Below are 71,719 nucleotides of genomic sequence, written 5' to 3'. Positions count from 1 at the left end.
CCCGGAGGTAGAAAAGTCCCTGGATTCCAACCTCAGTACAAAAAAAAAAAGTGCAGGAGTTGTCACTAGGTATGTTGGCACATGCTGTACTGCCAGAAATTTGAGAGGCTAAAGCGTGAGGATTGCAAGTTTGAGGCCAGCCTGGGCAACTTGGCAAGACCCATTCTCAAAATAAAAAGGTCTGGGATGTGACTCAGTGGCCGAGCACCCCTGGGTTCAATCCTCAGTACTACTGAAAAAAACAAGAACAAAAAAAAAGCCACTGGTCCTCAGCCTTGTCCAGTAGCATCATCTGGACAGATTTTTACAAAATCGTTGTCCAGGAGTTCTGATTTCATTGATGTGGGGTAGAGACCCAAGCATCAATACTTTGCACAGTCCCCCATCATGTAATCCTAATAATGTACACCCTGAATGGAGACCGTCTGCCTAAAAGATAAGGTGTGTGTGTGTCTATGTGTTATATATATATATATATATATATATATATGTATTTGTTTTTTATTGATGTGCAATTATTGTATGTATTTATGAAGTACAATGTGATATTTTGGCATAAAGTAATGATAGTTTATATTTAATACATTGTATATATTCATGTATATGTGCATGTGTGTAATATATATTTAAATATATTATGGGGGATACTGGGGATTGAACCTAGGGGCATTCTACCTCTGAACTATACATCCAGCTTATTTATTCATTTATTATTTGTTTACTTATTTTGCGGTACTAGGGATGGAACTCAGGGGCACTCTACCTCTGAGCCATACCTCCAGACCTATTTTTTATTCTTTATTTTGAAAAAGGGCCTCACTAAGTTGTAGAGGGCCTGGCTAAGTGGCTGAGCCAGCCCTTTCCATTGTGAAACAGAGTCTGACCAAGTTGCTGAGGGCCTTGCTAAGTTGCTCAGGCTGGCCGCGAACCTGTGGTCCTCCTGTCTCACTCAACAGGTACGTGTCACCATGCCAGGCTAGCAGTGTATATTTTTATCGCCGTGCTCCCCAAACTTTACCGGGCATTCAAAATACCCGGGGCGTATGCAATGCAGAGGCAGGCCCCACAGGTAGGAGCAGGGCCGGGATTCTGTCTGACAAGCTCCCTGGTGGCACACAGGTGTTGGCTCACTGGGAATAGACTTTTCATTATAATCTGTGTCTACTTCCAGGCTTTTATACTTTGGGCTTGACATACATGTTCAGTCATTTATCGTGTATGAAAACAGAGGGCAATCTGAGCCTGGAAGATGGTTCTTGATGGGAAAGCGAGGCCTATCCTTCCCCAGGACCACAGAAATACCCTGGGCACTGAGATCATGGGAAATTTTACATGTATTTCAGGATGTTGAAACTAGAGATTTGGAACACAGGGTCACCAAGCCCTAAGCAACAATTCTTTTCTAAACCTTACATTTCTTAAACATTAATGGTAACAGCTGGGAAGGGATCTATAAACTTGGATCCAAGTGTCAGAGAAATAAAAAATAAAACCTCAGAACTGCTGGAGTAAAAGCTCCATCAGGTATAAGCAAGCCCCTAAAGAACATTGATCAACTTGTTTTCACTTCTCCTACTGGAAGTAAGGGAAATGGTCTCCGAACCTCCTCCTCCCACTCTCCTGGCTTAATTTCCACAGGTCACGGTTTCATCAGCCTCCGTGACAGCCAAGCCAGCTCCTGGACCATCTACCTCTCTGCAGCAAAGGGACAGAAACACTCTTCCAGTACCAGGGCTGCTCAGTATCAGGCCGTTCCCAACCTAGCGACCTGTCCCCTTTCCAGCTTAAACAAATACCTTTCGGGCTATACAAGTCTTTCATTTGTTTTCCAGAGTAAACTGAAGATTCCTAGACAGGAGCCAGGTGCCGGAGGGGCCCCAAGGACACACAGAGACATGCCTGTTAAATATTGATCCTGTTGATGTCCCTGGGGCAGGAGGGAGGAGGAAGCTCTGACGCTGTCTTCTTTGACATGCCTCCTTAACCAAGTTAATACCTGTCCACCCACCAGCTGCCTCTGGGAGCATTTTAGAAATACCACCTCACAATGATGAGATAGGTCATCCTTCCCCACCGGGCCTGGCTTCTTGCGCTTTCTAATGCTGAGATTGACACAGAGGGCTTGGCTCTCCGTGACCTCTGCGTCTCTCTCATCTGTCAGGAAAGAAAAGTGCCAGGGTGAGGCCCTTAGAGCTGAGGGAAGAAGATGGCCACAGGCAGCTAGCTAAGCAGGAGAGCATAAGCCCCGGGCTTCTTTAGCGTGGGATGTGCATAGCAGGTGTGTTCATTCAATATATCTTTATGATGCGCTGGTGTGTGTGCTCAGGTGCTGAGGATCCAAACTAAAAAAGCCTTGGCTCTGCCCTCAAAGGCCATGCAAGCCCCAAACCTAAGGTAATGCTTTTGTAAGTCTAGGCCAAATGGTTTAAATATTTAAATATATATATATATGTTTAAATAAATACTTAAATATATATATATCTTGATTTACTCATTGAGAGAAGTGGGCATTTTGTCATCCCAGGTTGGTAGAGGCTAATAGTTAAATCATTATGAAAAGGCACAGTGGCCCTACAGGATGGAAATAGACTCTTCAGCTCATTCTAGATGCTTCATATTAAAACATTACCCACAGCTGGGCACAGTGGCACATGCCTGTCATCCCAGTACTTGGAAGGCTAAGACAGGAGAATCATAGGTTCGAAGCCAGCGTCAGCAATTTAGTGAGGCTTTTGGCAACTCAGTGAGACCCTGTTTCAAAATAATACAAGAGCTGGGGCCAGGCTTGATGGTGCACACCTCTTAATCTTAGTACTTGGGAAGCGGAGACAGGAGGATCACATGTTCAGTTTCGAGACCAATGTTAGCAACCTAGTGAGACTGTCAGCAACCTAGGGAGATTCTGCTTCAAAACAAAAAATGAAGACAAAAAGAGCTAGGGGTATATCTAGAAGGCAGAACGCCCTTGGGTTCAATCCCCAGTACCAAAAAAAAAATTTTAATTACCCATAATTCTCCCAGGATGGTGATCCTGACCCACGTGGGGGGAGAACCTATAGGAACGGCACGCCGCCCATCCATCAGCGGTATTTCTTTAGCCAGCAAGGGAGGCCATGCCCCTGTTTCCTCCCTAAATTCCTTCTCAGGGCTACAAAACAGAAAATGCAAAGGTTTCAAGAGCCAGGCAGATAATAGAGGGCCAGAGGGGCCAGAAGACCAGAGGAGCTACAGGAACTCTGTGCACTTTAAAAGTATTCATACTCAAAAACAAAGTCAAGGACACACTGCTGGCCTCTTTGCTTTCTCGGCCACAAAGTGGAATTGGTCTTAGAGAAGCCTTCATTTCCCTGTAAGTCTGGGCACATGATTTCATCTTCTCCGCAGTTACATATGGATAAAAATACCCAGTTTGCAGCCAGGCGTGGTGGCGCACGCTTGTAATCCCAGTACTTGGGAGGCTGAGACAGGAGGATTGCAGGTTCAAGGACAGCCTCAGCAATTAATGAGACTCTCATCAACCTAGCAAGACCCTGTTTCAAAATAAAAATTAAAAAATAGGGCTGAGAGTGTAGCTTGGAGGTAGGATGTCCCTGGGCTCAATCTCCAGTACTACACGCATACACACACACAGAAATCCATCTTGCACACATCACCAGGTGGTTGTAATAATTTAATTATCCAATATCTATAAAGCATTTTAAAACCATAAATCATTACAAAACTGCAAGCCACTTAACCAATATCAAGCCTTCCTTATCTCTGAATGTTTAATTTATGCTCCGTCTCTCTTAGAACTTAGGGACATGCATTCCGATCTGTTTTCCAGAGTTCCACTTATCATATTTGGGGGGGGGGGGGAGAAAGTACTCTTTTCCTGTTGCCCTAACTTGTTGAGCGCATGGCTCGTACGATTGTTGACTGGCCGCCTGCAGCAAATCAAATTTACAAATGTTTACTAGCTGTTGAGCTTGGCCTTGTAGGAGATAAGCAGGAACGACAACAAGAGATTCACTTTCTGCATGAAAGGAGCAAATTTCCCAGCTGCACTGCAGCACCCGTATATTCTAAAGGAGGGAAAATGCCCTCTGCTCCCTAGATGCCTCAATACACCTGGAGCTTTACTTTAAATACAAGAAACAGCTGGTGTGCATGATTTAAGGCACAATTCAAATAGCAGAGCAAATTTATTTTACAAGCTGCCTGGTTTGGCCAAATTCCAGAATTCATCAAACAGAAAGATAAGGATGATGATGATGGTAATGATAAAAACGATTCTGCATTCTTGGTCTTTATATAGCAACATAAAAGAAGTGTAATCTACATAGGACATTCCACAGTTGGAACAGACCCTCAGCTTCGCCCAGAACGGATTTATAGCAGGGCCTTCCCAGGACCTGTGAAGCTCAGAGATAACCCCATATGCTTAACAGGGCTGTGCTTGGAAGCTGGACTGTGAAGGTCTCAGGAAATGGTGCTCTGTTTTAATCTAGCATGGGGCATGTAACATAGGAGAGCTTCCAAGGAACCCACTATTTCAAAATGCAAATACTAAAAATGACTCCACATCTAACTAGTGTTTTCTGTAAGCTGCTACGATCTTTGTTATAAGTCTCCCACTTACAGAAAATGCCAATGATCTGATTCATAAGTGAATTTCTACCACTTGATAGGAAGAATAATTCTAACACATACTCAGTGCTTCTATTGGTGGGTTATATAGCTCCTTCAACATAGTAGCTCATTTAATTCTCTTGATAAATCATTACAGATTTTATCATTATTCTTATTTTAAAGATGGAAAGGAGCCAGGCGTGGTGGCGCACGCTTGTAATCCCAGCATTTGGGAGGCTGAAGTAGGAGAATCCGGGTTCGTGGACAGTCTCAGCTACTTAGTGAGACCCTTTGCAACTCAGTGAATCCCTACTTCAAAATAAGAATTAAAAATAGGGCTTGAGGCTGGGCGTGGTGGCGCACGCTTGTGATCCCATGCTTGGGAGGCGGAGACAGGGAGATAGCACTGGTTTGAAGTCAGCCTCGCTGGCTTAAGAGACCCCGTTTTCAAATAAAAATATTAAAAAATAGGTCTGGGAGTGTAGCCCGGAAGTAGAAGGGTTTCCAGGAACCCCAATACCACAAAGAAAAAAATAAAAATAGGGCGTGGCGGCACACACTTATAATCCCAGCATTCGGGAGGCTGAGACTGGAAGATGGTGGTTCCGGGACAGCCTAAACTATTCAGTGAGACTCTCTGCAACTTAGTAACTAGACCCTCTTTCAAAATAAAGAATAAAAAATATGGCAAGGCTTGTAGCTCAGAGGTCAAATGCCCCTGTTTTCCATCCCCAGAACCGCAAAAAAAAAAAAAAAAAAAAAAAAAGGGCTTGGAGTGTAGCTCAGAGGTAGAATGCCCCATCTCCCATACTGCAACAATAAATAAATGAATAAACAAACAAATAAATAAAGATGGAGAGGGCTGGGGAGATAACTCAGGGACCGAAAGAGTACTTGCTTAGCAGGCACAGGGTCCTGGGTTTGATGCTAGTACCACACACAAAGATGGTAAACTGAGGCTACCAGAGGTTACATCAGGATGCCAAGCCACACAGCTAAGTGAAAGAGTTGGGCCATTCTGCTGCAGCTCACGACCTATGACCCCAGGACCAAAGTGGGTGTGGCCCACCCGCCAAGGCCAGGTGGCTGGTCAGTGAGAGCCTCTGAATTCAAGGGGCAGCACAGAGACGGCAGCTGATCCCATCCACAGCCACAGACTGTCTTCCTCACCCCACCGACTACCACACAGAGGTCTTCTTTTGGTCCCCAACAGGATCAGGTGTAAGACTTGGAGACGGCACAGAGAGCCCCTGCCCGGTACTACAAAACAGAGAGCTCAAAACAGTCTTCCCATTATTGACAAACAATCCCCTTTCCCTTCTCAGGGGTAGAAAGTCTCACGGAGGCTGACTTCATGACAGGCAGAAGCCTTTCAGACTTTAACAGGCTTCGGAAATGTAAGTTGCTTCCACAAAGGTTTGTAGCTCAAGTTTTCTTCTTTTTCAGCAGGGTCTTCACTTACAGAGCACAACCTATAAATTATTCATCTTCAGCAAGAAACATCCTGCTCCTGAGATTTCTCCATCCATAAAGTGGAGAAAATAAAATCTAGCCCACCTTGTTCACATGGTTTGGGGAATTATACAAAGAATACAAAAGTTGAGAATGATTTATAATACATGCCCAAATGCCGTCTCCTCTAGTTTTCTCAGTCTAAAGAGGCCCACTACCCCACACACACATTGCTGTCCCCACAGCAGCCTGTCTTCTTTTATTTATAGTCGCTCTCATTTACCCAAATTAAAGTTTTCATTTAGTTGTTTACTTGAGTGCTTCCTGTCTCTCCAGCTACAACGAGATTCCGCGGAAGGAGGGCTCTGTCCTCTTCTTTCTTGCCATTGCAGTGCTGAGATCTAAAACTGTCCCCAGAACATAATGGGGACTCAATAAATGTGTGTTGAATAGTAAAGAACTTGTGTGTTAAAATCTGTATCTTCATATGCATTTTAAAAATTAGATGCAGGGCCACAAAAAGAGGTTAATCATGATCCTTGGTTTGTGGTGCACTCATCATCGATTCATTTAGCTAGTTAATATGGGTTTTCAAAAATCGTATAATAAACAGCTAAAAAATATAGATCCTAAAATGCAATCTAGGGTCCCTGATCTCCCACAGGGCCCTGCCCCCACCTCCTCCCCTGCCCCTCCCCTTCCGAGGGGATCACCATTGGGGATCCGGGGATCCTGGGATCCTGGGGTAAAGAACCAGTTCTTCATACCCTTGGGCCAGATGGTCATGGGCTGACAGTTGAGACCTGGGACGAGGGAAGCAGGTACACAGCCTCTTAGCAAGGCAGTCTCCCTTCCCTACCTGCAGCCAAGCACCATTCTCTATGGACGGATGGAGGCTTGGACTGTTGGCAGCTGATGCTCATGGCTGCTGGGAATCGGTGCACTTGACCAGAAGAGGGGATCTGGACATGTCTACTATGTCTTGCTTCCCTTTCTATATAGTTCTATCAAAATTTTGGTGCCGCCAGGTGTGGTGGCGCACGCTTGTAATCCTCGCGCTTGGGAGGCGGAGACAGGAGGATCGTGCAGGTTCAAAGCCAGCTGCAGAGACCCTGTTTCCAAAAATTAAAAAAGAGTATAAAATAGGTCTGGGAGTGTAGCCCGGAGGTAGAAGGGCTTCCAGGAACCCCAGTACCACACACAAAAAAGTTTTGTGTATGCATGTAATCCCAGTATGTGGGAGACTAAAACAGGAGAATTGTAAATTTGAAGCCGACCTCAGCAATTTAGCGAGACCCTGTTTCAAAATAAAAAAGACTGAGAGTGTAGTTCAGAGGTAGAGTAGCCTTGGGTTCAATCCCCAATACCAAAAAAAATTGTCTTTCTTAAAACTACATATATTAGCTGAGTGTGGTGGCACACGCTTGTAATCCCAGTACTTGGGAGACTAAGACAGGAGGCTCACAGGTTCACAGCCAGCCTCAGCAACTTGGATTCTACTTAGTGAGACCTTGTTTCAAAATAAAGAATAAAAAACCGGGTGTAGTGTCGCACCCTTGTAATCCTAGTACTTGGGAGGCTTAGACAGGAGGATCACAGTTTGTGGCCAGCCTCAGCTACTTAGTGGGGCCTCTGCAACTTAGTGAGACCTTGTTTCAAAATAAAAAATAAAAAGTAGGGCTGGGGGTGTAGCTCGGAGGTAGAATGCCCCTGAGTTCCATCCCAGCACCACAAAAATAAATTAATTAATAAAATAATTAATTGATTGATTGACTGATTAAAAAGTAAAATAGAGCCAGGCATGGTGACACAGGCTTGTAATCCCAGCATTCCAGAAGCTGAGACAGGAGAATGGAGGTTTGGGGCCAGCCTCAGCTACTTAGTGAGGCCCTTTGCAACTCAATGAGGCCCCGTTTCAAAGTAAAGAATAAAAAATAGGACTGGGGGTGTAGCTCAGAGGTAGAATGCCCCTGGGTTCCATCCCCAGTGCCACACACACACACAGACACACACACACACACACACACACACACACACACACAACTACATATATACTTATACATATACATACACATATACATATATCTGTGTGTATACATTTAGTTATTTGATGCTTTCTAGAAAATAAATCATATTAAATCTTGTTTTGACTGCTGCATACTACTTTGGTTTATGAATGTTTCATAGCTTATTGACCATTCTCCCCCAATGGTCTCCTCGGTTGTCTCTAGGATTTCACTATCATGAACAGTGTTGTTCTGGCTCCTTTTGTTGGGGGTGGGGGGTCTAGGGATGGAACCCAGGGGCATTTGACCCCAAAGCTACACCCCCTGCCCTATTTTGTATTCTTTATTTTGAAACAGGGTTTCACTAAGTTGCAGAGGGCCTCACTAAGTAGCTGAGGCTGTCTGTGATCAATCCGCAATCCTATCTCAGCCTCCCAAGCGCTGGGATTACAAGTGTGCGCCACCACGCCCAGCATGATATCCTTGTATATGTCTCCTGTTGATAATTGCAAGAACTTCTTGGATTTAATTCTGGGGTGGAAATAGTTAAATCATAAGTGTAAACTTTAAAAAATAGTGTGCGTTTTCTACAGTGGCTTTACTAAGGCAGATGTGGTGGTGCACACCTGTAATCCCAATACTTGGGAAGCTGAGAAAACTGGATTGCAGGTTCGAGGACAGCCTCAGCAATATAGTGAGACTCTCATCAACCTAGCAAGACTGTTTCAAAACACAAAGTAAGAAGCTGGGCTGGAGATGTAGCTCAGAGGTAGAATGCCCTTAGGTTCAGTTGCTACTACCACAAAAAAATAAAGTGACTTTACTAATTCCCTTGCCCACCAATAATGTATAATAGAACCAGTCAACCACACTCTATCCCACTGTTTTTTGTTTTTGTTTTGTTTTTGTGGTAGTGGGGAGGGAACCCTTCTACCTCCAGACTACACTCCCAGACCTATTTTATATTTTTATTTGGAAACAGGGTCTCTTAAGTCAGCACAGCTGGCTTCGAACCTGCATGATCCTCCTGTCTCCGCCTCCCAAGCGCAGGGATTACAAGCGTGCGCCACCACGCCCGGCACTATCCCACTTTTTTATTTTTGTGAACTGAGGCCAAGAGGGCCTCTCATTGCAGCCAAGTTCTGCAGGCCTCGCGCCGGTATCTTCTCTCCCTGTGCTCATCAGGCATGCGCACTTCCTCACATCCGCAGCGCTTGCTCGTGTGCGCCCATTTTCCCATTAGATCATTTGTGCGTTACTTATCTTCGTTTCTTCACGCAGTCTCTGTTGCTGATGACGATGCTGTGGATACCTTCTCCTACTGTGTAATTTATCCTCTCCATTTCTGATGCCTGTGAATGAACTAAAGTTCTTGGTTTTATTATAATCGCCGGGTTCTTTTTCTTTGTATGGCTTTCTCTGCCCTGCTTAAGAAATCTTTCCCTTAAGAAATCTGAAATTCAGGCTCAGTCTGAGGGTGTAGGGGACAAAGGGAGCCTGTCTGCAGGCCGGTCACAGAGGCAAGCACGGTCATATCTACCGAGGCATTGTCCCAGATGAGGCAGCCCTGACTAGCCCACACAAGTGACCAGCTGGCTGGCAGGTGTGTTCTGGTTATAGAATTAGATATATCATGCTATTAGAGCTGGGTGCCATTAAAAATTCTAATCATAGACTGTAATTAACTTTCCATGCTCTGACGCCCGCTCACTAAGCAACCTTCTGATTATCATTTGGCTTCCCCGTGTATCTTGCCTACAGGGAGAGGATGTACTGAGAATGTACTGTTTGGGGCAACGTGAGGATCCAATCCATTAAACAGTTACATGCCATGATGTAAATTAATAAATTCGTATTCTGATTTTATCATCGACCTCATCTGGGCTCCGAAGGCGTGAGTCAGCATCCCCGGGTCTAATCAACACGGACAGTGCGAGTATCAAGCTTCTGGGCTAAAAAAACTAAGAACTAGACCCAGACCAGAGCGAAATCACCAAGGTAACATTGCCCCAGAGGCTCCTCGGCCTGATGAAGAAGGCCTTCCTACATGTCATGCGATCCGGACAGGGATTAGAATTGACGTCTGACATTATAACGAGCTGCATATTCAAAACCGTGGCTCGGTTCCATTCAGGTAAAGGTGAAGAATAAAGGATGATCAGGAGACTCGTGCTGAATATTTATTGACTTATGAGCACACACCAGATGCCGCACAAATCCTAAGCAGAAGGTTAAGATTTACAGCCATGTTTGAAAATAGCAAAAACATAAAAACAAAAGAAAACAAAACAAAAAAAAAGGAGCAGGACAGATGGTACGTGCTGAGGAGAGAGAGAACAAGAGTCATCTGACGGATAATTTCTTGATCCACGTAGGTGCGCATGGTCTGGGATGCGCAATGGAGGAAGAAGGCGACTTGAAAGAGTGAGAGAAAAAAATAATAAAATAAATAAAAAAGAAAGAAAAATAAAACAAGAGGAGGAAACACCGGGTGGGCTAGAACCGGCAGGAATGTGCTGAGGCCGTGAGATTCTCCAGGCTGGAGGAATGATTTAGGACCTGCGGGGTGAGGGCGAGATCTTTGAAGTGAGTTCAAAAGGCAAAGTGGAGACGAACCCTAGGACAGATGGGGATAATTGAGCTGCCCTGCCGTCCAGCCCGCCGCTCCAGCCACCATCCGGGTGAGCGGCGCCTACAGTGACACTGATTTCCTTCTGGGGTCCCAGTTACACTAAATAATAAAGGGAAGAGAGTGATAAGAGCCATAGTATCTGGAAATTCTTAGTCTGGTGACAGGAAGAAGGCCTCTACTTTGTATCAGGCCAAGAAAAGGGGACTCACCCTGGGAGGGGCCTCACCCTGGTGACCCTACAGAATTTGTGTCTCAAAGAAAACTATGTTCCTAAGCTGGGCCTGGTGATGACCCAGCTACTCGGGAGGCTGAGACAGGAGGGCTGCTCGAATCCTGGAGTTTGAGGCCAGCCTGGGCAACATAGCGAGGCCTTGTCTCAAAAAACGAATGTTCCAGAAGCAGAGTGAGAAATTCAAGGAAGCTCTGTGTCATCTTTGAGACTAGAGACAAGCATTGTCTCCTACAGCACCACCCATGTGGCCCCCACCAGAGCCTGGCTTGGCTAGATGTGGCAGAGTCTAGCAAGGTACCTGAGATGTTCTTTGGTTCTAAAAATGAGGTAGAGATAGGCCACCCAGAAAGGGATGACCCTGAAATGTGGCCCGCCTGGCCAGCAATATAAAAGGAGAGGAAACCAAAGGCTCAGCAAAGCAGCAGACCCAGAGTGGCCTGGCGGAGCTCTCCTCACAGCTACCCCGCCAGGAGGCAGGGGCTGGCCTGTGCACCCACGAACCCGGGGCTCTGACTTGGGCATGAAGGGAGGAGCTCCTTCAGAGCGGCCTCCGTGGGTGTGCACGTGGGTACAAATGCGCACAGTCTAGTAGAGGTTGTCCCGAACATGCTCCATGATAGTCTTCAGCCCCAGCCAGGTCTCCTCGGCCGTGGGAATGATCTGGCTGGCCGGCAGGAGGAAGCCATAATGCCCCGTGTCTCTCAGCTCAAAGGTGAACGCGTATTTGATGCCGTTGTCATACGCCCAGTCTATGCTGCTCCCGCTGGCTGGATCTGCGCGTCAAAGAGCAAAGGCTGTTGAAGCTCTCTAGGGATCCAGAGGCCTTTCTGCAAAGCATCAGGTCCATGACACATAAACATTGGCTGGACCTTGGGTCGAGGGCCATCCTGCACACTGAGGGTCTGCACTAGTCTCAGACCAAGAGATGTGAAGTCCTGGCTCCCATCTTGTCCCCAACTCACTGTGTCTTGTCCTGAAGGTCACTCAAAGCCAATCTTTTGTTTTGTTTTTAATTTCCTGGTACTGGGGATTGAACCCAGGGACATTCTATCTCTGAGCTGCACCCCCTGCCCTATTTTTTTTTTAATTCTTATTTATTTTTGTGGTACTGGGGGTGGAACCCAGAGGCTTTTTCTACCCCCAGGCTATACTCCCAAACCTATTTTATACTTTATTTGGAAACAGGACCTCACTAAGTTGCTGCGAGCCTAAGTAGCTGAGGCTGGCTTTGAACCTGTGTGATCCTCCTGTCTCCCAAGTGCTGGGATTACAAGCGTGAGCCACCACGCCCAGCTATTTATTTATTATTTTGAAATAGGGTCTCCATAAGTTGCTGTACTGTTCTAGAGTCTGTGGTCCTCCTCAGTTTCCAAAGTACTGGGACCTACACCACCACACTCTGCTCAAAACCAATCTTTACAGAGATGGAGTCCTCCTGACAGCCTCCAAGATGTCCCCAGTGACCCTAGTCTCCTGGAAATCGAGTTCTTGTATGTCTTTTCCCACATGGAATAGGGCTGTCCTCGCCCATACAATGAACAGGATAATGTGCAGTGAAGCTGTGCCTTGTAAGGCACTGCAGTTTCCGCCCTGCCCTTCTCTTGGCATGTTGTAAAAATACTCAAGAAGCCACATCCCGAGGTTCGTGTAGTGAAGAGCCGCAACCTCCTTCCCATTATCAGCACTAACTCCCCAGGCACCCAAGCGAACTTCCCACAAGCAGCTCCTCCCGCGCCTTCAAGACTGTCTGTAGTTGACTTCCGCCTTGGGAAGACATCTTGACCCATCTAAGACCCGGAGACACAGCCACGCAGATAAGCCACTCTTGAACTCCTAACCCACAGCAACAGTGCAAGAGAATAAATGCTTGTTGTATTAAGCTGCTAAGTTTTAGAAATATATGTATGCATATATATAGCAAGAAAAATATATATACATATGTAATGAAAATATGCATGTATACATGTAAAATAGATATATGTATATATAGCAAGAAAAAATATATAGCCAGAGATAACTGATACACAGCATAAAACACATTCCTTGGGACTTCTCTTTGCCAACAGGTCCGAGAGAGAGGAGAGGCCCATTTTTCATCTTCTTTCTGGTAAACTCTACAGAGAGGACATTGACTCAAAGTGCAAACGTTAGGTGATCTTGAATAATCCGAGAATAATGTCAATAGCATCTACTATTCACGTAGCATCTACCATGAGCCAGTCATCATATCAGGAGCTTTACAATTATCACCTCATAATCCTTAAAACCCCAGTGAGGTAGGTATGACTTCCTTACTTCACAAATGAGAAAATCCAGGCTCATCGTGGACTAAGAAACTACAGACAACAGAAAAAAGCAAAGCTGGATTTTAAGCCCAAATCCACCTGATAATAACCTGTGCCTTCCTCAACCTAGAGGTGCATGTGTATAGCAACCCAGGGGCATTCTACCTCTGAGCGACACCCCCAGCCCTGTTTTTTATTCTTTATTTTGAAACAGGGTCTCACTGACTTGCAAGGGCCTAAGTAGCTGAAGCTGCCTGGGAACCTCCATCCTCCGGTCTCAGCCTCCCGAATGCTGGGACTACAAGCGTGCGCCACTACGCCTGTCTGTCACAGGTCTTTTAAATGAAAATCTGGGTCTTCTTTCCTCTGCTTTACTCTGGAGAGCACGTGCAGTTTTCCTGGAAGTGCTGCTTCCATGAGGTCACATGAGATCACATGAGGTCACATGAGAGCACATGAGGTCACATGAGGTCACATGAAGTCACATGAGGTCACATGAAAGAACAGGCCCTGCTCCATTCCCCGAATTCCCCTGTGTCCCCATTGTTCTTCTCTACCCTGAGCACACGCTTCCCCAACACAGACAATGGTACCCGAAGTTTCCAGAGGTTTTACATATGGCAGACGCCAGTATCTCAGAACACACTTGAGATTCTGGAAGAAGCAGAAAGGCAAATGATCAGGTTCGTGAGCTTCACTTTATTTCGGTCCCTGCTCAACACCTACCCACTCTCGTTACTTTAATGCACAGGGACACATACTAGCGGCTCTGCTCTGCGCACCGTATCTCTTCAATTGACAAGCGAAGGCTATTCCCTATGAGCGCTAGGGATCTTCTCGTTCATTTAAAGGTAGCCTAGCGTTTCATCGTAGGACTGCATCAAATGTTTTTATTTAGCACACTCCTGATGGACAGTGTAGGTGCTTATTAGCCTTTCATGGTGATAAATAGTGTTATCCTGGACATCCTTAATAGGCACGATTTATCCATGAGTCAGATGAGCCCAAAGGACTCATTTGCAAGCCCTTAGTAGATCAGAATAAGTGCAGAGGAGGGGAAGGGTTGCTGGAGGCAGGTAGCCTGACAGCCCTGTGAGCTGACAGTCTGGCAAAAGGAAGGAGACATAAAAACTTTGAAAAAGATGACATAAGAATTTGAAAAAGCAAACAGCCTGGGGCAGCTTAGCAGAGAATCTTACAGTCCACTATGGTACAGGAGGTCTTCAGAATATAATAACAAATGTTCAGAAAACCACTCAATCATGAAGGAGTTTAAATCTCTTTATACGCTGTTTAAGGTAGGAAAGTGTGAGGTCCATATTAGAATTATTTTCATTTAAAATGTTTAATTTAGCCAGGTGTGGTGACACACACCTGTGTAACCAGTACTTGGGAGACTGAGACAGGAGGATTGCAGGTTCAAGGGCAAGACTCAGGAATTTAGCCATACCCTGCTTGCTTCAAAATAAGAAATAAAAAGGGGCCAGCATGCTTGTAATCCCAGTAATTAGAAGGCTGAGACAGGAGGGTTATGCAGGTTCAAAGCCAGCCTCATCTACTTAGAGAGCCTTTCAGCAACTTAGTGAGACCTTGTTTGAATGCCCCTGGTTCTGGTTCAATTCCCTAGAATAATAATGATAATAATAATTATAATGCTAATTTAAGAAAAGGACCATCAGTAATTAGAGACTAATTGTGTGTATAAGTACTAGGGGTTCAACCCAGGAGCATTCTACCTCCAAGCTACATCCCTGCCCTTTTGCTTGTTTGTTTTTGAAAAAGAATCTCACTAGGTTACTAAGACTGGTCTCAACCTATGATCCTCCTATCTCAGCCTCCCAAGCACTAGAATTACAGGCATGTGCCACCATGACCCCAGTTTTGTTTGTTTGTTTGTTTGTTTGTGGTACCAAGGTTTCAGCCCAGGGGCATTTTACCTCTGAGCTACACACCCCTAGCCCTTTTTAACTTTCATTTTGAAACAAGATCTTGCTAACTTGCTAAGGGTCTCACTAACCCGCTGAGGCTGGCCTTGAGCCTGAGATCCTCCTGTTTTAGCCTCCCAAGTACTGGGATTACAAGCAGCACCTTGGCCTAATGTCAGCTACTTCTGTAGTACATGCCAGAAACCCCGGGGTTAGAGGGACAAAACGGTCAGGGAGGGCAGATGCGGCCTGTGAAGAGTCCAGAAGGTGGGCCTCTGTTTTTATACTGGGGATGGAACCCACGGGCATTCTACCTCCAAGCTACATTTTTAGTTTATTTATTTATTTGCTTGTTTGTTTGTTTTGTGGTACTGAGGGTGGAACCCAGGGTCTTTTCTACTTCCAGGCTATACCCCCAGCCCTATTTTATACTTTATTTGGAAACAGGGTCTCACTAAGTTGCTGAGAGCCTCGCTAAGTAGCCGAGGCTGGCTTCGAACCTGTGCGATCCTCCTGTCTCAGCCTCCCAAGTGCTGGGATTACAAGCGTGCGCCACCACGCCCGGCTAATTTATTTATTTTCGAAACAGGGTCTCCATAGGTGGCTAAGAGTCTTGCTAAGTTGCTGAGGCTGGTCCTGAACCTGCAATCCTCCTATCTCAGCCTCCCAAGTACTGGGGTTACAGCTGTGTGCTACCATACCTGGCTAGAAGGTGGGCTCTTCAAAGAGCTAGGAAATGCGAAAGCTCCTGCACCAGAAGGAACTTCCTTCTCTTCTGCAGGTGAGTAGCCCTTGGTTTGTGCCCCGCTCACGCCCATGAGGACATATTGGATGTAGGAGGATAAGGCTATTATTTAAACTGGTGTCTGACCCAAAAGCCCAGCCCCGGTGACTCGGGGAGCTCTCTGTGAGGACCTCCTCACAGGGCTCCCAATGAGTCCCCTGAAACTCTCTTTAGTCCCTGGCTCAGTTCTGTCTAATTAAGCAGACGGTGGAGAAAGTCTCAGGATGTGGCCTCTGAAGGGTCCCCATTTAACAACACTAATAACAATAAACCATGAATAATTAATGGATTGTTGCCACAATTAGCAACGCAGCCCGCCAGCATGTTCCTAACTGCTTTGCGCAGCTCAGTGGTATATGAAATAGAAACTAGGTGCTAAGAAGAGAATCCAGAGGAGGCTGGGGGCGGGTGGGGGTCTCCCCAGACAGGAAGGTGGAGGGAAATCCAGGGGAGAGGGAGTCGGGAAGGTGGGAGAGTGGAGCCCAAGGCTGAAGAGGAAAGCCATGCCAGCGAGTTTGCTGGGTCTGGAGGGGAGTGACAGAGAGGGAGCTGAATGGACACTGGCTTGAAAAGGTCCAGTCAGTCTTCTCTGGCTGAGGTTTGCGTTTCTGTTCCCCATTTACAGCTGGGGTCCTGGAGTCCCTTTTCCCCCCAATAAGAGCCTTCGAAGGAAGACTCAGGGAATACGGGAACTGATGGGATCCCAGCAGGAAAGGAGCGGGCTGCTGGGATGCAATATCTCATGGGGAAATCGGAATGAACACACTTCTTCCAAAGGCGGTCTTGGGCAATGAGCTAACGAGCTTCCAGACCAGGTTCAGGTTTGGGGGCTTGGGAGGTTTGATTTGGGCTACATGCAAAGCATTGTTCATTTCCGATAGGAAGGTGAGGGGGGTGCTCCCCACCTCACTACCACCACTATCAGTCCGCCAACGCAAAGGTAGGCTTCTTTTGAAAATGGAAGGATGGGAAAAATAAAATTTTGGGGGGTACTGGAGATCAAACCCAGATATAGTTTTCCAAGCTACATACCCAGTTCCATTTAATTTTTTTTATTTTAAAACAGGGTCTCACTAAGTTGCTGAGCTTGTCCTCAAACCTATGATGCTCCTAACTCAGCCTTCCAAGTACTAGGATATCAGGCATCTGCTACCACACCCAGCCCAGCAGAGGCTTGAGAAATATTTGCTAAACTATGTCAGAATCTTTTTTTCAAGATAAAGAATGCAGATTTTACTTGCTGACAGGACTCATCCAAGGCACATGGTAAGTACAAGGTGGTCACGCTGATAAAAAAAAAAAAAAAAGACTGGAGGGCAATAGCTATTGCCACGCAGGCTTGACATAAACTCAGTCTACTACCAACCACAAAAACAGTCTGGCAGCAACATAGGAAGTCTAACTTGCTGTCTCCTCTCACTGCATTTCAAGTTTCCTCTCAAAGCACTTGCTGGCTTTTTAATTATTTTTTCTTTTTGCGGGTCTGGGGATGGAACCCAGGTGCATTCTACCTCTGAGTTACACCCCCAGCCCTATTTTCTATTCTTTGTTTTTGAGACAGGGTCTCACTAAGTTGTGGAGGGCTTCACTAAGTAGCTGAGGCTGGCCGCAAACTGCAATCCTCCTGTCTCAGTCTCCCGAATGCTGGGATTACAAGTGTGTGCCACCACGCCCGGCTGTACTATAGATTGAACCCAGGAGAACTCGGAGCATTCTACCTCTAACCTACACCCTCAGCTTTATTTATTTTTTTAATTTATTTTGAACAAGGCCTTGCTAAGTTGCTGAGGGTCTTTGTAAGCTGCTGAGGCTGTCCTCAAACCTGCGACCCTCCTGTCTCAGCCTTCAAAGAGCTTTTTAGACGACTAATGCACACAGTGAGTACTCACAGACAGTGGTGCAGGTCGGGCCCACGTGGTACTCCGTGCCTGAATGGGAAGCCAGGGCTTTGGCAGCGCTCCTTGCCACGTCGTCCTGGGAGAGGAATCAGCCGGGTGAGAAGGGAGGCCGTCAGAGTTCTTCAGCTACCCCACATGGGCCTGGTTTGGGGGAGTCTTGGCCCTGCCGCAGCGGCCCTTCTGAACTCTTCTTTTCCACACAACTAGACCCAAGGCCCCTCTTATCATCTGAGGAAAGCGGCCTGGCTCCTCCAATCCTTCATCCACATCCCCAGTCCTGTCCAGTGTGGGGAGAAGGAGGTAAAGGGAGAAAGGGAGGGAGGTGGGTAGGCTCTCAAAAGCCTACAGAGCAGCAGTCAAGCTCTGGATCTGGCCAGCTGCTCAACCGCCAGCTAGGAAGCCAGGGAAGGTACCGCCAGCTTCCCAGATCCTGGGGGTAAAGAAAGCCATGTTCAGGAGCAGGAGGGAAGGCAGGTATGTTCAAGAGGAAACCCTGGAAGAGTAGAGGTAGAGAGGGCAAAGCTAGTCCACAGCCAGCCATGACCAGGCTGTGGGCTGGTGGGAGCCCGGGCGAGGGCCACGACTTCACCAGCTCACAGTGACACAGTCACCTGCAGGTGCCAGCACCACTCCTGCCAGCCCGCCCTCAAGCACCCTTCTCCATTTTGGGGAGTCACTGGCCAAGACACGGAGCCCCCTTAGGCTCTGTCTACCCCTCCTCCACCTCCTGTTTGACCAGGGCGAGGGGCAGCCTGCTCTGCGCACCGCGATGCCAACCACAGTCCACGGATTCCTTGGCCAGCAGATCCACGACGCCCACCGGTCACAAAAACGTGTGAGAAGGTAAGGCAGGGTCCAGTGTCGTTTTTAGAACTCACAGCAGGCCCAGAAATAAGCGGTTTTTTTTTTTCCTGTCTCTAGGAGGGGGGACAGCACATCCCAAAGGGCATGGAAAGAAGTCTGGGCCCTGATGAAACCCACCCAGGGCCCTGGACTGGATGGATCTACAGCTGCAGGCCGGCCAGCCACCCTGGCGGCGCCCAAAGTCAAGATGGCGCAGGGCCAAACCTGCCATGGCTCACCAGCTCCTCGGCATCTGGGGCTTTCTTGATGGAGTACCCGTAGGGATACATCAGTAGCTGTGAGTAGCTGTGCAGGTCAATGAAGGACTTGAAATTCCCATGTTTTTGAATAAAATCTACCACTGATTTCACCTCCACTTCGGAATTGGCATGGGGGCCGTGGTACACTTCAGAGCAAGGATTGTTGCTGGCTCCCTCTCCTGTTGGGGACAGTCAATCAGAAACAGTAACCCACAGGCCAAGAAGACAGATGAACGCACTAACCCCCCAGGAGGGCTGCAGGGCCGCTGCCAAATGCCCCGAAGCCGGCCCGTGGCACCTGCACTCCTCCGGGAGGGGACCAGGGAGGGAGGTGCGGGTGTTACATCTACCACTGCAGAAAAGAAACGTTGGGACTTCTTTAAATGCGTGGAGTTGACCTTGTGTTGTGCCAGTAGTCATCATAAATAATTAATATCATACTTGAGAATGAGTTATAATTAATAAGTATCCTAGATAATTAATATGAAATACCAATAAATAATGAAAATGATTCCATTTATTATTCTGATGTCAACTTATTCTCTTGGTTCAGATCTTAATGGCCAGCTGCTGCCAAAAATAATCTATTGTTGTGGTTAAAAGTCTCTTGATTATTTGACAGGTATTTAGAAACATCGCCTTCTTGTTGCTTCACAATCCAGCTCCCTGAGAGATGGTGTGTGCGTGCATCTGGTTTAACTCTGATGCCTCCGTTGTTACATTCCTGTCAGCTCTTTCCCCACAATCATTATTTTCCCCCAATGGTTTTTGTGGTATTTCTGTGCCACAAGTAAGCGAAGTCCATTAAAGATTAAAAAAAAAAAAAAAAAAAAAAAGCGCAGCTACGGAACTGTGGAAGAGAAATATCTGGACCTGGAAATGGAAGGTGAGTTTAAATCCTAATTCTCATCAGCTGTGAGATCTTGAGATTTTCTCTGAGCGCCAGTGGTCTCACTGTGTGAGGTAACAAAACTCACTCACCAGGTAAGAAGAAGATATATGGGAAAGTACTTAGCATGTGGTTGGCATTTTTGTGGGGGATGATTTTTAAATTGCTGGAACTCAGCCGGGCGTGGTGGCGCACGCTTGTAATCCCAGCATTCGGGCGGCTGAGACAGGAGGATCAAGGTTCGCAGCCAGCCTCAGCTACTTAGTGAGGCTCTCTGCAACTCAATGAGACCCTGTTTCAAAATAAAGTATGAAAATAGGGCTAGGGTTGTAGCTTGGAAGTAGAATGCCCCTGGGTTCCATCCCCAGGACCATACATACATACATAATACATACATAAATAAGTAAATAATAAACAAATTGCTGGGACTCAGCTGGGCGTGGTGGCCCACACTTGTAATCTCAGTGCTTGAGAGGCTGAGAAAAGATGATCGCAGGTGCACAGCCAACCTCAACACCTTGCGAGCCCTGTTTCAAAAAAATAAAACAGGGCTGGGCATGTAGATCAGAAGTAAAAGGCCCCTGGGTTCCATCTCCAGTACTAAATAAGTAAATAGCTGTAACTCAAAACCGAGATCACCTAGTGCACATTCTCTTTCCACGGCAGCAAGCCGCTGAGGTTCATTCACATTTACACATGTTAAGAGGAACAGCTGGAATTTAATTTTCACAACATAATCTTGTCTGTTAGGGTCACAGTGCTAATTGCTTTCTTGTGAGTTGCCACCAGTACTATCCACCGGCCACTTGCCTGAGCAAAGCTGGAAATAGCCAAGAATAAAGAAGGCCCTTGGGTTCACACAGCTGAGGAAGGAAAGGTTAAAATATCAGTGAAAGCCGGGGGTGGTGGTGCACACTTGTGATCCCAGCATTTGGGAGGCAGAGACAGAAGGATTGTGGTTCGCGGACAGCCTCAGCTACTTAGCGAGGCCCTTTGCAACTCAGTGAGACTCTGTTTCAAAAAATAGAAAAGACTAAAAAAAAATACGATGGGGGTTGTAGCTCAGAGGTAGAATGCCCCTGGGTCCCATCCCCAGTAACACACACACCACACACAAACATATATATATACACACACACACACACACACACACACACACACACATACACATACACATACACATATATATATAGTCAGCAAAAGCAGGCATGGAGGCGCAGGTCTAGAATCCCAGTACTTGGGAGGCTTGAGTACTTGAGATTGCAGTTTTGAGGCCAGCCTCAGCAACTTAGGGAAACCCTGTTTAAAAAAAAAAAAAAATTGCTTGTAATCCCCACGCTTGGGAGGCGGAGACAGAAGGATCGCACAGGTTCGAAGCCAGCCGTGCTGGCTTAAGAGACCCTGTATCCAAATAAAAAAAGTATAAAAATAGGTCTGGGAGTCTAGCCTGGATGTAGAAGGGTTTCCAGGAACCCCAGTACCACTTAAAAAAAAAAAAAAAGAGTGGCGAGTGGGGTGGAGGAGGTTGGGGTTGGGGAACTGGTGGTGTAGCTCAGAGGTAGAATATCTCTGGGTTCAATCTCTAGTACCAAAATTAAATAGATGGATAAAATAAAATGCAGTTATAGCCAGGCATGTTGGCGCACACTTATAATCCCAGCATTTGGGAGGCTGAGACATGAGGATCTAGTTCTCAGCCAGCCTCAGGTATTTAGTGAGGCCCTTTGCAACTCAGTGAGATCCTGTTTCAAAATAAAGGATTAAAGCCGGGCGTGGTGGTGCACACTTGTAATCCCAGCGCTTGGGAGGCTGAGACAGGAGGATCACACAGGTTCGAAGCCAGCCTCAGCTACTTAATGAGGCTCTCAGCAACTTAGTGAGACCCTGTTTCCAAATAAAGTATAAAACAAGTCTGGGAGTATAGCTTGGAGGTAGAAAAGCCCCAGGGTTCCACCCCCAGTACCATAATAAAAAAAAAATAATTTAAATACGGCTGGGTGGTGTCACTCAAGGGTAGAATACCCCTGGGTTCCATCCACAGTACCACAAATAAAATAAAATACAGTTGTAATCACAATGCAAAGATGCTCTGGCCCATCATTCTCTCAGGACAATAATTAATCATCCCCTTTCCAAAACTACAATAATAAGTTGGGCATGGTAGTACACACCTGTGATCCCAGTAAGTGGAAGGCTGAGACAGGAGGATCAGAAGTTCAAGGCTTTGAACCTCAGCAACTTAGTGAGGCCTTCAGCAACTTAGCAAGACTGTTTAAAAGTTTTTTTTTTTAAAATTATGCCACTGGGTTCAACCCCAGTACCAAAAAAAAAAAAAAAAAATTAAAAAGAATAAAAAGAAAACATTTTAGCAGGGCGTAATGGCATACTTTTGTAATCCCAGTATTTGGGAATCTGAGACTGAAGGGTCGCCTCTGCAACTTAGTAAGATTCTCAGCAACCTACAAAGACCCTGTTTCAAAATAAAAGGGCTGGGATTGTAGCTCAGAGATAGAAAGCCCCCCTCACTGCCCAGGTTCAATCCCTAGTACAAAAGAAAAAGATTACAATAATAAAATGTAGGTATGACTTTTGGGGGGGGGCGGCTGGGGATTTTTTTTCTTTGGGGGGTAGTACTGAAGATTGGACCCAGGGCATTCTATCTCTAAGCTACTCCCTCTCCCCCCGAAAAAAAAAAAAAAAAATTTACTTTTGAAATTTTCTAAGTCACTAAAGAACTCGCTAAGTTACTACATATTGGTCTCAAATTGTGACCCTCCTGCCTAAGCTTACCAGGTCCTGGGATTACAGGCAAGCACCACCATGTTCAGCTTCAATAAAAATAATTTTAAAATTTCCAGGTGTGGTGGCACATGCCTGTAATCCTAGTACTTAGGAGGCTGAGACAGGAGGATCACAAATTCGACAACCTCAGCAATCTAGAGAGAACCCTGTTTCAAAACAAAAAATAAAACTGGACTAGGAGTGTAGCTTCAAGGTGGAATGCCCCTGGGTTCAATCCCAGTAAATAAATAAATAAATAAACAAACAAACAAATAAATAACTGGGAGTGGTGTGCCATACTTGTAATCCCAGTACTTTGGAGGCTGAGACAGAAGGATCAACGTTCAAGTCCAGTCTCGGGAACTTTGTAAGGCCTTCTGTGACTTACTGAAACCCTGTTTCAAAATAAATAATAAAAAAAAAAATAGGGCTGGGAGTGTAGCTTGGAGGTAGAATGCCCCTGGGTTCCATCCTCAGTAACACACACACACACACACACACGCACACACACACTTAAAAAAATCAAAACAAATAGAACACATAGAGACAACCTCAAGGAAGCCCTTGAGCCTCTGGGTAGTTGCAGCAATGGGTCCAGGGAGAGTAGAAATGGGCTCCCTCCCCACCAGCCAGGCCACCCACACACACCGGCTCCTCCGGCTCCTCCAGCAGACCTGAAGCTGCCTCTCCCACCTACCTGCAAAACTCGCGTTCCAGTTTCTGTTTGGATCCGTGCCGACGCAGTGGCTTCCAGGATACAGGGACCGCGTCTTCCTCCACATTCGGTTCTGAAAGAGCCACCAAACACCCAGAGGTAGGTCAAGGCACGGGAGGGGTGGAGGGCTTCTCTGGAGGCTGAGATGAGCGGCTGCGGCCCTCCCTGGGGGTCCAGCTGGGCTCCTGGCTTCCTGACTGGGTGTCTGTTCTCATCCCCAGGCTTGAAGAGGATTTGCCCTTTGGGCTTTAAGGGACTCCCCCCCCACAACCACCTGCCCAGCACGGTGGCGCATGCTTGTAATGCCAGTGCTTGGGAGGCTGAGTCAGGAGGATCGCAGGTTCAAGACCAACCTCAACAATTTAGGCAGACTGTTTCAAAATAAGTGGAAGCCAGCCTCAGCAATTTGGTGAGATCTTGCTTCCTCATAAAAAATAAAATTTGTCTGTGGGTATAGCTTAGAAGTAGAATGCCCCTGAGTTCAGTTCCAGCACCACAAAAATAAATAAATAAATAAATAAATAAATAAATAAATAAATAAATAGAGTTGGGGGTGTAACTTGGGTTCAACTTCCATTACCAAAAGAAAGAAAGAAAGGAAAAGGAAAAAGGAAAGGAAAGAGAGGAAGGGAGGAAGGAAGGAAGGGAAGGAGGGAAGGAGGGAAGGAGGGAAGGAGGGAGTGAGAGAGGGAGAGAGGGAGAGAGGGACTTTCCCAAAATGTTCTAATGAGAACTTTATACGCAGCTGGGCCTGGCGGTGCACACCTGTAATCCCAGTACTTGGGAGGCTGAGACAGGAGGATCACAGGGTCAAAGCCAGCCTCAGCAACTTAGTGAGGCCCTTTTCAACTTAGTAAGACCTTGTTTTAAATTAAAAAATAAAATAGGGCTGGGGGTATAGCTCAGCGGTTGAATACCCCCAGTGCCGCCACAACAACAGACCCACCTTTATATGCAAGAACCAGGCTAATTGATACCAACTGAATGCACTCAGTCATTGTTGGCTTCAGGAAAAGTGGGACCAACAATCAATACATGTGTCAATGATCCCTATGCAATAGCTTCTATCTTATTCTTGCCTTAAAAATTCACCTGAATCCAGCTGAGCTCTAGGTGGGGAATAAGGGAACAAATTAAATGGCACAACAAAGAAGCCATCAGCCAAATTCAGAACGTGTGAGGCATTGTACAGGAAATTACTTGGTTTCTCCAACAAATGAATGACATGTTAAAAGGCTGTGTGGGGGTACTGTTGTGGAATAAAAGAAACTGCGGAGACATGATGCAGCCTGCAGACCTCGTTGGATCCTGACTTCAACAAATTGACTCCTAAGAGACATTTTTAAGATAATTGGGGGTGTTTGGTGATATTAAGTAACTTCCATTAATTTTTTTTAAAGGTGACAGTGATGTAGTGGGGGTTTTTTATTATTATCATCACCACCTAGAGATGCATACTAAGGTAGTTGTGGGTGAAATAATATGATGTCTGAAATGTGCTTTAAATTACGTCAAGAGAAAAATGTGTGGGAGAGAAAAAGATGAATAGAAGATTGGTAAAATGTTGATAATTGTTCAAGGCCCATAATAGGGAGTTCCTTAGACTATTCTCTCTAGAAAAAAAAAAATCCTGTTGATTGAGTCTCAGCTCTGAGAGTGACTGGAAAATGAAGTCTCAAGGAAGCTCAGAGGCTGCACATTGGTAGAAGTTTGCTCCACACGTCCTGGCAGAATAAGGAATTCAACATGAAAGTTTCACTCCACGTCCAGCCCACCTGGGATTACTCACTTGAGTATGTGTGTACACATAGCCATCGGGATTGGCCACAGGCAGCAAGAAAATGTCCAGTTTTTCCAAGATGGAAGTGACAGCTGGATCCTTCTGGTAATCAGATACAATCTAAGCAGAAATAAGGTGTTTGTCAGCTATACCATGGCAGGCTGGGTTAGTAAATCTTGTGTGTGTGTGTGTGTGTGTGTGTGTGGTACCAGAGATGGAGCCCAGGGGCATTCTACCTCCAAGCTATACCTCCAGCCCTTTTTTTTTTTTTTTTAACTCTTTATTTGGAAACAGAGTCTCACTAAGTTGCAAAGGGCCCCACTAAGTAGCTGAGCCTGGCTTTGAACCTGTGATCCTCCTGTCTCAGCCCCCCAAGTACTAGGATTACACATGTACACCACCACACTGGGCTGGGTTGGTAATTCTAACAGGGTACTTTCCCAAGATGCTCAATGCCTGCTGAAAATGCATGCTTCCGAAACAGTATCCACTCGGTGAAGCTTCCTTGGTGTTCTCCTGGCACAGCTCTCTGTAAGAACCCTCAGAGCCCCTCAAAACCTAGGTACACGGCTGCACATCAAAGGCCACGAGCTTTGCTTTCCTCATTCCTTCTTGAAGTGGGGAGTCACCTAATCGTTTTTTAGAAATGTGAGCCCTCAACAAGGGGGTAGGGAGGATAGATAGATAGATAGATAGATAGATCGATCGATCGATCTATACCTGCCACGTGAAGGCTTAATATGCTCCTCCCTCCCACATGGGTTTAAAGCACACTTCTTGGAAGTCCCCGGAGGCAGCCTGAGGACCCTCCAGAGGGCTGCAGGCCGGGAAGAGACGACGGCTCACCCAAGGCAGGTGCTGAGCTGAGCTGCTCTGTTCCCTTTGCGGGGCCCCTGCAGCTCATTACATGGCTCACAGCACCTGCCAGAGAGACTCTGACCATTTGCTTCTCAGTCTAAAAACGCCTTAGCCTACCGGGTTTGTACAAAGAGCTCCCCACTCATCCCTGGGGCCCAGCCACATGGGACGCTTCGGGGCCCCAGGGCCCACCAGAACCCTTGGCTAATACCAGACGACATGACCTTCCTCGCTGTCCAGATGGCGGTGGCCTGCGAGATCCACTCGCGGGAATGGATGCCCGCGTTCAGCCAGACGGCCGGCCTGCGCTCACCTCCTCCCGTGCTGAACTGCGGAAGGAAAAAGAGGCCGGAAAATGACCCGCCTGCCCGAGCCTCCGCTCACCTCTCCTCTCCCAGCCCGCTCCTATTCATTTAATTCATTTAAGATAATTCAGAGACCAAATGTTCCTGAGGGCACCGTCTATTTATTGGGCTTCTTCGTGACCAGGGAGCCTAATTGGTTGGCTGCAGCTCCGGGCAGCCCAAACCTCTCCAGCATTGGGAGCAAATGGGAAAGAGAAACAATTGTTATTGTGGATTAGAATGCTGGTGCGATTAGAGATAATAGGATGTCTCTTGAAAGACCTCAAATGGTATCCCAACAGAGAGACGCGCAAGGGTGCATGAACCAGGCTGTTTTGCTGATGCAATAAATGAATTCGGGTTTTAAATTAGGAAGAAGAGGGCTTCGCTGTGGCTCTTTGTAAATGGCAGTAATGAATTCTGGCTCCTGCCTCTGCCATAGCGTTGGGGCCCCGTGGGTCAGAGCTTGGTGCTAACGAAGCCAGGGTCTCCATCAGATGGGCAAATAATCTAAATGTAATTATTTTAAAGCAACGAGCCCAGTGGCAATCCTCCCCTCCCACTGGTAATTTGCTAAAAAACCTGGGTTCTTCAGGGCTTATATGAAGCTAAAGTTTTGGCAAATTCTTAGCTCCATCCGTGGTTCCATGGTTTTATATGCCCACATTCTTTTTTGTTCATTCAGCTGGATTATTTATGTAATTTATGTCATTGTCATAGTCCTCTAGCTCCTTTGCCAATACAGACCTGAATTTGTTAAAAATATCTGGAAATTAGATTTCACACAGCCAAGGATCAGAGCCTGGGCTGAAAATTACATCAACCCTAAAATTAGCTACCTAGGGTGCTTTTCTAATAAGTAGCCCTAAAAGCAGAGTAGAGTTTGTAGTCCTATCCCAACTTCTCTTACTACTTACAGACGGTGTGAAAGGAAGCTTTCTGGAATGCTAACCTCTCCCTTGCTGATCCTGTCTTTCGGTCAAAACTTGGAAAGAGATGTGCTCCTTCTAACTGTCCCGAATTAGGCCAATGCAGGTGACTCTGTGGAATCAAATTCTAGCCCTGGGAAGACATCCCCTAACCTTACTCTCTACAAGTCAAGGCGTCTTAAAAGCTTAAAAGAGGCCCAAGGATAGGAGAATGCATCCATCTGGGACCCTTGCAGGGGAGGGCTCACCTTCAGTACATATATCGGCCGATTTTCAAATGAATGTCCAATCTGCATCCTGCTCGCCAAGTCAGGAAAATCTGTGGCAATGTTGTCCATCTCATGGTAAATCTGAAGTGTACAAAAAGTGAACCCAAAGGGAGTTTTTTTTTTTTTTTTTTTTTTTTTTGGTACTGGGGTTCCTGGAAGCCCTTCTACCTCTGGACTACACGACCAGACCTATTTTTACATTTTTTATTTGGAAACAGGGTCTCCTAAGCCAGCGCGCGCGGCTGGCTTCGAACCTGCGCGATCCTCCTGTCTCTGCCTCCCAAGCGCGGGGATTACAAGCGTGCGCCACCACGCTCGGCCTTCAAAGGGAGTTTTCATTTCACTTCTGAGTAGGTATCTGTGAACTTTAACTTACCAATCGTGTGTGTGTGTGTGTGTGTGTGTGTGTGTGTGTGTGTGTGTGTGTTACTGGAGATTGAACCTAGGGACATTCTACCTCTGAGCTACACCCCCAGCCCTATTTTTTACTTTTTGGAAAAGGGTCTCACTAAGTTGCAGAGGGCCTCACCAAGTTGCTGGGGCTGCCCACAAACCTGTCATCCTCCCATCTCAGCCCCCCAAGTACTGGGATTACAAACATGCACCACCATGCCCAGCTAGCTTACCAGTTTTTATGCTTATTGCAGAGAACTGCCTAAAGAGGCCCTTTCTATAATTTTCTAGGGAATAACACATTTTATTCATCCACAAAATTGCAGTCTATTCAACTAGAGTAGAGAGGCTTATACAGGTAGTACTGCAAAGTGCAGTCCTGTGTGGCACCGTGGGCTGGGCCATCAGAACAGCCCCACTTAAACAAGGCTCTATTCTTTCTTTTGTTTTCTTTTCTTTTTCTTTTTCTTTTTCTTTTCTTTTTTGGTTCTGGGGATTGAACCTAGGGACATTCTACCTCCAAGCTATACCCCCCAGCCCTTATTTTATTTTATTTTATTTTATTGATTGATTGGTACCAGGGATTGAAACCAGGGGCATTCTACCTCTAAGATATACCTCCAGCCCTTCTTTATTCTAAAATGCGGTCTTGCTAAGTTGCTGAGGGTATCACTAAATGGCTGAGGTTGGTCTTGAACCTGTGATCTTCCTGTCTCGGCCTCCCAAGTACTGGGATTACAGGCATGCACCACCATGCCCAGAGTAGCCATAGCTCTTGATAGCAGGACTTCTTGGGATCACTTTTTCCACAGCAAGAAATAAATTTAACATCAACCACATCCATATATACGTATGGACATTATGGACATTATAAAACAGAAAGGACATAGAAATAGAACGTGTGCCGGGCATGGTAGAGCACACTTGGAATCCACACTTGGGAGGCTGAGACAGGAGGATCACAGGTTCAAAGCTAGCCTCAGCAACTCAGCAAGACCCTGTTTCCAAACAGGAAATTAAAAAAAAAAAAAAAAAAGGGCTAGGGGAGTAGCTCAGAGGTAGAATGCCCCAGGGCTTAATCCCTAGCACCACAAAAAATGAAAGAAAGAAATTAGAACATTTTTTCCTTCCATCCCAGTGGGCCCTTGCTTATGGTGCCCTGCAGTACAGGCGCTCCACTCGAGATGATTTCTCTAAAGGCTTCTTCAGAGCAAGTGATAGAGAAATGGAAGAAGTTGATAAGAATGTTTCCAATCGCTCTCAGGGGAAGAAAAAAAATTTGATTTAAATAGAATTTATCAGCCGGGCGTGGTGGCGCACGCTTGTAATCCCAGCATTCGGGAGGCTGAGACCCGGAGGATTGCGGTTTGCGGACAGCCTCAGCTACTTAGTGAGGCCCTCTGCAACTCAGTGAGACCCGATTTCAAGATAGGGCAGGGTGTGTAGCTCGGAGGCCAAATGCCCCTGTGTTCCATCCCCGGATCCGCAAAACATTAAATAAATAAATAGAATTTATCCATTTTCATTTCTCAAATCATTTGAAGTCCAAAGAAAGAAAATAAACAACTTTGTTTAGTCTTCAAGTTTGGGAGAAAGAGTTACACATAGGAGAAACGCATGCAATCGATATAGAATAAAATCAAGCTGGGCGTGGTGGCGCACGCTTGTAATCCCCGCACTTGGGAGGCAGAGACAGGAGGATCGCGCAGGTTTGAAGCCAGCCGCACTGGCTTAAGAGACCCTGTTTCCAAATAAAAATATAAAATAGGTCTGGGAGTGTAGTCCGGAGGTAGAAGGGCTTCCAGGAACCCCAGTACCACCAAAAAAAAAGAATAAAATCAAGCATAAACGGTGTGTGTGTGTGTGTGTGTGTGTGTGTGTGTGTGTGTGTGTGTGTGTGGTGGTGGTGCTGAGAATTGAACCCAGTGGCATTCTACCTCCAAGCTACACACTTAGCTATATATATATATATATTTTTTTTTTTTGAAACAGGGTCTCGCTAGGTTAATGAGAGTCTCACTACTTGCTGAGACTGTACCTGACCTGTGATCTTCCTGTCTCAGCCTCCCAAGTACTAGGATTACAGGCACGCCTCACCACTCCCAGCTGAGCGTTAGGGTTAGAGACTGGCAGTCAATATGGTAAATTGCACAGAAGCAAGAACCCTCCCTCCAAATACACAGGTGAGCCAGAGAAAGTACACTGAAAGTGATCCACCGCCAGCGTAAAAGCTCAAAGAGGGGAAACTGTCGGTGCAAGGAGTGAAGAGGGACTTAACTACCCAGGCAGAAGAAGAGGCTCAGGTGTAGGGCTGCACAGCCAACCAGGTGGAGTGCAGAGGGCCCAGGCACAGCACGGGCAAAAGACTGGAACTTAAAGCTGGAAAACGGCAAATTGGGCTAAAAAGGGGGCTTGGAAATACTTCCAATTCTAGAGAGCAATGGGAAAGCAGAGTGGCTGCCCTGAGCCACAAGACAAGAGTCCCCTGGCAAAAGTTAAAGCACTAAGTTGTGTCCAGATGTCAGGTCCAAACTCACAGTGCTGCCAGGAATGGTGGTCGATGCTTGTAATCCCAGCATTCAGGAGGCTGAGACAGGAGGATCGTTGTTCAGGGACAGCCTCAGCTACTTAGTAAGGACCTTTGCAACTCAGTGAGACCCTATTTCAGAATAAAGAATAAGCCAGGCATGGTGGCACACACTTGTAATCCCAGCATTTGGGAGGCTGAGACAAGAGGATCGTGGTTCGCCGACAGCCTCAGCTACTTAATAAGGACCTTTGCAACTTGGTGAGACCCTGTTTCAAAATAAAGAATAAAAAATAGAGCTGAGGAGCCGGGCATGGTGGTGCACGCTTGTAATCCCAGCATTCGGGAGGCTGAGACAGGAGGATCACGGTTCCTAGACAGCCTCAGCTACTTAGTGAGGCCCTCCGCAACTTAGTGAGACCCTTTTTCAAAAATAAATAATAAAAAATAGGGCAGGGGTTGTAGCTCAGAGGTTGAATGCCCCTGGGTTCCATCCCCAGATCTGGAAAAAAAAAAAAAAAAATAGGGCCGGGGTTGCAGCTCAGAGGTAAAATGCCCATGGGTTCAATAAGTACTGGAAAAAAATATTCACAGTGCTTGCCACCACCGCAACACACACAAAGGATGGAGAACCAGAAACCCCAAAAGAGGCAAATAGGAAACTCCCACTAGAGACTGAGAAAGCCCTAAGTGGTTGTAGGATGCTTTACAGGGCCTTAAAAGAAAGACACTGAAACGAGCAAGCTAGAAGGGAGATGGCACTCAGCAAAAGGCTTCCGGGGAGCAAGAGACGGCTGGGAGCCAGACTAAGGCACCTAAAGCTACAGGAGCCAGAGGCGAGGGGCTAGGGAAGCGGCCAGCAGGTGAGGGGCGGCCCCTCTGGGTCCTTGGATGACATTTGCAAGTGGTTAGCTCAGCCGCAGAGGGCCCCTCGTTAATGAGGCGAATGCTGTGGGTTTGATCCCTGTGTGAGCCCTGAGCTCTGCTTTCGTCCATGGCCTGAGACTGAACTCCTAACTTGATCCAGCTGTTTTGCAGATGTACGTCCTCGGTCACAAGAGGGATCAAGGGGCAGTGCAGTTGGAAGTGTATACAATAAACAAAGCTACTGACAATCATGGGAAAGAAGTGGGAATAGTTGGTCAAGCTTTGAAATAATCCCTCGTCTAGAAGCAAAAAACGACTGGAGCCTGCGCCTCATGAACAGCATGCCAGGAACACCGTGCCCATACACAGAGAACGACACTTGGATTAAGGTAGATGAGGGAGAATACCAAATTAGACTTGGGGATGTGCTCCTGAGCTAGCAGAGTTTGTAGACAAATGAGGGAGATACCGGGGGACCTCAGAGAACTAAACTGCTCACGATGCAGTCCCGTTCTATGGTCCCCCTTGATTTCTCATGTTCCAGTATCACATGAAATCGCTCTGCTCCAACTTTTTCCTGTGAAAGTTTGGCTTACCTTGAAAGCCAATCATCTATATAAAGTGGTTTCTAACTAAACACAGCACCCAAATGCATTATGAAACAAATATACATTAGAAGGAGTCACGATGAGTGAGTGGAAATGTTTGGTTAACCTTGGAAATAACCACTTGTCTACTTTCCCGGAATAAATAACTTATTATCCTGGGTGAGAGATTGTGATGGGGGAGAAGAAGGTTGAATTGCAAGGACCGAAAAGGACTGCAATTATTTCATGGCTTTCTTTAAGAGGTGGCTTAAGAAGAGGATTATATATGTGGGGGGAAATGCCCGGCTTGTGTTTCACTCTGCTCTCAGGGACTGGCATAAGTTAAACTGGCTGTGAATTGGAAAGGAATTAAAGCGAGCGTGTGTTAGCCCCTCGGTGAAATGACATTGAGCTGAGGGAGTGAGGCGAGAGGTCGCAAAATTCAGGAGACAGAGGGCCTTGGCCTGAAGCCTGTTCTGAGCCACTTACAGCTTCCAGGGAATGGTAGGCCCCGTAGTTGAAGTCCCCGCCGCCGCGCTCTTGGCCTTCATTGTGCCGCATTTCTTCATCTTCATTGTCTAAAAGGGCCTAGAACGGACACAGCAAGGACGGTGAGATGATCCACTGGCGATGTTTTTCCTGCCATATCTTGGTTCGTGGGCTGGCCAAGATGGTGGCCCGGGCGGCATATCAAGCAGCAGAAATGTCAAGGTTTAAAAGGGGGTCATCAGATAGCTTAAATTATACACACAAAAGATTCCACTGAAAGGAAAGATAAGTTTAAGCTATCGACTTCTCAGAGAACTTCCATTCTTTTTTGACTACATAATTTTATAATGGCAGCGATTGATAAGGAGCTTAAATTAATTCTGTGGGGGGGGAGAACAACAGAATTATCAGTGTAGGACAACAGAATTATCAATGTTCACTTTCATCTAAGACTTTACTCTCTAACATTTTGGGTTCTCTTGAAACATTTTCATGTCCAAAAATACTGTGAGAACCGGGCGTGGTGGCATACCACTCCTGTAACCCCAGAACTTGGAAGGCTGTAACAGGAGGATCGCAGATTCAAGGCCAGCCTCAGTAGATTAGGGAGATTCTCAGCGACCTAGGGAGACTCTTTCAAAAACAAAAAATAAAAGGGCTGGGGGTGTAGCTCAGAGGTAGAATGCTCCTGGGTTCAATCTCTAGTACCACCTAAAAAAATAATTATATATATATATAGATAGATAGATATAGATAGATATGTATAATATATTGAGTATATATATTAAGGGGATATATATTGAGGATATATATATAGAGAGAGAGAGAGGAGAATATATATATCAAGATTAATACCAGGGAAAAAGCTACTATCATGTATTTGCTGGTCTTGATAAGTGTGGTACAATTTGTTATAATAAATTTTTATACCCTTCACGCTGAGAGAGAGAGAGATCATATTTCTTTCATAGGTCTATAAAACTTTACTTCTCGATGTCCAATTTCTATCACCCCATTCAAGCCCCGCTTTCTCCGTGGAAACAACATATGTGCCGCTGGGGTCTTCTTCACTCTGCAATCTCTAGACATCAGCCTGCATCTGGTACCCAGCACCTCTGAAGTGCACAGCTTGGGAAACCATTCAGAAACAAAGAAATTCTTATAACCACTCATACTTTGAAGGTTCCTGGCAGATGTCTGTGACATGTGAGGATGATTAATAAGCTCACAGCTGCTCATGCCATCAGGAAACTCCCGGGCCAAATCACCAATTAGTCTATAACCCACCTCGGCAAAGGAGCGAGCGTGAGCCAGACACACTGGCCTGCTGTTCACTACAGGTCGTGGGCTGGATGCTGACGTTCCCCTGCTGAGGACTCTTGGTGACATTCCCCTTTTCTCAAAGGGTGCCTCTTAGAGCCAGTCCCCAACACCCCGTAAGCCCCACTCTTACCACGCACCTAACTTCAAATAGGAAAAGAGAAAGGGGTTTACTACTTACTGGTGTGTCTATGGTGTGTCGCATACTGTTAGACATTTTCCAGACATCTAATTAAAGAATATTCTCAATAGACTACATGAAGTAGGTATCATTATTGCCAATTTACTTATAACGAAATGGAAGCTCAGTAGGTAAAAGCTCGTCCAAAGACACAGCACTGGAAGTAAGCAAAACTGGGATTTGGGTCCGGATCTATGTAATTATCTATCTACTATGATGCAGTTCTTCTAACAAATCGCTGCACTTTATTTCCATTTGCCCCATTTTGTTCACCTGAAAAATGAAAAAGGAGGCCATTGCACCTTGAAAATCTCTCAGGTCCACTCTGGACTGGCCACCTGGACCACCTGGTGCTATGCCAGACCAGGAGGAGGCCCTGGTCTACTCACCTGCAGATCTTTGATTGTCACTGAGTACGCCAAATCCTGGGACTTCAGGAAAGATTTGACTGGCCGCAGACTGATGGATGGGACCAGGACATCCACAGGCCGGCCCAATGTGGACGGAGATTTCCAGAAGTTGAGCTGAAGGGAACAGAAATAAAACCAAATGAAAGGACAGCTCAAGTAAAGCACACGCTGAACTCATTCTTCTAGAACCACTACCAAGAGCCAGGGTGATTGCTGAGGGGCTGAGTTCTGCCCAAGGGCAAATGTTGCCCAGGTCACAGCTGCATCTGGCCGGAAGTACTTAGCAAGCAGTACCTGCTAGAGTCCAAGAGGAAACAGATCAACCGAGTACACTACTCAGCTTGCCCATCTCCAGGGCTGCACTGCTATGATCCACAGTCCTTCCCCATCAGCCCTCTCAACTGTCTAGATGATATGCTCATCACCGAAAACCATCGGGAATAAAAATAATATTAACACCAGTGGTGTCAGAATACTCCAGCGGAAAGCTGGGCGTGGAGGCGCATGCTGATAATCACAATATTTTGGGAGGCTGAGACAGGAAGATTCCAGGTTCAAAGCCAGCTTCAGCAACTTGTGAGGCCCTCTGCAACTTAGTGAGACATTGTTTCAAAGTGAAGAATAAAAAATAGGGCTGGGGGTGTAGCTCGGAGGTATAATGCCCCTGGGTTCCATCCCCAGTACCACAAAATAAATAAAGGAAAGAAAGAAAAAGGAAGAAGGAAAGAAGGAAATTTAGAAAGAATAAAATAGGGTTGGGGTGTAACTCAGGTAGAATGACTATGGGTTCAATCCCCAGTAACACACACACACACACACACACACACACACACATACACACACATACGCCCGCAACTAGGAAGAACCACACACCTTCAAGTTGTCCGAGTTCACTAGCCGAGTCAGTTTGCAGATCTCCTCTCCATTTCTGACATTAATCCTAAAAACCTGGTCCCTGGAGATGAAGGGGGGGAAAAAAAAGCAAAAGATAATGGTGAGCTTTCAGCTGGCAAAAAAAAGCCCCAAACTCCCTCTCCCAGACAGAACTGGAGCCGAACGAGAGGAAATGGTCTAGTCTTTGGTTATAATGTATAGCCATTAAAAATACGACTACGTGGCAAATATGAAAAAATGCTATGGTATAACTTCAAGGGAAATATTAAGTGAAAGAGCAGCACACAAGACTGTATGGATGCCACGATTACAAGTATGGAAAAAGCAGACGCACTGGAAGAAAAACAGACAACGGAAATATACCAAATGCTGACAGCGCCCGAGTTCGGGTCGTGGGATTATGGATGACTTACTTTTTTTCCCTCCTGTATCTGTTTTCTGTAATGTGGTCATATTACTTTATAATGAAAAACATATATATTTGTACAGAAAGGAATGTTCCTGAGCTACATGCAAGCTAACTGGAGGCATAAAGGAGCACTTCTTCAAGTGTCAGGGCGAGGGCCTCTGTGCCGGGAAGAGATGGGAAGGGGAGCAGCCCCCACCCCCAACCCCGGGAGGGCCATGCAGGGGAGCGGCTGGGTGCTCTGGAAGCCCCTTGCAACCCGAGCCCAACCAAATGCGCAGAAGCCTGGGCCTGAGCTGAACTTGGGCTTCACTGCGGCCCACCGGGGCTCTCTTTATTGTTTGTCCTGCATTTGTTTCATATACATTATTTAGCTTCCGCCGCAGCGGCAGGGGAAGAGGCCCCGAGTTGTGTGTGGGTGGGAGACGCAGGGCCTGAAAAGCTGCTTTTGCGTTCTCAGCCCGCTCAGGAGCCAGGGGAGCCATTAGGCTGTTGCTAGGTGACGGCCCGAATGAATCCGCACTCGATGCTGTCACATGCGTCATCCCTTTGACACGAGTGAATGCGGGAGGAGCTGCTGGAGAGGGCTGTGGGCTGAAGGACCTGTTGACGGAGTAAATGGCTCTGTCACAGGGAGCTAAATGTGCACAGCCTCACGTGGCAGCTCCCGGTCGGGAAACCGGTTCAGTCCGGATGGATCCTCAGGGTTTTACTTGGTTCTGGAAAAATCTGGGGGGCTCACCTGGGGGTGCGGGCTGGCCCCAAGGAGGCAAGACCCACTGCAGAGCTGCTGCCACTCTAGGTGGCAGGTGCGGGGAGGGGCCAGTGCCGATGGCTTGCTTTCTCCCACAACACGGACCTGGAGGCGGGTAGCTGAGACAGGCCTGGGTCTTAACTTGCTGTGGTCTGGATGTGGTTTGAGGGAGGACCCCCAGGGTTTGTGTGCTGAAAATTTGGCCCCAGTAAGGCAGTGCTGGGAAGTCACAGGAGCCTTAAGAGGCGGGGCCTGCTGGACCCCCAAAGAGATTAATGTTGATCTTGCAGAGTTCATTCCTGAGAAACTGTGTTATAAAATGAGCAAGCCTGGCCCACAAACCTCTCTGGCTTCTTGTCTTGTTGTATAATCGCTACCTCTCCCACAGGCTCCACCTAGGATGCCAACCACCACGTTGGGAGGCAGATGGGGGGGGGGCGCCCACCAGAGGCCCAACACAAGGGGCCACCAGGGCTTGGAGTTTCAGCTTCTAAAACTGTGAGCTAAATAGAGCTCTTTTCTTTACACATTAACCAGTCTCGGATAGTTTGTTACAGCAGTAGAAAATGGACTAATACAGAACCCATTTGCTAAGAGCTGGATGACAGCCCTGGGAAGACAAGGAATCAAACTACCATTTCCCTGTCACAGACAAATAGACTCTTAAAAGGGGGACAGATTTAAAACAGAAGGGAAATTCTTACTCCTGGCTCCAGGCCAAGACCAGTCCACTGAACTCATATTCTGTCACAACCTAACCCCAGAAAAAGGGCTGTGTCAAAAGCAGGCACTTGGCCAGACACGATGATACACACACCTATAATCCCAGCACTCGCGGAGGCCGCGACAGGAAGCCCAAGGCTCAGGCCTCCCAAGGGCTGGGATGACCACCCTGCCCTCACGTTATTCTTCTGAGCATCCGCTCATCAATATGTGAAAGCAGATTGGGTCCATGCGAAGGGAAGTCTATTTATGGCCCTCATTGTCCTCGTCTCTATTTGGGAAAATCCCACGGCAAGACACAAGAATGTAGATGGTTGAGCACATCCTCCCTTTACTGTCTAAAAATCCATTCAGAGACCTTGACCCTGAGCTCAGAGGCTGGAAGGTTGGCCTGGGAGAGGGGCTGTGCTGGGTTCGCAGGTTGCTGTGTCTACCATCCTGCTCCATGAGGCTGTTCTGACAGTCCTTACAGCCCTCTTCAGTACCCAGTGCCATCCAGCTGCTGCCAGCACCATGGTTGGGGATGCCCTTTCACCCACCCTCACATTTTTGAAGGGGAGGGGGAGAAGGAAAGAGGGGAAGGGGAGTAGAAGAGGAGGAGGGAAGGATGAGGAGGAAGAGGAATGGTTTCACAGAACTTGTAGGTGCCTACCAGCTACTACTGAGGCTACAACCACTCTGCAACTATCTCCTGTTCTCTCCCTGCCCAGCACCTCCAGGCATCCTGGCCATCATCCCTTAAGATGACTAAATACAAGAACCCAAAATACCAGCAGAGCAAGAGAGACTGGTGAGGGAGGAGATCTAAGCAGAAGGAAAGAAGATGGAGCAGTAGGAAAAAGCCACCGTCCTCATCCCCATCAGGCGAGCTCTGCTCTGGCTTCCCAGCCACCAAGCTTCCCTGTCCTTGAAGTGTTCATTGAGCTGGGCAACCCACAAAGGGTTTCCCACTTTTGCTGAGTTTCCTACTATGGAGTGATATTTAGGGATGAGGATGACACTATTGATTAAAAACACCTACGATCAGCTCCTGCACTTCAGCCAGGTGTGGTGGTGCACACTTGTAATTTTAGTACTTGGGAGGCTGAGACAGGAGAATCACAGGTTTGAGACCAGGCTCAGCAATTTAGTGAAACTCCCAACAACCTAGCAAGACCCTGTTTCAAAATAAAAAAAAAAGTTTTGGAAAAAAGCAAAGGGGCCTGGGGGTGTAGCTTGAAGGCAGAACACCCCTGGGTTTAATCCTCAGTACCACAAGACTGCTGTAGTGAGTACTGGAAAACCCAGCCCAACCCAACTGTCTCAGCCCAGGGACCCAGTCATCACAAGAGAGGTCTGTATCCTGAGAAATAGAGATTTGCAGCCGCACGGATGGCTGCGGTGGGTGGCTGACAGCTCCGTGCGTCAGCCCACACAGCAGCAGGCGTAGTTCTGCCACGCCGACTGCCGAGCTGCCGGTGGAAAACCTCCCTCCCTGGCCACCAGCCATCCGAACTCCTCTGAGCTGTTTTTCATAGGAGCTGTGAACAGGTATGAACAGGTATGAACACAGGTATGATCAGATGTCATCACCCTAAAAATTACTCAATCACATATAATTAATTGCCTTAATAAACCACCCGACGTCTATTTAACCAGAGAGTCTAATAGAAAGTAAACTAATAGATGTGGATAAAAACTGTGAGATAGAAGGTTCCATTAGAACATTAACTCATTATAGAAAAAGGGCCTGGGTTTGGCATGCCGAGGTCCAGCTCCTCTGCTTACCAGCTAAGTGGCCTTGGGCGGGTTTGATAACCTTTCTAAGGCTGAGGATTTTTTTTCTCTCTCTCTCTCTCTCTTTCTCTCTCTCTCATGTTTAAATTGAGGAAAACAACACCCCTGCCTGACAGAGTTGTTGCATGACCCAAAAGATAATGTACACGAAAGCTCTTTGCAAATGGCAAAGCCTTACGCGGGAATGAGTTATTATCATGTAATCGTCTAGCAGGGTACCACAGCATCTCTTTCATCTCTCCTACCTCCCAAATCTCCTCTCTGCAAACCTCACAGCATTCTGTGCGGGACGTGTTGAGCAAGTGTGCACGTGCACTTGCACACGGAGCACAGGTGTGTGTCCCCTCATGCCATTTCACAGCTGTGGCTAAGTAAGACCAATGACACTTCCCTGTCCCAGAGCCGCAAAGGCTCCATACAGTCTGTGACATTCTATTCGTGCTGGGGATTGAGCCCAGGGGCATTCTATCTCCAAGCTATACCCCAAGCCCTTTTTCATTTCATTTTATTTTTTTTATTTGGAAGCAGGGTCTGGCCAGGCTGCTGGGGCTGTCCTTGAACCTGTGATCCTCCCATCTCAGACTCCCAAGTGCTGGATTACAGGGTCCACCACCACACCCAGCTCAGCCCTCACCATTAACAGAGAAGTAAAATCAAAATGGCCAAGACACAGGTTTTCTCTTTAAACATGAAGAAATCAGAAACAAGCCATTTCTGATCAATTTTTATAATTAATAAAAATTAATTTAATAGTAATTAATTTTATAATTACTATAGGAGTAAAAAAAAAAGTAGGAGGAGGTGCCTGGAACTGACCTGAGAAATAAGAAGCAGGAAGAAAGGGTGGACAGGAGGTTAGGGGGCTGGAGGGGGCTTTGGACACCAGTAGTCTTGCCTGCACAGAGGAGGTCAGGTCTCAGAGAGGATTTGTCCAAGAAGACCGAGGGACAAAAGTGTGACCAGATCCAGGTCCTCTGCCCCCAGGGCAGAGTTGTAATTATAAGCCACTTCTTTCAATTCTATGTGTCTCCTCTATCGCTGAAATAACCAAATATAATAGTAAGTTCAAAAGAGACTTACCCAAAAAATTTCTCTCGGCCGCAGATGCCTGACCCAATAAGGGCCCCAAAGAACAGTATCCACCTCATGTCCCAGGGGTGTCGGTCCCCGAGTGGCTGAGTCAGGCTGTATTTATAAGAAGCCCGAGGCAGAGTCACAGTCTCAGAAATGCTAATGTGATTCCCAAGCACCCTTGCAACTCTGCCAGGGTGACAGGCAGGTCCCTTCCGAGGCCTCTTCCATTCCTTTTGAGTGATAAGCCGAGCCTTTCCATTTACCAGGCCAGAAACTGGCTCCACAGGCTGAAAAAGCCTGTGCCATATTGCTCTCCACTCAGCATCTAAATGGTGTTTTCTGAGTAAATAGAAAAGTCCCAAGATGCTGGGTAAGATTTATACTCATAGGAGAGGCCAGATTGTAGACCTGGGTTGGAGTTGCCTCTAGAATTAAAAAAAAAAAAAAAAGAATAGAAAGAAAAAAAGACTATCAAGCAAGCCCAAGACAGCTGGGAGACTGCATGCCTTGGTGAAGCCCTATAAGAGATCTCACCAGAGCAGATCATAATGAGGAGAGTTTGTGGCCTTCCTTTAGAGATCTATAGCCTAATTCTCATGACTCCCTTAAGAAACAGAAGCTGGGAGTGGTGGGACAGGCCTTGGGAGTGCCAGTACTTGGGAGGCTGAGAAAGGAGGATCCAAGTTCGTGGCCAGCCTCAGCTACTTTGTGAGGCCCTCTGCAACTCAGCGAAACCCCGTTTCAAAATAAAGAATAAAAAATGGGGGCTAGGGGTGTCGCTTGGAGGTAGAAGGCCCTGGGTTCAATCCTTAGCACCACACACACAAAAGAAAGAAAGAAAGAAGATAATAGAGTATGAATTTGTGATTTAAAAAATAAATAAATAAATAAATAAAAAGGGGTGGATGTGTAGCTCAGAGGTAGAAAGCTCCTTAGATCAATCTCTTGGACCACAAAACAAACAAATAAATAAACAAACCAAAAACCCCTCATTCTTAGGTTTTGTTAGTCTCTGAGAGGCTGGTGTTCTTTCTACCAAGTCTCAGTGAAGTGAATGAGACACTTCTCCCCGGGCTCTGGAGTATCTGAGTCTGTCCCAGGATCCCCAAGGCCCACAAGCCTCCCCCACTTCACCATCCCTAGAGATCTGTTCTTTCTGTACCTGCCTAAGAAGAGTGGATGTAACCAAGGGTGATGGTTAGGAGCGTGAAGGGAACATTATTCTGACACTTGTTAAAATGGTAAGGAGGAAGCTGGGTGTGGTGGCGCACACTTATAATCCCAGCATTTGGGAGGCAGAGACAGGAGGATCACGGTTTGTGGACAGCCTCAGCTACTTAGTGAGGCCCTCTGCAACTCGGTGAGACCCTGTTTCAAAATAAAGAATTAAAAAGTAGGGCTGGGGTGCAGCTAAAAGGTAGAATGCCCCTGGGTTCCATCCCCAGTACCTCCCCACACACACACACACGGTAAGGAAGGCTTTAGTCAAGATCACTACAATGGAGGTCATGACTATTGCAAGAGGAAAGGCTAACCCTGATAAGTTCAACAGCAAAGACAGCAGAGTAAGGGGATCAATAGAAAATCACTAAGAGATGCCGGGCGTGGTGGCGCACGCTTGTAATCCCTGCTCTTGGGAGGCGGAGACAGGAGGATCGCTCAGGTTCAAAGCCAGCCGCGCTGACTTAGACCCTGTTTCCAAAAAAATAAAAAAGTATAAAATAGGTCTGGGAGAGTAGCCCAGAGGTAGAAGGGCTTCCAGGAACCCCAGTACCACCAAAAAAAAAAAAAAAAAAAAAAAAAAATCACTAAGAGGAGACATCAAGGTAGGGGGATTCTTGCTAAGCTGGCCTAGAGGTAGTCTTGCTAAGGCAGGCCAACAACATCAGCAGTGGAAGATGAGGAACTTGATCAGATTCCAAAGTGGGAGGATGCCCTAGGACATTTGCTAATACTGGCTCTGACAGGGCCCAAGAACCAGCCTACTCCAAAAGAGGGTGTCAGCTGGGCTTGGTGATACACACCTGTACTCCCAGTATGCAGAAGGCTGAGACGGGAGGACCGCAGGATCAAGGCCAGCCTCAGAACTTGGCAAGCCCCTGTTTCAAAACAAAAATAAAAGATAGAATGCTCCTGGGTTTAATTCCTAATAATACCACACACGTGCACGCGCACACATGCGCGCGCGCACACACACACACACACACACACACACAACACAGGTGTAGAGTTTTAAATGTGGTCCAGAAGAGAGCTTCTTGTAAGTGGTTGGGTCTCCATCTCTTTCCTCCTTTAGGGATCTTGTATCCTCCTAACACTTAAATTGAGTTCCTGAGCCAGGCATGATGGCGCACGCTTGTAATCCCCGCGCTTGGGAGGCTGAGACAGGAGGATCGCGCAGGTTCAAAGCCAGCCTCAGCTACTTGGGGAGGCTCTCAGCAACTTAGTGAGATCCTGTTATAAATATTTTAGAAAATAGGTCTGGAAGTGTAGCCCGGGAGTAGAAAGCCCCTGGGTTCCATCCCTAGTACCACTAAATAAATAAATAAATAAATAAATAAATAAATGAGTTCCTACACCCATTTAGTCCTGGGCTCTACTCATCAGGAGAGAGTTCCACTTTGAAGTTCGTAACAAGAAAAGGGAGACTGGAATCTGCAAGAAATGTGAAGGGAAAGAACGAAGGACCCAGAATTCTAGGGAAACCTGAAGAGAAGCCAGGCGGAAGCCAGGACCAAGCTGGACAGGACAACCAGCAGGAAGGAGCATCTTGGTTCGGGTCCCCATGGGTGTTTGTGATGCCAACAGGACCCAAGAAGAGACCCTCGGTACAACGCCTGGCACCTTGTTGCCACTTAACGAGTGTTTACTGAATAAAGGAACTCAGAAGTCCATTGCTAGCCCCGAAATGCTGCAGTTAAGATGAAGCTAACGTGGACGAACGCCAAAAACCTCAGCTAAGTGAAATAAGCCAGACATACAAGGACGAGTACCGTGCGATCGCGCCTATGTGAGGTGCAGAGCGTAGGCAAATGTAGACAGACAGGACGGAGGCTAGTGGTGGTGAGGGACCGGAGCTGGAGGGAGAAGTTAATGGAGATTTACTGTTTAATGGGTACGGCGTTTCAGTTTGGGATAATAAAAAGTTCTAGAGAAGGTTGGTGGTGGCGGTGGCCTAAAATTGTGAGCATACTCAATACCACTGAATCAAACCCTTACAATAGGAACAAAATAAGCCAGTGTGGTGGTATACACTTTTTATCCCAGTACTTGGGAGGCTGAGACAAGGAGGATCACAAGTTCAAGAACAGCTTCAGCAAGCAGTGAGATTCTCATCAACCTAGCAAGACTGTTTCAAAATACAAATTAAAAATCTAGTGGGAGGTGTAGCTCGAAGACAGAATGCTCCTGGGTTCCATCCCCAGTGCCATAAACAAAAAGAACAAAATGGTAAGTTTTATGTTATGTAGAACATCACTATGAAGATTTTTAAAGAATGTCGATGAGATAAAGGAAAAAATATTAAAGAAAGGCAAAGGAGGGTGGGTGCACAGTGCCTTGCTATGTTTTAGGGGTATAGAACAGAAAGAAAAAAGAACTGGAGCTGTAGCTCAGTGGTAGAGCACTTGCCTAGCAAGCACAAAGTCGTGGGTTCAATCTCTAATACTAAATTATATTTTTTGCAGGTCTGGGGATGGAACCCAGGGGCATTCAACCTCCAAGTTACACCCCCTGCCCTATTTTTTATTCTTTGTTTTGAAACAGGGTCTCACTGAGTTGCGGAGGGCCTAAGTAGCTGAGGCTGTCCGCGAACGGCGATCCTCGGGTCTCAGCCTCCCAAATGCTGGAATTATAAGCATGTGCCACCACGCCTAGCTTCTAATATTAAATTTTTAAAAAGAAAAGAAACAAACTAGCTAGGCTTAGTTATGCACACCCATAACCCCAGTACTTGTGTTCCAGGCCAGCATTTCAAAATAAAAAATAAACTGGGTATGGTGCCACATGCCTGTAATCCCAGTATCTGGGAGTCTGAGACAAGAGAATCAAAGGTTCAAGGCCAGCCTCAGCAATCTAGTGAGACCCTCAGCAACTTAGTGAGACCCTAAAAAAGAGCCGGGGATTATAGATCAGAGGTAGAATGCCTCTGGGCTCAATCCCCAGTATCACACAAACACACAAAAGTAAAACAAGCTGAAAATGATTGTAATCCCAGTACCTAAGAGGCTGAGACAGGAGAATTGTGGGTTCGTGGCCAACCATAGTAACTTAGTGAGGCCCTCCACCACTTAGACCGTGTTTCCAAATAAAATAATAAAATAGGGCTTGGAGTGTAGCACAAAGGTAGAAGCCCATGAGTTCCATCTCCAGCACCACAAAAAAAAGCAGAATAAAATTAAAAATTAAAAAATAGAGCTAGAGGTATAATTCAGAAATTTAAGGCCCCTGGATTCAATTCCCAGAACCAAAAATAAATACATAAATAAGTTTAAAAAAAAAAAAAAACTAAAGAAATGATGCTTCCCCAGTTAGGATCAGGAAGAAGAAATAATCACAACCCAGTTTCGCCTTAAACCAAAGGGATTTTAATGGTGTCTGTCTCTCCCGCGGATCCCTAGTACGGGTGGTCTCGCACGTGCTCCATGATTGTCTTCAAGCCCAGCCAGGTCTCTTCAGCCGTGGGCACGATCTGCTTGGCCGGCAGGAGGAAGCCATAGCGGCCCGTGTCTCTCAGTTCAAAGGCAAATGAGTATTTGATGCCAAAATCATAGGCCCAGTCGATGCTTCCACCGCTGGCTTGGTCTGAAGGGCAAATGGGAATAAGATCTGGTTATGCAATTCCCGTGGGCCTCTCGTGTGACCTCGCTGTGAAGTTCCACCAGGATCAAAGATAAGTCAGGCCCCGCTGTGCACGGGCCCAGGGGCCGGCGTCAGTTAGCGGAGGCCTGTGCTTCTGAGCGGAGACTACAAGAACAGTCTAACAGCAAAAGGGACTCCTCAAAGGGGCGCCGTGCTCAGCCTGCCTCCGGTGTTCCCAGGAGCCTCTGGCTCTCCCCACCCATTGGAATCCTGCCTGCTGCCCTAATTGGCATCTTCCCCAGACTAGGGAGGCCATGCCACTTCCTTCTTTAGAAGGCACAGTGTTTTCTCGAGTAGTGGAGGAGGGATTACACACGGAAGTCAGAGATTTGGTCTCTGCCCTCAGGAGACTCTTGGCCTAAGGGTGGAGCAGGTTCAGCGCTGACGTCAAATCACGTGGCCAGCCCCTCGCTGACGGGTTAAGCCAACACACCTGATGTGCACCTGAGACCTGCGTGGCCAACGATGTGACAGGTGAGGAAGGAAGATGGCATCAGCCTACGAAGACTTGAGAGAATCATACTCTGAAGAGCTGAGCAATGGACTGGCCGAGGTCCCTCCCAGGAAGGGCAGCTAGAGGTCAAGTGTAGGAGTGACGGGGCTGAGATGAAGGAAGCCGCCTGGTCCCTGACAACAGGGCGGGGAAGACCAGGGAGGTTGTGACAGGGACAAGTAGGACTAGTGGTTAACACTGAATTATAGGTTAAACATCCCTTATCTGAAATGCTTGGGAGCAGAAGTGTTTCGGATTTGGGGACATTTGCATATATGTAATGAAGTACCTTGGAGCTAGGACTCAAGTATAGACATGAAATTCATTTATGTTTCATATATAACTTGCAAGCTGGGCATGTTGGTGCATGCCAATAATCCTAGTATGTGGGAGGCTGAGACAGGAAGATCTTAGGACAGCCTCAGCAAGTAGTAAGACTCTTTTTTTTGTGGGTGGTCCTAGCGATGAAACCCAGGGGCATTCTACCTCCAAGCTACACTCCCAGCCCTATTTTTTATTCTTTATTTTGAAACAGGGATTCACTGAGTTGCAAAGGGCCTCACTAAGTAGCTGAGGCTGTCTGCGAACCAGGATCCTCCTGTCTCAGCCTCCCGAGTGCTGGAATTACTAGCGTGCACCACCATGCCTGGCTAGTAGACTCTTCATCAACCTAGTGAGACCCTATTTCAAAATAAAAGTAAAATAGGGCTGGGGGAGGTAATCAGAGTGGCAAGCATAAAGAAATCAAATAACAACAAGTGCTGGCGAGGATGTGGGGAAAGAGGAACTCCTTTACACTGTTGGTGGGAGTGCAAACTAGTTCAGCCGCTATGGAGATCAGTGTGGAGATTCCTTAGAAAACTGGGAATAAATCCACCATATGATCCAGCTCTACCATTCCTGAGTATTTGTCCAAAAGAGTTGAAATCGGAGAACTACAGTAACATATGCATACATATGTTCATAGCAGCACAATTCGTAATAGTCAAAATATGGAACCAACCCAGGTCTCCATCAACAGATGAATGGATTGCAAAATTATAGGAAATACACACGATGGAATTTATTCAGTTATAAAGAACAAAATCATGTCATTCGCAAGAAGATGGAAGACCTGGAGAACATTATGTTAAGTGAGATCAGCCAAGCACAGAAAAAAGAAGGGACATGTGTTTTTTCTAATATGCCCAAACTAGGGACTATTAGGAATACCAGAGGGACACCAGAAAATGGAGGGGAAACCTCAGCAAAGCTAGAATGGAAGGATAGGAGAGGAAGAAGGCTGAGGTTGGTTAATAGAGGAGCTACATTCAAATATGTGTAGTATGAATGCAGCATGGTCAACCTGGACACTCATTGTTGGGAGGGGGTAAGAGGGCACCAAGCACAGTTTAAATGCATACCATTTTCAAAAAAAAAAATTGGGCTGGAGGTATAGCTTGGAAGTAGAATGCCCCAGAATTTAATCCCCAGTTTCACAAAAACAGAAACAAACATGAAATTCATTAATGTTTCATATATAACTTCTATACATAGCCGAAAGGTCATTTTATACAACATTTTTAGTGGACTTGCCTTTTTTTTTTTGGGTGGGTTTGGGGATGGAACCCTGGGGCATTTCGACCTCCAAGCTACACCCCTTGACCTATTTTGTATTCTTTATTTTGAAACAGGGTCTCACTAAGTTGTGGAGGGCCTCACTAAGTAGCTGAGGCTGTCTGCGAACTGTGATCCTCTGGTCTCAGCCTCCCGAATGCTAGAATTACAAGCGTGCATCACCACACCTGGCCCAGACATATTTTTTTTATATTTTTATTTTGAAACAGGGTCTCTTAAGCCAGCAAGGCTGGCTTTGAACTTGCACGATCCTCCTGTCTCCGCCTCCCAAGCGCAGGGATTACAAGCGTGTGGACTTGCCTTTTGACTCAGATCTGTCACACGAGCTTGGGTATGGAATTTTACACTTGTAGCATTATTAGTGCTCAAAGACTTTTGGATTTTGGAACACTTTAGATTTTGTACTTTCATTCTAAGATTTCCTATGATTTATTTATTTGTCTTTGCCCACAACAGCTATCATAGTGCCTGGGCAATAACAAATACTAAGTAAGCTTGGTGTGGTGGCATATTTGGGAGGGTGAAACAGGAGGATTGTGGTTTGAGGGCAGCCCCAGCTACTTAGTGAGGCCCTTTGCAATTCAGTGAAATCTTGTTTCAAAAAAAAAAAAATGGGGCTGGGGGTATAGCTCGGAGGTAGAATGACCCTGGGTTCCATCCCCAGTACTACAAAAAAAAAAAAAAAAAAAACTAAATAGTTGCTGATATAACTGATTTTTCCTTGGGTACAAAAATGACTAAGGGTGGGTGTGGTAGTGCACACTTGTTATCCCAGCATTTGGGAGGCTGAGACCAGAGGAACATGGTTCATGGACAGCCTCAGCTACTTAGGGAGGCCCCTTGCAACTCAGTGAGACCCTGTTTCAAAATAAAGAATAAAAATAGGACTGGGGGTGTAGCTTGGAGGAAGAAAGCCCTGGGTTCAATCCCCAGTACCGCACACACACAAATGACTAAAGTATACTTTTGATTTGGCTATACAACACACCCAATGCCAGTAAGAGGTCCATAAAGGACAGAGTACTGGTTTCAGATGGAGCCCTGACCCTGCAAATCATTGGGTGGTTGTAACATAAAGGTCACTCGCCTCTGAGCCCCAGATGCTCCACCTGTCAAATGGGGCTGACACACGACTCTCACATAGCGCAGTGAGAATTTGATGTGATAATAGACTGCTTCTGATTCCAACACTTGCTGAGTGCTCACTAAATGTGTTTGGCACCAGGTTGAATTGGCTCATTTAATCCTTACCTCAGGGCTGGGCGCGGTGGCGCATGCTTGTAATCCCCGCGCTTGGGAGGCTGAGACAGGAGGATCGCACAGATTCGAAGCCAGCCTCAGCTACTTAGTGAGGCTCTCAGCAACTTAGTGAGTTGTTTCCAAATAAAGTATAAAATAGGTCTGGGAGTATAGCCTAAAGGTAGAAAGCCTCTGGGTTCCACCCCAGTACCACAAAAAAAAAAAAAAAAAAAAAATCTCTACCTCGGTCCTGAAGTAGGTACTTGTACTGACTCTACAGATGAGAAAACTGAGTTTCAGAGTGAAGAAGTAAAAAAGGTATAATGTATGTAGAATGGGCAGCTAATAAATGTCCCTCACAACTACCATTATCAATAAATGCCTAGATCCTGGCCACTTAGACCACCTCAAGGATCAGAAGTTTCTGGAGGGCAGTAGGCCACTAGGAAACTAGCAAGCAACATTTATGTTTGCTAACTGCTTTAAAGTTAATAAACACTTTGGGTTCCTATTTATTCATTTATTTATTTATTTTGGTACTAGAGAACCAACCCAGGGGCATTAGACCTCTGAACTACACCTCCAGCCTTATTTTATTTTTTATTGGAAACAGGGTCTCGCTACATTGCTGAGGGCCTCACTAAGTTGCTGAGCCTTGAAACCTGCAATCCTCCGGTCTCAGCCTCTCAAGTTACTGGTGTTGCAGGTGTGTGCCACCATGCCCAGCTGACAAAAAAATTTTAATGAAATTTAAAAGGATAATAATATATGATCAATTTGTTTTGCCTATAAAGTTTTTTAAATATATCATAAATAGCCCCAAATAACAATAACCTGAGAAAAGAGAAGCTTTCATGACATGTAATAATATCAGATCAGTAGTTTTTGCATTTCCATAAAATGCTCTGAAGGTAATGAATAAAATATCACTCAACTGCCCTCGAAGACTCTCATTAAGAAAACCACCATTGATCTGGGCATGTAGTTCAGTGGTAGGTCCTGGGTCTGGGTGTGATCCCAGTTATACACACACACACACATACACATACACACACACACACACACACACACACGTCAGGCATAGTGGCATACACCTGTAATCCCAGTGGGAGGCTAAGACAGGAGGAGCACAGGTTTGAGAACAACCTCAGCAAGTAGTAAGACTCTCATCAACCTAGCGAGACACTGTTTCAAAATAAAAATTAAAATATAGGGCTGGGAGTGTGGCTCAGAGGTAGAATGCCTCTAGGTTCAATCCCCAGTACCACTAAATAAATAAATAAGAAAAATAAATAAGAAAAAGGGATGGGGGTATAGATCAGCAGTGGCAGAATGCCCCTGGATCCAATCCCTAGTGCCCCAAATGTCTATGCCTAGCAAGAGGGCATTCCCAGGTTTCTGCCCCTCCTAGGGCTGCAGCTGTACCCACACCATGGCACAGCCAAAGGCGGCTCCGCTCGCCCCTCCTGCTGCCCCTCTGCAACCATTTCTTCCCACTCCTGTGTTTTCTGCCTCTCCATCTATACTGGTTCCTTCCGTACAGTCAATAACTATATCTATAAAAAAAGGAAAAGGCCTCCCATTCCTCTCCCTCCCCTCCCCTCTCTCTCATCTGCTCAGGTTGGGGTCACCAGCAAAACAGTGAGGAAAATCCAATGGAAAATGTTCTGTCCTCATCCGAGTTGACCTTTTCACCGCCTTTTTTATTTTAACTACTGCCTCTTTTTTAGTTAATTAATTTCTTTGTCTGTTGGTACTGGAGATTGAACCCAGGGGCATTCTACCTCCCAGCCATACTCCCAGCCCTATTTTATTTTATTTTATTAATTATTTTCTTTTATTTGTGGTGCTGGGTGTTGAACCCAGGGGCATGCTATCTCTGAGCTACACCTCAACCTTTTTTTTTTAACAGGTCTGGGGTTGGAACCCAGGGGCATTCGACCTCCGAGCTGCACTGTCAGCCTGGCTTATTTTCTTCTTTTTGAAACAGGGTCTCACTAAGTAGCTGAGGCTGACCACAAACCTGCCATCCTCTTGTCTCAACCTCCCAGGTACTGAGATTACAGGCATATTACACCATGCCTGTTTTTGAGTGAGTGAGTGTGTGTGTGTGTGTGTGTGTGTGTGTGTGTGTGTGTGTGTGTGTGTTAGGGATTGAGCCCAGGGGCATTCTACCTCCAAGCTATACCACCAGCCCTATTTAAAGTTTAGTTTGAAACAGGGTCTCACCAGGTTGATGAGCATCTCACTACTTGCTGAGGCTGTCCTCGGACCTATGATCCTCCTGTCTCAGTCTCCCAAGTACAGGGATTATAAACATGCACCATCACATGCAGCACATTCCAGGTTTCTGAAATCCAGGGTTTTCACCTCTCTGCTTATTTCCCCTTCTGCCTAGCACCTTGTTTCCTCTCTTCCCACTCCAAATATCTCCTGTTCTCCTGTTGCAACTACCCTCACAATGTCAAGCCTTCCTACATCTCTTTCTCTCTCTGCAGAATCCCAGGGCCGTGTGACCCGGAGCCTCCAGTATAGCTCCACTTGAATCCCCTACAAGTGTCTCAAGCTCAAAATGTCTGTGGTTAGACAAGCGTGGCGGTGCACATCTGTAATCCCAGCACTTGGGAGGTTGAGACAGGAGAAATGCAGGTTCAAAGACAGCCTCAGCAACTTAATGAGACCCCGTTTCAAAATTAAAAATTAAAAAATGGGGGTGTGGGTCAGAGGTAGAATGCCCCCTGGGTTCAATCCCTAACACACACACACACACACACACACACACACACACACACACACACACTTGTGGCCTATCCAGCCTCATCTCCTTCACATCCCCATATCCCTCTCTGCGAGAGACTTTACACAATGACCTTCAGTGAGCAGCTCTCCACATCCAATCCACAAGAGCCTTCGGCTTTACTTCTGCGATCCTGTACCTCCTTGCTAGTCCTGCTCCATTTGGGCCACCAGCTCTCGCCCGAGCTCCTCCCACCCCCTGGGGGTGTCCCCACTTCCAGTCCATAGCACCCCAGCCTCCACACGAACTCTGTTCTACCTCTGCACAAAACCTCGGCTCACTCATGCCCTGCTGACTCCCCCACCCCATGACTTCCAGAGTCCCTCGGATTAAACCTAAACTTGATGTGACAAACACAAGTCTGGCTGAACTCCCATGGCACCCCCAAGCCTGAGTGCAGCCCCCTCCCTTCCCCTAGACCACCTCCCCGGCTCCACTGGGGTTTCTCCTCCATTACCTGGAGTCCTTCTGGTATCCCCGTTTCCCCCCAGCTTCCACATATGAGAGAAAACATGTGACCCTTCACTTTCTGTGACTGGCTGATCTCACTTCACATGTTCTCTAGGTCCTTCCATTCTCCTGCAAATCACATAACTCTTTTTTATTGCTGAGTAGAATTCCATCATGTGGACATCCCATAATTTTGTTATCCATTCATCTGTTGATGGACACCTAGGTTGGTTGCATAATTTGGCTATTGTGAATTGTGCTGTTATGAACACGGTTGGGCGTATATTATTGTAGTTTCTCTGATTTCAGTCCCTTAGTAAAGATATTCAGAAGTGGAATAGCTGGACTCATTTCTTGTTTTTATCCATAACCACTGGGGGAGAGGAGGGTCTCAAAAGGTCTGAGCGGGGCGTGATGGCGCATACTTATAATCCCAGTTCTTGAGAGGCTGAGACAGTAGGATCGTGGATTCACAGTCAATGAGGCCTCTGCAACTTAGTAAGACCCTGTTTCAAAATAAAGAATAAAAAGTAAGGCTGGGAGTATGGCATGGAGATAGAATGCCCCTGGGTTCCATCCCCAGTACTACCAAAAAAAAAAAAATTGGGTCTGATGGCAGCTATTCCTGGAGTTGCCCTTACTCTTCTTGCCTTCTCCTCCTTGCCTCTCACACAGTTCAGGTCTATCCACTGAACGACCTAGGTTTGTGTGTTCTGTTCTGTTGTGCTGGCGATTGAAGGTAGGGTCCTTGTGCGCCCTAAGTACACACCCTACCACTGACCTACACTCACAACCCCTACCTAGGTCTTTGTTTATTGAACCCAGGGGCATTCTGTGCTATTTTTTTTTATTTAGAAATGGGGTCTTGCTAAGTTGTAGGGGGCCCCACTAAATTTCTGAGGCTGGCTACTAACCTGCGATCCTCCTGTTTCAGCCTCCCAAGTACTAGGATGACAGGCTTGTGCCACCTCGCCCAACTTTATCCAGATCCTCTTAAAGAGCCACACTCATTCCCACCCACAGTCCATGGGATTACTCAGGGAATAAGCCCTTTTTAGCCAGGAAAGGAAAATTAATTTTAAAAAAAACATGACTTTGGGACTAAGATTTTGATTTTTGTTTTTTGTTTGTGTGTGTGTGTGTGTGTGTGTGTGTGTGTGTGTGTGTGTGTGTTACTAGGAATGAAACCCAGGGCCATTCAATCTCCGAGCTACACCTCCAGCCCTATTTTATTTTTTATATTTTAGTTTTTATTTTGAAACAGGGTCTCACTAAGTTGTGGAGGGCCTCACTAAAGTAGCTGAGACTATCCGCGAACCCCGATCCTCCTGTCTCAGCCTCCCTCCTCACAATGCTGGGATTACAAGTGTGCGCCACCACGCCCGGCTAGGATTAAGTCTGATAAAGGAGCTTAAGGTCATGCCAAGTGAGGAGAGAGCTCAAAACTCTCATCTTCAGGAAGTTCTTTGTTATACATATCATACAGGAAGTATCTCATGGAGGAGACTAGAGTTACTGAAGGAAACTGGGTAAGGTCGTCTTCCATGCACGAAGACCCATCCCTCTCCCAGCGAGGCACCAAAATGTTTTGCCTAAACTCCCATGGAGCCTGCCATCTTGGTGACCATTCGTACAAATCTCCAACACATTAGATACTTACAGATGACTGAGCAGATTGGTCCCACTTTGTATGTGGTGCCATGCAGGCTTGTCACAGACTGGGCAGCCTTTTGGGCCACTTCATCCTATAGGAAGACAACCAAATAAAGATGGATGATAACATTTGTCTATGAGTCACCCAATAGCAGAAGAGAGACTGGTTACCTAGACTTTCTGGCTAGCTAAGACAGAAGCACATTCCCTTTTTGTTCCAACCACCGAAATGTTTGAGATGGGTGTGGTGGTGCAAGCTTGTAATCCCAGTACTTGGGAGGCTGAGACAGGAGGATCACAAGTTTGCAGACAGCCTCAGCTAATAAGTGAGGCCCTCTGCAACTTAGTAAGACCCTGTTTCAAAGTAAAGAATAAAAAAAATAGGGCTGAGAGACGTAGCTCAGTTGTAGAATGGCTTCAATCCCCAGTACTGCAGAAAGAAAGAAAAAAGTTAGCACAAGTATACTTCTGTTGGCTTTGAAATAGAATAGAAAGACGGTCATTGTTTATTTGATCATCTAGGTCTTTGCAATACTCCAGGTTCAGCACTTTGCTACCAGCTCTCCCTGTCTGCGAGTGTGGATGGAAATAGGGTGGGCGTAAGGGAGCTAAGGAGAATGTGTCCTGACCCCACGGTGTACCAGGACGCTGACGTCTTCACTAGAGTCCACATTGGCTTTCTTCCCTATGATTGTCTCTTTTTCCAAGAAGTAGAGCTCAGCAAAATATTTTCCGTTACTTGAGGGTTCCAATTTTGACTGATTGAGGCTTTACTGTCCTTGCTAAGGATAAATGTAAGGTCTTGAACTTGGGTCCAGGAAAACAACTGTACAATTACCAGATGGGGGAAACCTGGCTCGGCCGAAGCCTCGGAGAGCCTGGGGGTTTCAGCTGTCAATGAGCCCAACATGAGTCAACAGCACGGTGTTACTGCCAAAAAACGAATGTGACCCTCAACTGCATTAGCAGACGCGCACGGTCTGGTTGACGTGACAGCAGTTATGGTCACTGCGCTCTGTGCTGGTAAACCCACAACACAATTGTTACGTGCGGCGCTGGGGGCTCCCCTTGAGAACATGGACAAACCAAAGCACGTTCGGAAAATCAACCAGAATGGGGAGGGAACCTGAGCCCATGTTGTTACTGCTCAAAGGAACTGGTGTTCTTTAGGAGAAATAAAGAAGGGTGTAGGCAAAGCAGGTTAGTGCTGTTTAAATGATGGATTCACTCCCCAAGGGAGTGAATATCACTTGTTCAATAAAGCCAAATGATAAGCCATAGCTGGTAGATGTGAAGTACAGGGAGGTTTTAGCTCCCTGGAAGGAAGAACTTTACAACCAAACTTGCCCCCAACTTGGCATAGGTTCCCTCAGAGGCAGCAGGCCATCCAGTCGTAGGCTAGATGACTCCCTGGTAGAGACCTGAGCACCAGGTCTGGATAATTTAAGGTTATGTATGTCTACTAACAGTACATCTTAGATCCGGAAGCAGTGGCACACACCTGTAATCTCGGTACTTGGGAGGCTGAGGCAGGAGGATCACAGGTTCATCAACCTAGTGAGACACTGTCTCAAAATAAAAATAAAAAATAGGGCTGGGAGTGTAGCTCAGAGGTATTCTGGGTTCAATCCCCATATCACAAAAATAAATAAATAAATAAATAAATAAATAAATAAATGTACATTTTAAGCTAGGTGTGGTAGTACAAGCCCGTAAACCTAGTACTTAGGAGGCTAAGACAGGAGGATCACAGGATCAAGGCTAGCCTCAGCAACTTAGTGAGGCCCTGTTTCAAAATAAAAATCAAAATAGGACTGGGGTAGCCGAGCATTGTGACACACGCTTGTAATCCCAGCATTTGAGAGACTGAGACAGGAGGATCGTGGTTCAAGGATACCCTCAGCTACTTAGTGGGCCCTTTGCAACTCAGTGAGACCTTGTTTCAAAATAAAGAATAAAAAATAGGGCTGGGGATGTAGCTCAGAGGTAGAATTCCCCTGGGTTCCATCCCCACTACTGCAAAAAAAAAAATAAATAAATAAATAGGACTGGGGTTTGGATTAGAGGTAGAACACCCCAGGTTCAATCCCTAGTGCCACAGAAAAAGAAAAAGAATACATTTTAGATTCCTTCCTTCCTATTTTTTTTTCACTAGGGATTGAACCCAGGGACATTCTACCTTCTGAGCTACATCCCAGCCCTACGTTATTTTTTATTTTGAAAGAGGATCTCGCTAAGTTGCTGAGAGCCTTGCTAAGTTGCTAAGCTTGGCCTGCAACCTGTGCTCCTCCTGTCTCAGCCTCCCAAGTACTGGGATTGACATATGCCAACACATCTGGCTTAACCTTGACATTCTTTTTTCTTGATTTGACTTTGAATGGTGATAGTCACCATCAAACCCTGCACATTGCCCCACAGGGCTAAAATCCAATCAATAAGATGGAAGATCCATCTGACCTGGAATAACCTATTCCATTTCTGCCTGAGCCTGCTGACAACAATCTATCTGAAGGTAAACTGTCCAAGAGGTCCACGTTCTGAGCTTATCCCTAACATATGGGTTTCAAAATCCAAGCCTAGAAGCCAAATTGGAAATATCTGCACATTCTCTTTAGCCTGGGATAGCTGTTGCTCAATTGTTCACAGCCTCCCGAGATGTCGCCATCTGACCTACGGCTGCTGCCAATTTGCTTATTCCTGAAACAGGAAAGATGAGAGCAGGAATCAGGTCAGGGAAGTGAGCATTTTAAACTCAGTGCATCATCATGGCAGGCCGGAGAGCCAAAGGCCCCAAGAGTTACAGGGAACAGTCTTGCTTAGCATCGAGCATCTGTCCCGTCCAAGAGCCTCAGATCTATATCCAAGTGTTGTTTTTTTTTCCCCCTGAGCAACAGAAAGCACAGCCTGGAAAATTATGGTCAAATCAGGCTCCTTCCTGCTCATCGAGATTAAGGTCACAACCATTTCATGAGTTCTGTTTCCCCAAAGAAACTTAGTTTAGGAAAGTTTTTCAAACCTTTGGCTGCTTCGCCATCTTCTTGGTGGCTGGATGGGGGTCTCGGTACCTTCGCCACCTGCCACCAGAGTCCTCTGGCTCAGTGCCTCACTTCGTGACCAGAACTGACCGGTCCACACAGTGGATGCTGTTGCTGAGCTAGAAAGAAGCGTAAGGAACTCACCAGCTCATCAAAGTTGGCTGACTTGGCACAGGTGTACCCATAAGGGAACATGAGCAGCTGAGAATAGCTGTGGAGGGTGACGAAGGCCTTGACTTCCCCGTGACTCTGGATGAAGTCCACTATGGATTTCACTTCAACCTCAGAGTTGGCCCTGGGTCCGTGGTATGAATCAGAGCAAGGGTTGCTACTGGCTCCCGGTCCTGGTGAGATGCGGGAGAAGCCGAGTGAGGAGAGTGAGCTCTAAGAAGACACGGCAGGACACTGAATTCCTCCTGGAGACCAGGGTCATGGTGTTAGATCAAACCTCCTCCTGTGGGTATGGCCAGGAAACCTAACTGAAGTGACTCTGGACACCTCTCTTTTTTAAAAAAAAAAAAAAATTCCTCTACACGGCAGAGAAAGCTATCAAATTAGATCATCTCCTCTCTGTGGGAGTTGTTGGAAGAAAAGCTAGATGTAATATTATAGATGGAATTCCTGCGCTGGGTGGGAGTTTGGCAAGTTCATTTTCTGGGATCTCTTCCGATTTGTAGAATCTATGAGCAGAAGAGTCTATGCATCTGCACCACACGTGCAAGGAACCCCTGGCACCCATCTGTGGTGAAGAGAGCAGGATGACACTTGACAGCGAGGCCACCTTTAGCCTCGACACACTGAGCAGCCAGAACTGCTCCAGCCCACTGAAGCAGGGTCGCTGTGGCCCTGGCAGGGGCTCTGAGGGCTGAAGAACCTCTCAGGGGCCAGGTAGGGCATGGGATTCCCCAGGCTCTCTGAGCAATAAGGACACGCTGGGACATACCCTCTGTTTTCTTGCATTACAATTATTTAATAGCATTTCGGGGTGGGAGGGGAAACTGGCACTAAATTGCTGGGCTTTGTTCAATATTTTGGGTCTGGTGCTTTGATTATTTTTCCCCTGTGCAATAAATAAATTAATTAATTGTTAAAGCAATGAGTGAAGTTTCAGCTCATCCATATGCTGTGACAATTCCCTCGTGTGTCCTGTCTCGGTTCTGTAACTCTCATTAATTCATTTGTTTTACAAATATTTAATGCCAGCCTTCTAAGTTGCAGAGCCTGTGCTAGGTGTCAGGAATAGGACAATGGAAAAGACAGCCCCTAACCTCACTGTGACTGGGGGCTAGTGAGGAAAAGCCAAACATATTTCTTTTGTTTTGGTTTGTATTTTTTGTGGTGCTAGGGAGTGAACCCACAGGCATTCTGTCTCTGAGCTACCCACCCCCAACCTTTTTTTTTTTTTTTTAGTATTGGGAATTGAACCCAGGGGCATTTTACCTCTGAGCTATACCATCAGCCCTATGGCATTTTTATTTGAAAACAGGGTCTTGCTAGGTTGATGGGAGTCTCACTTCTTGCTGAGGCTGTCCTCAAACCTGCCAACCTGCCATCCTCCTGTCTCAGCCTCCCAAGTATTGGGATTACAGGCGTGTGCCACCACACCCAGCTAACATTTCAATTCTGCACCTAGGGAAACATAGGGAGGCTCAACACTTCCCTGAAAGCATAAAAGAGCCCCACCCGCCTGCCAGTGTGCTCCAAAACGTAAGAGCTGTAGGCCAGCAAACCCAGCTGATATTTTACATTGAATCTATCTTGAAAATCAATTTCTTAATCTTATTTGTACTTCTTTTTAAGTTTTCCTTCTCGAAGCATCCATAGATGATGTAATGCTTCTCCTCCAAATAGATCCTAACCCCCTCTAGTGGTTGGTTCCCGGATTCCCGATCTCCGCCATCGTGCAGTCTCCCTCCGGCAGCTAGCTCCAAAGCCAAGCAGGGCTGCGGCTTGTGGGAAAACCAAGATGTGAGACAAAATACATTAAATGTTGCTCAGAGCTCTGCGACAGTGCTGCGCTCCTGTGCAGGGAATTTAGTGAAGTGTTTTTCAAAGAGGTTTTGAAATGGCTTGAATCCTAAATGGGCTTAGCAGGCTGACGCACTGCAGAGCCATGGGAACCAGCTAGCCAGTTGGTCTGACAAGAGTCTGACCATCCCTGGTGACAAGTCCCTGTGCTCACCTCCAAAACCTGCATCCCAGTTCCGGTTAGGATCCACACCGACACAGAAGCTGCCAGAAATCTTGGACCGGGTCTTACGCCACATACGATTCTTTAGGAACCGACGGCAAAAGGGGTAAAAAAAAAAAAAAAAAAAAAAAAAAAAAAAAAAATTTAGCCTGAGGGGAAGGTCCCTGATAGAGTTTAGAACATTTTCCCTCCCTCCCAGCAGGGCCCCTTTGGAACTGCTCCTTCTGTCAGAGAGTCACACGTAGGGTCCCAGTTCATCCCCATCTTGTTAAATAAAGCCAAGCTGTGTTCCATAAAACCCAGGTTCGGTTCAGTTACGACAACCACAACAAAAAGTGAGGGAAAGAGTTCTGTGATAGAATACTTGGGGAAAATCTGGGACTAAATTGATCAATTTACTTTGGTGCTCATAATGATTTTTAATGGCTTAATTTTTTAATGAACCTCTAAAAAGGATCCAGTGGGCGGTGTTTCCTAGTCTTGTCTGTGGAACCCTTTATTCATGCCGTATCTCTTGGGATGAGTACGAGTATTCGTATAAGTTTTTTTTTTTTTTTGAAAGAACTACCGTCATCGTCGGCTCTCTACGAGAATAAACTCGAGGCTCTGACTCATTTTGAATAGACGGAGGGTCACGACTGCCACAAGAGTGTTTGGTAATGAGATTGTAAAGGGGGGAAAAAACCTACAGACTCCTTTTAGTGATATTACAGAGAATTTCTGCTACAGATTGTACGTAAAATGCCAAGATGCATTGTGCTGCCACCTAAATCCTACAGCAATCTAATTGTCAGCAGGTAACATCCGCCTCCTCTTTTCTATCAATCCCACCACAAAAAAACGCAGAGATAATTGGAACAAATCTCCTAGGTGACTCACGGTGAGCTCTGAGCTCTAATAGCCCAGCCTAACAGCTGAAATGGGCTCTGACTGAGGCGACAAGTAAAGACATCATGTGTTGGAAAAAGAAGTGATTATAAACACTTTTCTGTGCCTCCTTCCAGGCCACTACGGAGAGATTAGGCATTCTGTTTCAAGGAAATCAAGAACAGAAAGACTACTTTTATTTGGTTTTTAAAGTTCTTACATATCTCCTTAAAGTCCTTGTGGAAGAAGAGGGGGAAAAAAGTGTCCAGGCTTACTTGGGTTTGAGAGAACACATATCCATCGGGGTTTGTGACCGGCAGCAGGAAGATATCCATGGTATCCAGAATGGAAGTGACGGATGCATCATCTCCGTAATCAGAGGCGATCTGAGCAGAGACAGTGTACCACTCAACCACACGCTCCCTTTTTTGGGGGGAACACACGGCAGATAGAAAGGCAACATGTTTTTCCATATATGAGCTAGGGACGACTGTTGATCAATGAGAATCTTGCAAATCAACTGCAGTCTGATCTGAAGCACTAATATATTTAATATGCCAATGTCTATACTTTCATTTCTGGTACTTATTTATATTAGATAAAAGTCAGTTGTCACATCTCTCTTCTCTCTCAAAAGCAGTAGCATTCTTCCCATACTCTGGGGTGTGATGGAGGGGTGGGCAGTTGTATGTGGGGCTTAAGTGGATCTGAACCCCCCCCCCAATTTTTTTTTAATATTCCTTAATCTTCACATGGGACAGCTTTCCAAAAGAACTCAGGACCAACCTCAGATTACTTAAGTATGCCAGGACTTTGCTAAAGATATACAGAACCGGTTAAATTCCATTTGGGGAATTATATTTTTACTCACAATCAATTGCAGTAGAGTTGAAGTTTCTGCTGGATTAAAATTTATTCATTTCCTGTGCTCAGCCATCCTAAGGCATTATTATTCAACTGTTAAATATCCATTTCATAATACCCTAAAGGTAACCACATTTTAATTGAAGGGAAAAATGTATCAGTCGGTATGCACGTGGTTGCACATGCTTGAATGACCTGATGTGGATTGATTTCCTTTGCTCATGAATTAACATTCTGATTTATAGCATGTCATTTCTGAATTACTTAAGAAACACCAGACTAGGTCACACCCTGTCCTGACTCTCATGCCAACGGAACATGTGAAAGGGAGACACTGCTGCACTCTGGCTCCAGAGTCAGATTTGGGAAATTTTCAGAATAACGCAAACATCCTTCACTCGTTTCATTTTGGATCTCTAGGTCAAAGCAAACCTTTCTTGCACCTGCTTCTGCTTTCCTGGAGCTCCTCACCATCTCATAGATTGGCCGCACACCAGGCCTCAGCCTTCCGAGTTCCAAGCAGCATAGTGATTTTTCTCTAACCTGTTCTTCTGCTGAAATCTGACTCTCTTACTCGCCACCCATTCCATCTCCAGGGCTTGCCGTGTCCCTTAACGGAGCGCACGGTGGCAGGCCCAGGGCACGGCGCCATCCTACCGCATGGGGCAATACCAGAAAGGGTTGGAGGAGTCTGTTTCCTGCCCGTGTGGCAAGAGGAAGGCTTGGCCGACAACATCAGCACCGGACCCCAGGGACTGCTATGTACTCGCTTGTGCGCCCGACCCCAGAAAGGCAAAATAAGCAAGGGGTTTTAGGCCAAATGACCTTATTTGCTATCCAGAGTGCAGTAGCTTGTGTAACCCACTCTCGAGCATGGATCCCAGCGTCTAGCCAGATGGCTGGCTTGTCTCCCCCGGTGCTGAACTGCAAAACAAGCACAGCACTGTGAATAGCTCAGCTGCCCTGGGCACCTCGTCCCCTCCGCGCCCCTGCCACCCCCTTCTCTTCCCCATTCTGTTCCTACTGTGATAGAGAGAGGAGGAGGAGAGGCCGACAGTGCCACCGAGGATTAATTCTTCTCATTGACTGCTGTGTGGGGTTTTTGTCCCGTCTTTTAACATATGCTTAAATGCAAGCTAACAAGAGGGACACAGACTTTTCCTCCCTTGCTGTTTGCAAAAAATGGTTGCTGGTAATGTAATGACATGAAAATATGTTCCTATGTTGTAAATTGGGAAAAGACAGGTTATAGAACAGTATGTCATTTTTTTTTAAAGACTAGTTTATTTTTAAAATACAAATGACAAAAAGGGAGAGGAAGATAAAAAAGGAAAAAGAAAGAAAGAAGTCGGAAAAATGTTTAGAGTTATTTTCCCAGAGTTGTGAAATTAAAACGACAGAAATTTTTTTTTCTTTTTCTTGTCTTACTTTTGTTTTCTAAATTTATGCAAAGTTTATTTTGCATTAGTTATTTTAAAATGCTCACGATAACCTTTGGAGTGTTTAAAAAAAATCAGGATGGCAGGCTCTGGAGGTGCCTCCCAGAGTTTAAATTTTATGATCTAAACGAGTTAGTTTTCTTTGGAACAGTGGCTTTGCCAATTGGATCGGTAAATGGGGAGGAAACGATTCTTTCTGCACCATCAACTTCTATCTCTGTGCAGCATCCTAAACATAGCAGATAAGGTAAATGAGAAATGTAAATCCTTGCTAAAAAAAAAAAAAATACATTTCACAGGTTTCAAGACTCTTAGCTCGGAGTGTTTTGTGCCTTGTCCTCCAAAGATCTTGCCCAAATGTAAAAAGCAGAAAACTTTCAAAAACCCAGCATAGTCTCAGTCACCCGACCACCTGGAAAAGGGAAGGCCAGGAAGAGCCAAGGCTGAGGCACATCTCGGGTTTCCTGACCCAGTTGTAGGAGAGACAGGGCAGAGAAGCTCTACAGGAGGGGGTGGTAAACTTTAGCGACCGTACCCAGTGTCATAAATGTAGGCAAACCACTCCTCCTGAGCCTGCTTTGGGAAAACCGCTCTGGGGAAATCCATCTGTCCCAGTTAGTTGGTTCCCAGCCACAGAGTTTCCAAATTTAGCAGGAGTTGTGACATTACCCTCCACCCCCCTTAACAAACTCTTTCTAGGAAGTCTGGGGAAATAGTCATTTTCACTCTATTTCAGGGCAAAGTGCAAAAGATCTGACAATCAGTACTATGACTGTTAGGGGCAACAGGGGGGAGGGTAGACTTCACGTTTCCTGGCTATCACCCAAAAAGAATGAAAGAAAGAAAGAAAGAAAGAAAGAAAGAAAGAAAGAAAGAAAGAAAGAAAGAAAGAAGGAAGGAAGGAAGGAAGGAAGGAAGGAAGGAAGGAAGGAAGGAAGGAAAGCGGCTGCCTTTGTTTCAGGGTGTCGGCCTTTGCGGTTTAGTGGTTTGAATGTCATCCGGCAGACTGCAGAAGGTTTGGTTTTGACTAAATGCGGTTCAGCAATGACTCGGTATTTTTGTTTTGTTTTGTTTTTCCATAAACTGGCTTAAAAGGAACAGAGGAAAAGTAAAAGGAAAAAAATAATAATAAGGCAAAGAACCCCCACCTTGATTCATTACTGCGCGCCGCCCCGCTCCGCGCCCCCACAGGCGCCCGCCCCCTCCCGAGAGCATCCCGCCTGCCCGACGCGGGAGCAGTAATTCTCTCCTGCAGACCTGCGTCAGCCTGCGCAGGAAAAGAGAAAAAAAAGGAAGGGGGAGCTGGGGGCGGGTGGATGCTCCAAACCAGCGAGGACCGGTTAGGAGGAAGGGGGAAAAAAATAAAAAAGACCTGCGCCGCAGGCCGAGCTGGGAGGGGAAGGCTTCTAGACGTTTCCGGAGGGTGGGGGGACCACCTCCACTGCCCCCGGGTACCTTGAGCACATTCATGGGCCGGTTTTCAAAGGAAGAGCCAATATTCACTTTGCTCACTAGACCTGGGTGCTCGGCCACAAGGCGATCCATTTCTTGGGAAATCTGAAATGTTTCAAATGAATAAACAGACATTTGCGAATGAATGAGCAGCCCCGTCCCGCTGGCCGTGGGCCGCTTCCCTGGGGCCGCCGTGGAGAGGGAGGCCGGGGCTTGGACACCCAGCCCAGGGATGGGCAGCCCTTCTGCAAAGGAGAAGCCATTTTGCCGCCGCAGAGCTGGCTCTTTGCAGTTGTGCAGAACAAAATGGCCCTTGTCCGGCTTGCCCGTGGCTGCCCCTGCCTGGAAGCCCCTCGCCCTCACTAGTAGAGGAACACAAGCAGACGGGTGTGGAGGCTGGCGCTACAAAAGGCGGGGGGCCCGTGCAGGCCAGGGACAAAGGGGCGCCCGCCGCAGACCCGCGAGCCCAGGCGGCTCCTATTTTGCAGGCTCATTGAAATTCCGTGCATTCTCCACGCAGAAGGGACGTGTCCACTGCTGGACCCGACCTGCGCGTCTGGAGGGCTGCTGGGATGAGAACAGCCCCCCAGCCCCGCGCTGGGGGTACTAAGGCGCAGACACCAGGCCGTGAGAGCGGCTGAGGACAGCGCCCACCGCAGCCTGCAGCTTGCTCCCTCCGCTTCCTTTCGAGTTCTTACTCCAAACTAAGATGTACACTTTTGCCAGGAGTGGCATCTTAGCATTTGGGAGGCAGAGACAGGAGGACCCAGGTTCGCGGAAGCCTCAGCTACTACTGAGTGAGGTCCTTTGCAACTCAGTGAGACCCTGTTTCAAAATAAAGAATAAAAAATAGGGCTGTGGTGCAGCTCGGAGGTAGACTGCCTCTGGATTCAGTCCCCTGTACTGCAAAAAAAAAAAAAAAAAATACACACACACTCTTTTTTTCTTTTTTCTTCTTCTTTCACAGTACTGGAAATTGAACCCAGAGGCATTATACCTCCGAGCTACACGCCTAGACTGACTGTATTTCTTATTTGACAACAGGGTCTTACTAGGTTGCTGAGGGGCTCACTAAATTGTTGAGGCTCTCCTGGAACCTGTGATCCTCTTGTCTTAGCCTCCCAACTACTGGGATTACAAGCCTGCCGCCATGCCTGACTCTTTTTTTTTTTCTTTTTGAAGAGGAGAATTTTAGAAAGGTAATAGGAACCACATATTGTATGTCACAAATGTAATGCTGCTGCTACCTCCTCTAAAACATATTTCAGGCAGTGAAACAAAGCAAGTGATTTTAGGTCAGATTTTTGCCCCGAAATAAGTTTAAGTCAGAACAGATTTTAATGCCAAATAAATTAGGTAATTGGCCCTCCAACACCCCGCAGCTCTTAGCACTTTATTTTACTCTATTTTTTGTGGTACTGGGGATGGAACCCAAGGGCATTCTACCTCTGAGCTACACCCCCAGCCCTATTTTTTTTATTCTTTATTTTGAAACGGGGTCTCACTAAGTTGCGGAAGGCCTCGCTAAGTAGCTGAGGCTGGCTGTGAACCTGTGATTCTCCTGTCTCAGCCTCCCAGTACTGGGATGACCTAGCATTCACCACCATGCCAGCTTCTTAGCATTTTAAAATTACTCCTTTGGAGACTTGGTACCCAACAGATCACTCCTCTCCGACTTTTTTTTTTTTTTTTTTTTTTTTTTTTTTTGCGGTACTAGGGATGGAACCCAGGGTCATTCTACCTCTGAGCTACACCCTCAGCCCTATTTTTTTTATTATTTTATTTTGAAACAGGATCTCACTGAGTTGCAGATAGCCTCACTAAGTAGCTGAGGCTGTCTGCGAACCACGATCCTCCTGTCTGAGCCTCCCGAATGCTGGGATTGCAAGCGTGCGCCACCAAGCCCAGCGTTCTCTGGTTCTTTCTACTCCCCACCTCACCCCTTTACCCCTCAGAAGCCATCTCCTCTCCTCCCCTACCCCCCTACTCCCATTCAGTCCTTGCACAGGCCCCAAGAAGAGCTCCTGTCATAGACGCGCAGCAGCATTGCTGGGTGTCCAGCATGTGACCCACTGGGAGAAAAAGGCCAGAAGAACTCAAGAAAGACAGCAGAAGCATTTGTAGCTTGTACAATGGCAGAATGGGCCAAAAGCTTAGTGTTGTGGCCTGTTTTGAAAATAAAGTATCTTGAAATTAAAAAAAGAAAAAGAAAAAAAAAGCCAGTAGAGACCACACAGACTGCTGACAAGCAGCCTTGTGGCCCTGGGCAGGTTGGGAGACCCCACCCTCATCACTCAGAGCCTCTTGATGTCAGCCGTGAAGTGCAGCTCCCCGGTGGCTCCGTGGGCCGCACAGGTCTGAAGACCCCATGAGGCTGTTGAGCAGAGAAGGGCTGTTTGTGGGCTCACTTAAGATGCTCTGGACACTCCAAAATCATGGTGTGGCTATTGGGATGAACAGGTGGATTTCACGGCCTGCATTAAGCAGTGACGTTGGTGCTGGCTATGAAATCCTAGCAAAACTTGGAGAAGCTAAGAAATAAAAGGAGAGTGATTTTTAGGCCATTAAACGACCACGTGGAAGAGGTGGCCTTGTCCTCCGAGAAGAAAGTGGCCCATTTCTCCGATGTTCAGTATGAAACACCTACCTCTTCCAAGGTATGGTAGGCCCCAAAGTTGAAGTTAGCGTTCCGCTCCCTTCTCTGGTTAAGTAGCATTTCTTCATTCTCTTGGTCCAACAGAACCTAAAACAAACCAAATCTGTCTGTGATTAGTTGACAGCAGTGCATTTCAAGTCTATGCGTGTGAAGGAAAGGACGACACTCAGTTCCCAGTACCAAGCTTCCCTCTTCCTGTCCTGGAGGCCCTGGGTCACGCCCCTCCCTTTTTCTGGCAGCATTCTGAAAGGGGATGGGACAGAATGGGGCTGCGGCCAGCCAGACCCTGCAGATATAGGATGACAGAACGTGGAGGGCTTGCCGGCACAATCTTATGGCTCATCCTGCCTCTCTGAGTTTTCTCATTAAAAACTATTGAATAGTGGCTTGCTTTTCTCTGCGTTGACTAACACCCTTCTGTCTGCGTTTCACATTTCATGATGCAGTCTCTCTGTTGCCCTTTCCTTTCAATTCCTTCTTATTATATCCCACTTGTGCCAAATGCAAAAAGGAAAGAGACAGCACCTCCCTACCCAGCATGCAGAGGTAGCCCAGACCCCAGCAATACCCACAAGGCCCTTCTCTTGCAAAGGGGGCTCCAGGTTAAAAGAAGGTAAGCCCTCGGGGCAAGTGGACCAGCAAGACTGAGGGAGGCTGGTCTGTAGCATAATTACCTGAACATCTTCAATCATGATGGAATAAGCAATTCCCTGGGACTCCAAGAAAACTTTGACGGCCTGGACACTGGCAAAGGGAACTCTGACATGGGCCGTCTCCCCTGGGGTGGTGGGAGATTTCCAAAAATCAAGCTGGAAGGGATACAAGGCCAAGTCAAAGCAATGAGTGGGTTATTCTGGGGAAATGGACAGTTCAGCATTGATAGATTTTAAAAGCATCAATTTGTTACCTAGTGTATTTTGAGCCTGTAGAACCAGAATCATTGTGTAATCACTATGAGCTGGCAACAGGAGTTATTAAATATCCAAGCATCCGCAAATGTGTTACATTGCTTTTCCCCCCTACAGCTAGATGATAAAACTGGCAGAGGAAAAGATTATTTAAAACCGTGGGTTTTTTACTTTTTTAAACAACCTGGCATTCAAGTGATCCAATCCATTTCATAATAAAAGATTAGTACTATTAATTATTTTAGGAATGAACCAGTGCATTAAAGGTATTCAACAACATTTCAAATTAACTCTCATATTTGATATATATTTTTTATTCTTGCCATATATCTGTGTGATAAAAGAATGGTATAAGCCGAGCATGGTGGCGCACACTTGTAATCCCAGCATTTGGGAGGCTGAGACTGGAGGATCGAGGTTGGCAGACAACCTCAGCTACTTAGTGAGGCCCTCTGTAACTTAGTGAGACCCTGTTTCAAAATAAAGAATAAAAAACAGGGTAAGGGGTGTAGCTCGGAGGTCGAATGCCCCTGGGTTCCACCCCCAGACCACCCCTCCACAAAAAAAGAATGGTACAGTTATTCCCATTTTTTTGAATGGGAAAATGGGTCAGAGAAAAAGACTTATCCAGTGTCATCTCATTAGGATTAGTGTCCAGCTCCGAGAGTAAGCATACCACACTAGGTCAGAGGGGTAAGATTAGAGTGCAAAAGAAATGCCAGTCTCTGTAGCTGACTGTAGCGCATTCCCTCTGGGAAGCAAAGCCCTCACTGGAGCACATACCTGAAGATGTTCTGCAGCCTCCAGCTGCACCAGACTCTTGATGTGTTCTTCATTGCTTGGGACAATCTCCAGAACTTGGTCTCTAACAAATATTAACCACAGACATGATCTTAAAAGCCAAACCTGGACATGACTTCCAGTTGCTTTCTGTTCCCACTGGCCTCTTCAGTAAGAGATGAATTCAACTAGCACCTGTAGTGCTAGTACTTGGGAGGTTGAGACAGGAGATTGCAACTTAGTGAGACCCTGTTTCAAAATAAAATAAAATAGGGCAGGAGTGAGAGATGGATTCAACAGTCAACCATCTCTTTGACAACCCAGAAACTAAGATACTCACCCACATTCCCAGAATGAGGAAGTGATACAGGGCCTTTTTCCTCCAGGAAAATGTTATCCAAATGATAATTAAGAGGGGTACCTTCTCCTATCAGGAAGTTCACCATTAATGAACCTTTACCTAATGAGTATTTGTCAAATAACACCTATTGCTAATAAAGCATTGGCTTTTGTGTGTGTGTGTGTGTGTGTGTGGTATGGGGGGGGGTGAAATGCAGGGGCTTTATTTTTTATAATTTATTTGGAAACAAGGTCTCTCTAAGATGCTGAGAGCCTCACTAAGTAGCTGAGGCTGGCTTCAAACCTGTGCAATCCTCCTGTCTCAGCCTCCCAAGCGCTGGGATTACAAGCGTGCGCCACCACGCCCGGCAAGCATTGGCTTTTAAAATTTGTCTGAGCCTGGCGTGGTTGAGCATGCTTATAATCCCAGTGCTTGGGAGGCTGAGACAAGAGGATCCCAGGTCCCAGGACAGACTCTGAAAGTAGTAAGATGCTCATCAACATAATGAGACCCTGGCTCAAAATAAAAATATAAAAATAGGGCTGGTGGTGTAGCTTGGAGGTAAAATGACTCTGGGGCCAATCCTCGATACCTCAATAAAATAAAATTTGTCCTTGTTTTTTAGAATTTCTTTTAAAAAGTGGAATAAAGTTTGGCATGGTGACACATGTCTGGAATCCCAGGTACTGAGAGGCTGAAACAGGAAGATTATAGGTTCAAGATCAGCCTCAGCAACTTTGTGAGCTTCTCAGAGACCTAGCAAGATCCTGTTTCAAAAAAAAAAAAAAAAAAAAAAAAGCCAGGCATGGAGGCACACACTTGTAATCCCAGTACTTGGGAGGCTGAGATAGGAGGACTTGCAGGTTTGCAGCCAGCCTCAGCTACTTAGGCTCTCTGCAACTTAGTGAGACCCTATTTTAAAATAAAGAATAAACCGGCCGTGGTGGCGCACGCTTCTAATCCCAACATTTGGGAGGCTGAGACAGGAGGATCGCAGTTCATAGCCAGCCTCAGCTACTTAGTGAGACCCTTTGCAACTCAGTGAGACCCTGTTTCAAAATAAGAAATAAAAAATAGGGCTGAAGGTATAGCTTAGAGGTAAAATTCTCCTGGGTTCGATCCCCAGTACTGTAAAAAAAAAAAAAAAAAATTGGGCTGAAAGTGTAGCTCAAAGGTAGAATACCCCTGAGTTCCATCCCCAGTACTGCAAAAATAAATAAATAAATTAATTAATTAATAATAGGACTGGGGGTGTAGCTTGGAGGTAGAATGCTCCTGGGTTCAATTTCCAGCACCGCAAAATAAATAAATAAATAAATAAATAAATAAATAAATAAATAAATAAATAAATGGGCTGGGGACATAGCTCAGAGATAGAATGCCCCTGAGTTCAATCCGTAGTCACACACACACACACATACACACACACACACACACTGTGCATTAATCAAGTTAGTGCTTGTGAAAGGAAACAATTCACATCTGAGTAGACCTGCCACTTTTTGAGCTGGTTTTTCTTTTTGGTTGAAAAAAGATATGTATATATATCCAAATTTAAAAAAAAAATTAGGGTTTGAAGGCATAGCCCAGAGGTAGAATACCTCTGAGTTCAATCTCTACCACTGCGAATGAATGAATGAATGAATTGGGGTCCATGCTGCCAACTAGATCCCCTCTTATGGAATTCTAATGCATACCAATTTGGTCAAAGTTCCTAGAAATCCTATATTTAGTTAACCCTCTGATTCTACTGTTGTAAGTCAAACTTACTTGACTGCTTCACCAATTTCTGGAACCCTCTCCAAAAGTGCTGCTCAAAGCCCCGAGGCGGTCAGAGCAGGGGTGAGTCCTAAAGCTACAGGTCTTCGGCTGAAATCCACAGGCCTGGCCTCCCCACCACCCAGCTGTAGTGAGGGGTGGACAGGGCAGTAGGCCCAGGAGGGTGGGAAGACCGCTTGGACACTGTGGCCCCAAGACAAATGGCCAGACAGCTTGAGCTCCCCGATGTCTACCATCCCCACACTCTAACCATTGGAGGGGAAACGAGTAAGGATGGAGAGAAACAGGGTTGTGTGCATTCAGTTCTGTGAAAATCCATTATTCAAAATGGAGTATTTGCTGTCACACCCTATAAATGGAGTCACGGGCCCTAAGAAGGAAAGAGAAACAGGTCACAGGACCTGCTCCAAGGTCTAGCTCACACAACAACCCAGCGGGACAGCTGTTTTTACTTAACAAATGATGAAGAAACTGTGCTCTATGACCGTAAGACTAACTTTCCATAGCAAATGCCCCGCTTGCCAGTCTCCACTCAAAATCACTTGCATGTCTCCGTCCTAGCAAACCCCTAATCTTTCCTTTGTTCTCCAGAGTCCACCTTGTCCTGTGCAGTTTACACACACACACACACACACACACACACACACACACACACACTGATGGGGATCAAACCCAGGGGCATTCTACTTCTGAGCAACACCTCAGCCCTTTGTGTGTGTGTGTGTGTGTGTGTGTGTGTGTGTGTGTGTGTGTGTGTTACTGGGGATGGAATCTAGGAGCATTCTACCTCTGAGCTACAGCCCCTATTTTTTAATTCTTTATTTTGAAATAAGGTCTTACTGAGTTGTAAAGGTCCTCACTAAGTAGCTGAGGCTGTCCATGAACCGAGATCCTCCTGTCTCAGCCTCCCAAATGCTGGGATTACAAGTGTGCACCACCACGCCCGGCTCTGCCCTTTTAATTTTTTTTATTTTGAAACAGGGTCTGACTAAGTACTGAGGGTTTTGCTAAATGGATGAGGCTGGCCTTAAACCTGCAATCTTCCTATTTCTGCCTCCCAAATATTGGGATTACAGGCATGGGCCACCGTGCCCAGCCCCCAACCCTACTTTTTTTTTTTTAATTCCCAAATAAAAGGTTTTGTTTTTTTTATTGGAGATCCATCTCTATATTTTTATTTGACTTGTACAGCTTTCACTCTTTTTTTTTTATTCATCTGTTCTCTGATCACCCTCTCCTATTTTCCCCCACCCCTCAATCTAAGGGAACCCTGAAAACGATGAAGACATATACCCATTATTCTGTAACCAGCCAGCCAGAGGCCCCATGAATTAGTTAAGTAAAATTTAAGCACCAGAAAGCGAAACTTACCCCACAAATGTTTCTTGACAGTAGGCCAGCCCAAAAAGGGCACCAAGCAGCAGGATCAGCCTCATGGCCAAGGCTTTTCCCAGGGTCCAGAATTCAGAGTTCCTCCTGAACTTTATTTATAGAGAGCTGAGCTGATCTGGAGCCCTCTGGGAAGCCAAGTGAGTTCCCACATGGTAAAATTCCCACCCGCAGGTGATTTTCTCAAGGTTAGACACCTACCAGTGCAATATCACCAGCCTGTACCTTTTCCACTCCTAGAGTGAGATAACAAACTTTGATGGAAAAAAAAAAACAAAATTGCCAGAGCATACCAAGGGCAAATCATATATTCATGATTTAGAACATAAAGTGCCATTTGCTCTGCCCCGTGATAGAAGCCAGATTAATAGACATAGGGGTTAAAGTCCTTTCTGGGTCTCTGACCAAAAAAAAAAAAAAAAAAAAAGGGCAGAACATTTATAGTAATTACTCAGGCATCCTGTCTATCACATTCCATTAGTTTGCTCATTTGTTTATTTTTACAATGTTTACCCTGAAACACTGCAATCGCTCAGTCCACATCTGCGGAAGGTCCCAGTAGATGGGGCCCATTCTGGGCCTCATTCTATATTAAAACCAAACAGAACGCCTTTTAATATTCAATTGCGCGCTGTCTCTAAAGTGATCCATCTACATTCACACCAAATTGATATTCCTATTTCTGTGTTTTTTCCCCCAAAATGAAAATGTCTTCCTGATTATGACAATGGAGTTGCTTGTTAAAGAAAGTTTGGATTAAAAGGAAGCATTTTATTTAATCACCCGAAAACCATTGGGTGTTTACCTTTCCAAATTTCCTTGGATGCTTTAGTGGTTTTTTCCCCCCTAAAAGATTAGAGGATATTATGCACACACTGTTCTTTAAACAAAAATTGCTTTTAAGCAAAAGTGATCTTTCTATATCCATAAAAATAAATCTATAATAATCTGACTTTGCTTTTCATTGCAAAAGAGAAAAACACTCCTATTTTCTTTTAGAAATCACACTATATTGC

General features: G+C 46.2%; 2 protein-coding genes across 3 annotated transcripts; both read right to left on the bottom strand.

Moving 5' to 3' along the window:
- Positions 1-11,518: 11,518 nt before the first annotated feature.
- On the bottom strand, positions 11,519-39,968 carry CPA4 (carboxypeptidase A4; the record flags this gene model as incomplete). Of its 2 annotated transcripts, XM_080701905.1 has the most annotated exons (11): positions 11,519-11,706; positions 17,817-17,901; positions 18,908-19,107; positions 23,296-23,386; positions 25,103-25,213; positions 26,176-26,280; positions 27,473-27,574; positions 32,357-32,455; positions 34,247-34,381; positions 35,141-35,222; positions 39,901-39,968. In XM_080701905.1, 11 exons carry the CDS (start codon positions 39,966-39,968, stop codon positions 11,519-11,521), a joined length of 1,266 nt encoding a protein of 421 aa, XP_080558031.1. The 2 variants fall into 2 exon arrangements, with proteins under 2 accessions (XP_080558031.1, XP_080558032.1); XM_080701906.1 differs by lacking the exon at positions 32,357-32,455.
- Positions 39,969-44,509: 4,541 nt separating this feature from the next.
- CPA2 (carboxypeptidase A2) lies at positions 44,510-70,750 on the bottom strand (the record flags this gene model as incomplete). The annotated part of the gene is made up of 11 exons (XM_080701732.1): positions 44,510-44,697; positions 53,011-53,095; positions 56,183-56,382; positions 58,221-58,311; positions 59,372-59,482; positions 60,786-60,884; positions 62,855-62,956; positions 65,499-65,594; positions 66,182-66,316; positions 67,199-67,280; positions 70,686-70,750. 11 exons carry the CDS (start codon positions 70,748-70,750, stop codon positions 44,510-44,512), a joined length of 1,254 nt encoding a protein of 417 aa, XP_080557858.1.
- Positions 70,751-71,719: the final 969 nt, after the last annotated feature.

This window comes from Muscardinus avellanarius (assembly GCF_963383645.1).
Source record: "Muscardinus avellanarius genome assembly, chromosome: 9".
In the NCBI taxonomy this organism is placed as follows: domain Eukaryota; kingdom Metazoa; phylum Chordata; class Mammalia; order Rodentia; family Gliridae; genus Muscardinus; species Muscardinus avellanarius.
Note: the sequence above shows the minus strand (reverse complement) of the source record. Positions and strands in the feature narration are given on the sequence as shown.